Source organism: Crassostrea angulata, chromosome 8 (genome assembly GCF_025612915.1).
Source record: "Crassostrea angulata isolate pt1a10 chromosome 8, ASM2561291v2, whole genome shotgun sequence".
Classification (NCBI taxonomy): Eukaryota; Metazoa; Mollusca; class Bivalvia; order Ostreida; family Ostreidae; genus Magallana; species Magallana angulata.
Window position 1 is genome coordinate 8,588,339 of NC_069118.1, and position 68,241 is coordinate 8,656,579.

At 32.7% G+C, this 68,241-nt stretch overlaps 1 long non-coding RNA gene and 1 pseudogene across 1 annotated transcript; one reads left to right on the forward strand and one right to left on the reverse strand.

Annotated features, from left to right (window-relative positions):
• The first annotated feature begins 15,040 nt into the window (after positions 1–15,040).
• On the forward strand, positions 15,041–58,892 carry LOC128159967 (uncharacterized; annotated as a pseudogene).
• LOC128159969 (uncharacterized) lies at positions 35,800–38,989 on the reverse strand. The gene is made up of 2 exons (XR_008240218.1): positions 38,350–38,989; positions 35,800–36,100 (listed from the first exon to the last, which is right to left on the reverse strand). It is a non-coding gene; the product is annotated as an uncharacterized LOC128159969 (long non-coding RNA).
• Positions 58,893–68,241: the final 9,349 nt, after the last annotated feature.

Sequence of the window (68,241 nt, forward strand, 5' to 3'; positions counted from 1 at the left end):
CACCAAGCAATGTGCAAAATCTGAAAAAGAAGACATTAATACCATGTCATAATGGGTTAAAAGCATCAGATGTATATTAAAATTTCGTATTAAACGACTGAGGGGTAAAATGAAAACCATCTGTCCTTCTTTTTTCAATAAAGCAGAAGTGAGAAAAAACTAGATATATTGGGCGACCAGTATGTTCTGGTCCCTGCTGATAAGGCAAGTAACTTGTTTGTAATGCACATTATATCAATTGCATTTTCAAAGAACTAGGTGTCAATTCTATACATGTTAATCCTACTAACACTAAAAGCAGCATTTCCAAGCAGAAAATACTTCAAAATCATAAATCGGTTATGGATATCTTTAATATCACCAATAAACAGATTAAATTTGATTTAAACCCCTGTGACACAGGAGCTGCGTCCTCCCGGCGATCCCGCTGCGTCCTTAAAGCTGACACGAATTCACAATTATGCATTATTTCCCATTTATCTCCGACTACCGCCATACTAGTTGATTTCTATTGCTCATCGCTACACACCCCTTATATAAGGCTGAGACCACTATTCGTGCTTTATCGTATACAGGAATTTCACACACCTGAACACATTACCTTGGACGAAAAGACGTGTAGAAACGCGTTTTGAAGAAAAATAAACTGACAACCACTGCACTGGCAAGATATATCCGATACACGACGAAACAAGACAGACTGAAATCCAGGCGCAGATACTTATAAAATTTCTGGATAATAGTTGACCATTTCCTGTGTACGTTATAACAGCGCACATGGGCAAACAACACACTGTGGCAGATCGAGCAAGGATTTTTGAAACGGTGCGTTTTTTTTAAGGGAACGGATGGAAACGATGTTACGTTGTCACTTTCGTGGATTTACTATCATTTATTTACTGTGTTCGATGTAGCGCCGCCGGGGTTTAAAAAAAACGCAGACGTTATTCTGTATGAACGACACACGTGTTCGATGTAAATGCGTAGTGAGGCAGCACTGTATGTGCAAAATAATAAAGATATCTGGGAAATGCTTTCACAGAATAAATATATTTTGTATTTCATTGATTGTTGTTTTCTTTATCCATTACTACAAACATCTTACTACAATGTGTAGTTCATGCATTTAGAAGTCCGTGCAACCGGAATGTCTCGATCGGAAAGCAACCGACCGTTACTTTCTTAACCGGTATATATACCCCAGCGGCAGTAGAGGTGCAATCGAAACTAATATGGCGACCGAATGCTTTGATGAATTCATGTCAGCTTTAAATAATGTAAAACGCCAAAGCAAACGCAGTAGAGTCTCCTTTAGCGCCATAACAACGCAACGGTATCTTCGTTTGTTGCGGTTGGATCGCCTAGAACATTTTAGAACGCCATGCGACGGTGCGCACTTTGAACATGCACAAAGCACGCGCTGTGGCTCTGAACTAGGTTTCAATTCTATACATGTTAATCCTACTAACACTAAAAGCAGCATTTCCAAGCAGAAAATACTTCAAAATCATAAATCGGTTATGGATATCTTTAATATCACCAATACATAGATTAAATTTGATTTAAACCCCTGTGACACCGGAGCTGCGTCCTCCCGGCGATCCCGCTGCGTCCTTAAAGCTGACACGAATTCACAATTATGCATTATTTCCCTTTTATCTCCGACTACCGCCATACTAGTTGATTTCTATTGCTCATCGCTACACACCCCTTATATAAGGCTGAGACCACTATTCGTGCTTCATCGTATACAGGAATTTCACACACCTGAACACATTACCTTGGACGAAAAGACGTGTAGAAACGCGTTTTGAAGAAAAATAAACTGACAACCACTGCACTGGCAAGATATATCCGATACACGACGAAACAAGACAGACTGAAATTGTCGCCGGGTGGCGTTGCGGCTCCAAAATAATAACGTTCAATAGGTTTACGTAGCTTTTATTCAGGTGATAATTTACAGATAAATTTCCAATTCTTCAACAGACTTGAGATTAAGGTACAAAAAGGGATCTGAAATATAAATGAAATGATAAATACACAGATTACATTATTTTACTCATAGTTGCATTTTACTGCACAATACTCTACTCAATACATTTTCCTGTATTTACACTTACATTTGCACATTTTGCTGTACATAACTTTACTACTCCACTACATATACTTTACTTTACACAATCACTTGACTCGTACACGTACTTCACTTTCATATACTTGTGTACTACATTAATACATTTATTTTACGGCAACTACTACGCGCCTTACTCTGAAATACATACAACATATGTTTACATCACAACAATACACATACTTTTACTTAATAGTTTCCGTATGAGCAAATACTCATTATCACACATTACTTCGAAATACTTCCAAATTACTCACGGAAAATATAAAGCAAGATTATCTGGCCATTTTAGGAATAAATACGGCATTAAATCCGTTTCATTAAAATAAAAACAAACTTACCCAGAATAGTTGGACTCTGGTCAGAAATACTTATACATTACATGTAGGATGAAATGAGGGAGCTGGTAGAAAACGTCCGCTCTCTCCAATTGCTACGCCCAGACTGAATTCTTAAATGCACGGGATTAGAACCCGCCTAGTAAAACCGGCTGAGTGAGCTTTAAACTATGGAAAGCAACTCTAACAATAAATAAGTAACATTATAAACGTAGCACAAAATGTATGGAAAGTAATTATGGACGTAAATTGTGACAGAAATCCAGGCGCAGATACTTATAAAATTTCTGGATAGTAGTTGACCATTTCCTGTGTACGTTATAACAGCGCACATGGGCAAACAACACACTGTGGCAGATCGAGCAAGGATTTTTGAAACGGTGCGTTTTTTAAGGGAACGGATGGAAACGATGTTATGTTGTCACTTTCGTGGATTTACTATCATTTATTTACTGTGTTCGATGTAGCGCCGCCGGGGTTTAAAAAAAAACCGCAGACGTTATTCTGTATGAACGACACACATGTTCGATGTGAATGCGTAGTGAGGCAGCACTGTATGTGCAAAATAAGAAAGATATCTGGGAAATGCTTTCACAGAATAAATATATTTTGTATTTCATTGATTGTTGTTTTCTTTATTCATTACTACAAACATCTTACTACAATGTGTAGTTCATGCATTTAGAAGTCCGTGCAACCGGAATGTCTCGATCGGAAAGCAACCGACCGTTACTTTCTTAACCGGTATATATACCCCAGCGGCAGTAGAGGTGCGATCGAAACTAATATGGCGACCGAATGCTTTGATGAATTCATGTCAGCTTTAAATAATGTAAAACGCCAAAGCAAACGCAGTAGAGTCTCCTTTAGCGCCATAACAACGCAACGGTATCTTCGTTTGTTGCGGTTGGATCGCCTAGAACATTTTAGAACGCCATGCGACGGTGCGCACTTTGAACATGCACAAAGCACGCGCTGTGGCTCTGAACTAGGTTTCAATTCTATACATGTTAATCCTACTAACACTAAAAGCAGCATTTCCAAGCAGAAAATACTTCAAAATCATAAATCGGTTATGGATATCTTTAATATCACCAATAAACAGATTAAATTTGATTTAAACCCCTGTGACACCGGAGCTGCGTCCTCCCGGCGATCCCGCTGCGTCCTTAAAGCTGACATGAATTCACAATTATGCAATATTTCCCTTTTATCTCCGACTACCGCCATACTAGTTGATTTCTATTGCTCATCGCTACACACCCCTTATATAAGGCTGAGAGCACTATTCGTGCTTTATCGTATACAGGAATTTCACACACCTGAACACATTACCTTGGACGAAAAGACGTGTAGAAACGCGTTTTGAAGAAAAATAAACTGACAACCACTGCACTGTCAAGATATATCCGATACACAACGAAACAAGACAGACTGAAATCCAGGCGCAGATACTTATAAAATTTCTGGATAATAGTTGACCATTTCCTGTGTATGTTATAACAGCGCACATGGGCAAACAACACACCGTGGCAGATCGAGCAAGGATTTTTGAAACGGTGCGTTTTTTTAAGGGAACGGGTGGAAACGATGTTATGTTGTCACTTTCGTGGATTTACTATCATTTATTTACTGTGTTCGATGTAGTGCCGCCGGGGTTTTAAAAAAACGCAGACGTTATTCTGTATGAACGACACACGTGTTCGATGTGAATGCGTAGTGAGGCAGCACTGTATGTGCAAAATAATAAAGATATCTGGGAAATGCTTTCACAGAATAAATATATTTTGTATTTTATTGATTGTTGTTTTCTTTATTCATTACTACAAACAGCTTACTACAATGTGTAGTTCATGCATTTAGAAGTCCGTGCAACCGGAATGTCTCGATCGGAAAGCAACCGACCGTTACTTTCTTAACCGGTATATATACCCCAGCGGCAGTAGAGGTGTGATCGAAACTAATATGGCGACCGAATGCTTTGATGAATTCAAGTCAGCTTTAAATAATGTAAAACGCCAAGGCAAACGCAGTAGAGTCTCCTTTAGCGCCATAACAACGCAACGGTATCTTCGTTTGTTGCGGTTGGATCGCCTAGAACATTTTAGAACGCCATGCGACGGTGCGCACTTTGAACATGCACAAAGCACGCGCTGTGGCTCTGAACTAGGTTTCAATTCTATACATGTTAATCCTACTAACACTAAAAGCAGCATTTCCAAGCAGAAAATACTTCAAAATCATAAATCGGTTATGGATATCTTTAATATCACCAATAAACAGATTAAATTTGATTTAAACCCCTGCGACACCGGAGCTGCGTCCTCCTGGCGATCCCGCTTCGTCCTTAAAGCTGACATGAATTCACAATTATGCATTATTTCCCTTTTATCTCCGACTACCACCCTACTAGTTGATTTCTATTGCTCATCGCTACACACCCCTTATATAAGGCTGAGAGCACTATTCGTGCTTTATCGTATACAGGAATTTCACACACCTGAACACATTACCTTGGACGAAAAGACGTGTAGAAACGCGTTTTGAAGAAAAATAAACTGACAACCACTGCACTGTCAAGATATATCCAATACACGACGAAACAAGACAGACTGAAATCCAGGCGCAGATACTTATAAAATTTCTGGATAATAGTTGACCATTTCCTGTGTATGTTATAACAGCGCACATGGGCAAACAACACACTGTGGCAGATCGAGCAAGAATTTATGAAACGGTGCGTTTTTTTAAGGGAACGGATGGAAACGATGTTACGTTGTCACTTTCGTGGATTTACTATCATTTATTTACTGTGTTCGATGTAGTGCCGCCGGGGTTTTAAAAAAACGCAGACGTTATTCTGTATGAACGACACACGTGTTCGATGTGAATGCGTAGTGAGGCAGCACTGTATGTGCAAAATAAGAAAGATATCTGGGAAATGCTTTCACAGAATAAATATATTTTGTATTTTATTGATTGTTGTTTTCTTTATTCATTACTACAAACATCTTACTACAATGTGTAGTTCATGCATTTAGAAGTCCGTGCAACCGGAATGTCTCGATCGGAAAGCAACCGACCGTTACTTTCTTAACCGGTATATATACCCCAGCGGCAGTAGAGGTGTGATCGAAACTAATATGGCGACCGAATGCTTTGATGAATTCATGTCAGCTTTAAATAATGTAAAACGCCAAGGCAAACGCAGTAGAGTCTCCTTTAGCGCCATAACAACGCAACGGTATCTTCGTTTGTTGCGGTTGGATCGCCTAGAACATTTTAGAACGCCATGCGACGGTGCGCACTTTGAACATGCACAAAGCACGCGCTGTGGCTCTGAACTAGGTTTCAATTCTATACATGTTAATCCTACTAACACTAAAAGCAGCATTTCCAAGCAGAAAATACTTCAAAATCATAAATCGGTTATGGATATCTTTAATATCACCAATAAACAGATTAAATTTGATTTAAACCCCTGTGACACCGGAGCTGCGTCCTCCCAGCGATCCCGCTGCGTCCTTAAAGCTGACATGAATTCACAATTATGCATTATTTCCCTTTTATCTCCGACTACCACCCTACTAGTTGATTTCTATTGCTCATCGCTACACACCCCTTATATAAGGCTGAGAGCACTATTCGTGCTTTATCGTATACAGGAATTTCACACACCTGAACACATTACCTTGGACGAAAAGACGTGTAGAAACGCGTTTTGAAGAAAAATAAACTGACAACCACTGCACTGGCAAGATATATCCAATACACGACGAAACAAGACAGACTGAAATCCAGGCGCAGATACTTATAAAATTTCTGGATAATAGTTGACCATTTCCTGTGTATGTTATAACAGCGCACATGGGCAAACAACACACTGTGGCAGATCGAGCAAGGATTTTTGAAACGGTGCGTTTTTTTAAGGGAACGGATGGAAACGATGTTACGTTGTCACTTTCGTGGATTTACTATCATTTATTTACTGTGTTCGATGTAGTGCCGCCGGGGTTTTTAAAAAAAACGCAGACGTTATTCTGTATGAAAGACACACGTGTTCGATGTGAATGCGTAGTGAGGCAGCACTGTATGTGCAAAATAAGAAAGATATCTGGGAAATGCTTTCACAGAATAAATATATTTTGTATTTCATTGATTGTTGTTTTCTTTATCCATTACTACAAACATCTTACTACAATGTGTAGTTCATGCATTTAGAAGTCCGTGCAACCGGAATGTCTCGATCGGAAAGCAACCGACCGTTACTTTCTTAACCGGTATATATACCCCAGCGGCAGTAGAGGTGCGATCAAAACTAATATGGCGACCGAATGCTTTGATGAATTCATGTCAGCTTTAAATAATGTAAAACGCCAAGGCAAACGCAGTAGAGTCTCCTTTAGCGCCATAACAACGCAACGGTATCTTTGTTTGTTGCGGTTGGATCGCCTAGAACATTTTAGAACGCCATGCGACGGTGCGCACTTTGAACATGCAAAAGCACGCGCTGTGGCTCTGTGTTCCAATACAATTGTACAACTTGATATTAACCTACCAAAAAGTAAAGAACGTATTGTGGAGGAAGTCAGCGCGCAGAGCTCTCCGTGGACGTGCGGTAAAATCTTCTAGCACGTCATATACTCAGGGAGAGCGCAGTCAATCGCGAAGTAGAACTTTGTGAAAACGCAGTTACTCGCCGTGGGAGCTCCGAAATAACGCCTCGGTCGCCGTTTGGACTCCGTGACATCTCCATTTAAAAAATTTTCAAATAAAATTGTACATATTTTCTAATTTTTTCTTGCGATCCTACGGCGATTCCATGAATTCTACAAAGCCGTGAACACGCTTGGGAACGCAACTTGGTGTGACAGGGCTTTTACCTTTTTTGTACTGGATTCCAAAACTTCACAAAAGTCCTTACAAACAAAGATATATAGCAGGTCCCAGTAATTGTTCTACCAAACCTCGCTCTTTACTCCTAACTATAATATTCTTACAGTAGTGAAGGAGAAACTTTAAAGGTATTGAACAACAATTTACTCCAAAAGTGGTGTGAAAAGATGTGGATACTAAACAACTCTTAAGAATTATTAGAAACTTAGATGTCACAAAATCTGAGCAAAATCAATAGCATTAAAACGTACGATTTTTCGACGCTTTATGCAACCATTCCCCATGACAAATTAAAACCTAGACTTTTTGATACCATGGACAGTTGTTTGTTCAATAAAAATGGAAGTCGTAAAAATGCTTACCTTATCATTGGAAATCTAAAAAAAAACCTGTTAAAAACCATTCTACAACATCTAAGTAGTTTTTGGAAATCAAGTCTTCCAACAATCTGTTGGAGTTCCCATGGGTACCAATCGTGCCCCTTTGTTAGCAGACCTTTTTTTGTATTCTTATGAAGCAGAATTTATAATTATTGAAAAACTTGTATGTGCGAAAAATTAATCACCAGCTGTTGTCTTCAACTCAACATTCAGGTATATCGACGACGTAATATCAATTCACAATTGTTATTTCCATTCTTACGTCGATTCGATATATCCCAGTAAACTTGACATAAAAAATACCACAGAGTCTGCGTCATCTGTTTCATATGTGGATATTTCACTGGAAATGGACATTGATGGTAACCTAACAACAAAACTTAATGATAAACGTGATGACTTCAGTTTTTCTATAGTCAACGTACTTATGTAGCAATATTATGGAACGCCATGGCTGCCTTATAGCATTAGACTATAGGTACATCATGTCAAATTACCATTACATTATGTCAAAGTCCATTACGTGGTGTGAATATATCTTTACGCTAGGTCAAATCGTTATTACGTGATGTCAAAAGCACGTTAGGTGAAAATAAACATGTCTTTACATTATGTCAACTTTTTATGTTGTGATGTAAAATCACCCTTACGTTATGCCAACATTGTACAACCAAAGGTCAATGCATCATGACATTATTTCGACACTGTATTACATGAGGCGAATGTATCCTTACATTATGTCAACATTTTATTACATGATATCAATATATCCTTACATTATATCAACACCGCAGTACGTATCGCGATTCTATCCTTACATTATGTCAACATTTTATTACATGATATCAATATATCCTTACATTATATCAACACCGCAGTACGTATCGCGATTCTATCCTTACATTATGTCAACATTTTATTACATGATAACAATGCATTTTTACATTTTATCAACACTTTATTACATGGTGTAAATATATCGTTTTATTATATCAAACCTTTATAACTTGATGTCATAAGTTTATGACGTTATGTCTAAACTTAATAACGTGATGTGAATAAGTCTTTGCTGTAGGTCAGTTCTCTATTTCATGATGTACATGCTCCATTACTTTAAGGTGAAACATCATTTCGTTACGCGAACACGGATACATCGGCCTTTCTATATACAAGGAAACGGTAAGCTTACCCAAATGTATCCAGGGGTTATTGAAACTTTGTGGAACAGAACGGAACCAGTAAAGGGTCATCCAATGGGAAAATAAAAATTTAAAAATAATGATTTATTTTGTTTTTATTCATTTCATTTCAAAATAAGATTGATCTTTAATTTTATTGTTTAAATTCGTTGTTTAAAGAAGAATATACATAATTATATTACTTACTACTCTAATATTAACATATTACAGTATTTTCACGGCAGAACTTACTAACTAGTTTAAGCTAGCAAAAAATATTCTCTATTAGTTAGAGATTTAAAACAAACGAAACGCATTCCAAAACATACCATCTTTAAAATTACAATGTCAGCAGTACTAGACTTATTTGTAAGATTCTGGTTCCGTTACGTTCCGCAATATATTATTACCCCTGTGGATATTGGTATTCAACGGAACAGAACGGAATGAGCGTAAATTTCCTTCTCAATCTATTTTCACGCCTATTCTATACTTACAATGAAAATAAATGTAACATGATCATACATTTAACTGTTTACAAAAACCAACACTCATGCTGTCGAATTATTTCATTTAATTAAACAATTAGTAAGTTACATGTATGGGGCAAACCCTGAAGACAGCACCGATTCTACCAAAAGTGTTTGCCTTTCTTTATAATAATTCTGAAATCGGCGAATACAGTTCCCCTCTCTTATTTGTGTGCGTTTTTATTATGACATATTTCTGATTTATACCCTCTGTCTGAACAATTACCTAAAACAAACATTTCATAAAAACATCTATATCAAGATGGAGAAGGTCTTTAAAGGGGTTAAAGATCTCTTGTAATTTATTTGTAGATTTTATTTCATATAAGTTATCAAGTGCCCTCTTGGATGAAAAGGAGAAAATTTATTCAGAGGAACGTAGCGTTCCCCCTCCACAAACACCATTCCCACCCCCTCTGCAGCAATAAGAAAAAAATCATTTTCATAGCATAATAATTTTGTAGCAAAACGGCCATACCTACATGTGTAGTTAGGGTCAGTATCCTTAATTTAAGATAGCAATAGCAACGTTTACTTTTAACTACTAAATACTTTATTTTAACTACTAAATACTTTGAGACTAAATTTTAGAAAATTAAATATGCACTGGGTGTCTGCGCCACGACATACAGGCTTTGGAACGATAAAGAACCCTGACTGCTAAATGACTGAGTGTGTAGTAACGAACGTAATTTGAATATTATTGAAGTAAAAAAAGTATAAATCAAAAATAAAATTTTAACCCCCCCCCCCGAAAAAAAAACAATTTTTTTCCAGATTTTATATCCATTTCATTTTAAATATTCAAGGGCCGATGAGCACGAGAAAACTTGGATTTTCAGTCTTATTCTTATAACTTAGGTCTATATAAACTATAAATTCAATGTTTAAATACGTAAATGTTCCTTCACTCTCGAAAAATTAAATTGTCAGCAAGTAAGTCTTTTACAGCTTTCAGAAGACCTATATATAGGCCTATATATATTTTCATTCATGTATGATTAAATCACTGCTTCTTACTAGTATCTACTGTTGGGGTTTTTCTGGGTCCATTTGTGTAAATCGGCGTACCGTTTCTATATAGTAAATTTTGTATTTAAAACATGACAAATATACAAAGGATTTCGTGTTTGTATAACGGAATGATGTTTCGACTTAAAGTAATAGAGCGTATACATCACGGAATAGAGAATTTGCCTAATGTAAAGACTTATTTACATCACGTAATAAAGTTTAGACAAAAATTCAAGACATTTTCGTATCAAGTAATGTACTTTTGACATAAAGTGATAAAGTGTTGACATAATGAAACGATGAGTTAACACCATGTATTAAGATGTTGATAAAATGTAAAAACGTATTGATATCATGTAATAAACTGTTGACATAATGTAAGGATAGAATCGCGATACGTACTGCGGTGTTGATATAATGTAAGGATATATTGAAAGCATGTAATAAAATGTTGACATAATGTAAGGATACATTCGCCTCATGTAATACAGTGTCGAAATAATGGCATGATGCATTGACCTTTGGTTGTACAATGTTGGCATAACGTAAGGGTGATTTTACATCACAACGTAAAAAATTGACATCATGTAAAGACATGTTTACTTCACCTAACGTGCTTTTGACATCACGTAAGAACGATTTGACCTAGCGTAAAGATATATTCACACCACGTAATGGACTTTGATATAATGTAATGATAATTTGACATAATGTACCTATAGTATTATGCTATAAGGCAGCCATGGCGTTCCATACAATATACCTTCATCACCTGCATATGGTGTTTTTGACTCTAAGTTAATTCAATACGGAATGGCATATGCTCTTCGTATGAACAGTTTCTAAGGCGCGACCTTGTCAGCAAATACAATCTTCCACTGGGTCACATGCTAACTGACGTTTTTCATACTAATTGTTAGACCATAATTAATCACCTAATTGTCTACGAACTTTTTCGGGTTTTTTTTTTCCAATAACGACAAAGAGCACAAGGCGAATGTGAACGGTCAGCAAAGGATGATCACTTCTCCTAGGCACCTGATCCTGCCTCTGAGGTTTTCCAGAGGTCCGTGATTGCTCTGCTCTCGACTATTGATTGAGTACCGAATTATCCTCGGATTTTTCTCCGTTTTTCCCGATCATGATATTTGCCACAAGTTACGACATCCCCCCCTCGGTAATGATAGTTTTGCCGATATGACATTGGGCGCACGGTGGGAGTACCGGTCAGCTGAGGATGCTAACTCTTCCTAGGTACCTGATCCTACATCTATCTTTTTGGAGGGCAGTGTTGCTCTGCTTTGAATTTTTATTTTGTTTTATGGATTTTTGAGATGGTTGACGGCTTGTTATTGTCATTTTATTTTTATTTCATCTCTTTGCTTAATTAAATATGCAGCTTGAAAGCTTTATTCGATCTTTTCCAGACATACAAATAACGCACAAAGTATAACTCAGCAAACGCACCAATTGATCTACCAACAGAATAAAGTCGATTTTAATGTCTCTTTCCTGTATTTTAATTGACACATTTCAAATAGGCTCCGTACGATTTTTTTTCCGGATTCAGATTACCTATAGGCATCTAAAAACCCTTAATTATTTAAAGTGTATGCTAATTTTGGTAAGGTTAAGCGTATATTTAAATCAAAGGTATGTATCCTTCAGTGCTTAAATATTACGAAGAAAGCAATCTGATGATATTTTCGACATAAAATGGCACTGTTTCATATATCCAATAGCCCTTCTGTTATTGCTAGCTCCCATGGACGTGTACCGCATGTAGCGTACGCTTGCTTAAAATAATGAATAGCAATTTTTGAATAATGCACTTTGTTTTCTCTTACTTGGATCGTTGTTATCAGGGAGACCCGAGAATCATTATTTTTAAAAGATATAGTCTCATAATTGTAACTTAACTTCTTGTACCTACAAAGTGAGTAACGCACATCATTGCTTAATAAAAATTTGTTTGCAAACTCCGCTGCAGATAAAAGACAATATCCATCAAATCAAAGTACTGAAGTATGAGTGGAGTTTCATGATTTTAAATCATTTTAAAATCAACGATATGCAATTTTACACGACAGGTAGTTTCTTTGCTGTATTTAAAAAAATCCGCTCATTTTTTTCAAAGATGAGTTCTCGGACTTTTCTGACAAGAAGTCCGAGTTATAGACAAAATACCACAATACCGAATATGAATCATGTTGAGAAGTATTTAAAGATATAATTGACGGCACTAACCTCTGCGATTTAGTATGTACCAGTAATCAAAATCTTTATTGAAATTGAATCAACGCTATTTTTTTATACAAACAAACAAAAAATAAAAATAGACAGCTGAGAAACAAATTTTCATTACGCGATGATGTAAAAATAGCGGAAAGCCTTTTGTGCTTTATTGGAAATACAACAAACAGATTGAATACCTACAGTTAAGAATTCATTTGTGTTCTTTAAAATTGAAATGTATGACTTAATGGAGAAACTTTTTGTGGGTATTGTAGAATCCACCTGTCCTAATCAATGTGAAGTGAAAATGAATGATATGGGGAAACGGAAAACATACATGTTACACCAAGTTGTGATTTATAACGTAGAGTATTTAAAAAATCTCCAATATGTACACCATATCAATGGCGATGCTCAATCACTAACATGTTCATCGATATGTATATCAACTGTTCCTCGTGGGACAAAGGTACGACACTGAAATACATATACTGTGAATTATAAACTTTTATTCTCAAATAAATAAATTACGAATTCGTATTAGATAAAATGATATTTACAATAATTCTTACATATTATTATAGTTTTAACAGTTTGTGATATAGTTACATGTAACACTGCAGTGTTACCGGTGAGCAGACGATTAGAATTTTACTGTGATTACCATTGGTAATACGGTACCCACGATATGCATTGCATTGGAACTAAATTCACTGAATTGTGTAGATCTGGTGTGTGTACATGTGAAACAGTATACTTGTTAATTGACAACAGCTGAGATCCAGTTAGTGAAAACATTGCGTACTACATGTACACATTGAATTTATTTGTTAGTACACTGGCAATCTGTTATACATGAATATGCACCTCATTGCAAAGAATTTGGAGATTTGATCATATGCCACAGTATATTCACTTCTTCCAAAAATATCAAGTTGGTAAGGCAACTACTTCTCTAACCTCCCAGGTGGATTCTGCTTTTGACACAAGTTTTAACAAATTAATTAATACATGGCCGCCTGCGAAGGCCTATCGCTAAGGCAAAAGAAAAAATTGTTTGTTCCCGCTTTCCTGACCGATCCTCGCTTTTACTCCCGACTCAATTTTTTAGGCAAATCGTTTATTTCCGTTTTTGTCCGATTTGAAAAAAAATGCTTAAAATTTGGGTCTCAAAAAACGCTTGAGGCAGTTAATTTTTTCAAATCAGTGTAACTCAAACGCTTAGATTTAAAATGACTGTATTTTTCCATGTGTTGATGTCAATGATAACCTCATCGCTGGAAGAGGCAGAATCTGATTTATAATATGTTTTTTTTCTTTAGACCAACTTGATAGTAAGGGGAGACAAACAGTATTTCTCATTTTATACCATTCGGCTGTGTCAATATCTAACTGGCACGTATTGATACTGCTCAAAACACACTGCAATAAAGGAACATTATTTACTTCAATTTTTGTTTATTCCACTGTTTTCTTCACCAGAAAAGTAACCTACGATTGGCAATGCACTTGGACCAAGTTTGCAGGTTTATGTATGTGGAAGTGTACATGTTAAACAGGATACTTGTTGATTGACAACAACTGCTGTCAGGGTAAAGAAATTGTATAGCATTTTTGCTTTTAAATTAGAGAAACGAGTTGTCAAAAAAGTGAATGGAAGCGAAAACGTACCAATTAAGGCTTCTTTCTCTTTCCGGCACCAGAATAAGTTTTTAAAAATGTTCAAACTTCCAGTAAGGACTCCTGAAAAAAAATCATGAGAAGACATATGAGCATGTAAGAAGGTGTCATTTTAGTAGAGATGCTTTTAAGCAATTTCCAAGAAGCACATTAGTCTGACACTTTGACTAAAACTCAATGATGTGATTCAACTCAACAGAGAATTGCATTCGTTATGAATACTTCTTTTTTCATTATGTATCCTGCTTAAAAGCGCAGCAGTTGACTATCAAATGATCACTATCAAAAGTCTACTGTTTCTATGTGCCTACAATGTAAATGCTTTTGTCAACAGAAAAGAGCTGGACTTTTACTACACTTTGATTAATATAAAATGTACGTTTTATGGAGTCTTATTCTTTTATTTGAGTCCTTAATTTAGTTGTTTTGAAATTAAAAACAAAATGATTGGGTAACTATGGTCTTATACAAAAATATTTGCAGAAAAAAAATGAATAATTCAACTTAATATTTGTAGCAATCGATTTATTTGTGTTTATGTATTATAAAAATTGTACTATTACTAACAAATCAACATTTTGATCATTGGAAGTATATACATGCTTAAATATCGTATTTCCTTGTTGTCAAATACATAAAAAAATCCCGGAAGTTGATGAAAAGGATTGAAAATCTTAACACGTTTGATAATTGTGCTATGGCGGTCATGTATGAGTCCATCATATTATGTAAGTAGTATTCCCTCTTAGTATTCTCTCTCTCTCTCTCTCTCTCTCTCTCTCTCTCTCTCTCTCTCTCCATTCCATTTTTTATTGAGTATAATTTTTATTTTTTCAATCAGTGCTTTTATATTTACTACACTGTTTCAGATAAAGTATTTGATAAAATCATATTGCATATTTGTTTTTCTAAAACATCTAGATTATATGTAAACTGGGCATGTATATACAGGTTTTATCCAAAAGTAACATATTTCGAGGGGCAACTTTTTTTGTACATAATTATTTTCCGTTTTGTTTATCTTCAATGTGATCATCGTGTGTTTATTTTTATTTACCCTGTGTTCATTGAACTTTAAATATATAAAAAAATTATTTTTTGAAAGTTTCAAAAGAGGTTTAAAATCATGGTTAATGAAAGATCGATGAGCAAATCTCTTAGCATACAATATCACCACAATATATCAGTTAAGTTGTTATATTGTATACATAATGTTTTACTTTTTATCGCAAAAGACAAAAAGGTAAACGAACACCAGGATACAAACACAACTATTGATTAATGATTATCTTATTGATTATACATTACATTCACAAACGCATTGACCTTTACAGCCATCTTATTTTGAAACGCATTCATGTGCATGTAATATATATGCAATACATCTGATACAGAAGTATGGCGTTTTAATTTCATTTTAACATCGTTGTAACTGTTTCGTTCCGTTTGTAATATGCTGTAAGACAATTCTTGTTAAGAAAAACATTTTTGGAGATTTTATTAGTCACTTTTTAAATTCTACATTGATCTATACATTATAAATTATGTGCGCACAACTGTAAAAGTTTTAATTTCCTCTTGCATGCGGTAATCCAGCTAAATAGGGCTAACACATATACTCTCATTTTTCTACGAAACAAGGAAGAAATATTTCAAACAAATCATTTAGACAAGTGTTGCTAATTTCAAACAAATACAAAAAAACCTCTCATGGATGGCAGGCTGAATTTTGAACTTATTTTCAATTACCAGTTTTATATACTTAAAATCAATCGCATTGATGAACATGTTTTTGCATAGCAACAAAGCAATTTGAATTTAAATACCATAAAGGTCCAATTAAAGTTAAGTTACAATTGAATAAAATCTAATTTGTTTATGTTGCCTTTATCTTTTTATAACAACTGTTCTATGCAATGTTTCCACTTCTCTTTTAAACTAAAACTCCCTTCCTTTAAACACTCTTTAGAAGACATATTATACCTTTTCATCAATCATGATAAAAAGTTAACACACCATCAGTTTTTTTTAACAAAACTCTGAAATTCAGGAGATATGAATACACACATATAAATATGACCTAACAATCATGTTCTGTGTAAAGACTGACGTAAATTTATAAATAAGCATTATTTTATTTTCATCTCTGACTACCAAATCTTTAGTTTCCGATTACCTGTGTAACGCTAATCGCTACACACCCCCTAAATATGGACAAGAGCACCATTCATGTTTCAGGTGTTTTATTTATCCGAACACGTTACATTTGACGCAAATATTTTTTTAAAGCGTGTTAAAGAAAGGATGACAATCACTGCACTGGTAAGAAATATTCAATTTAAAAAAAAGCTTACTAAAATCCAGGCACACGCGTTTAAAAAATTACGACGATTGTAGAATGTTTCCTTGTGTTCATGTTATCATCATATATGCTTAAACCATATACTGTAGTAGGTTGTGTGATAACACAATAGACTTCACGGAGTGTTTATTTGTAAAAAATGATGAACATGGCAACACATTGTTACTTTTTTGGTTAAATACCTTTTAATTAGTACTGGGGTCTACAATAAGATGCAGACGTTGTCAAACAGTACCGATGTAACCAGTTTAAGACAAAGTCCATCATTTAGTCGTGTAAAAAGTGTCAAGTAACCATAATATTTTTGTTATAGCCATGTTTGTGTCTTAGTTACTTTTATTCCCTTGATTGTTTAAGTCTATCCTTTTTGGTTTAGGTCCTGTCACATCAAGTTGGGTTCCCATAGCGTGTTCAAGGTGTTGTAAAATTCCTGAAATCGCCGTAGGATAGCACGTATTGAGCGTAGAGAACACACCGTGGACGCGACGTAACAAATCTTAGCACGTCATGAAACGCCTTGGTCGCCGTCAGGACGCCGTGACATCTTCGCCTGAAAATTTTAAAATTTCAAATAAGATTGTAAATTTTTTCAATTTTTTTCTGCAATCCTACGGCGATTCCAGGAATTTTACAACGCCGTTGGTATGAGCCTTGTTGTGACAGTGCCTTTAATTGAGCACGCTAATGAAGCACCAGTGGCGCTGTTGGAGACATTACAGCGCTGTTATGGCGACTCCACTTCGTCTCTACTGCGTGTTTATCAGAACGCAGAACCAAAGCATGTACTTTGTGCATGTCGTTCTACAATGTTCTAGGTGATCCCACAGCGAAAATAATATTGCCGTTGCGTTGTTGCGGCGCTGTTGGAATCTCTACTGCGTATACCTTGGCATTTTACATTATTGAAGGACGCAGAATGGAATGATCGCGTTAAGGATGCAGACCCGACGAAGGTTTTCCTCTTTGCAAGACATATTGCATCTCAGGAAATTTACTACTGCTGTAATGTACAGAATAACCATAACAAAATTATTTACAACATAAATAAAATATTTTAACACATATCATTTTAAAGAAATTTTTCTATACCTTTTGGTGTGTAACTGAACAATTGACATTATTTAAGAAATATTATGAACTTCCCTGCCTGTTGTGTTTAAAATAAATTACAACTAAATAGCTGATATGTATCTTGTGTAATTTACAGCTGTCAGTTCAACCCGTGGTAAAAGTAACAATAATTATTTGAGTTTTGAGTAGTAAACAGGCAAAGACGAGTATTAAACAAACATAATAAAATTGAAAATGAAACTGAAGGTAGTCAGAAGATTAGAAAAACCTGCAAATAGATTTGAACTTCAATCATTATGACAAAAACTAATTCAATATTTGTTATCATCAACAAATGCACATGAGAAAATATTTCTAATAAATGCACGATCAATTATAAGATGCGTATATTTCATAAAAACCGGATAAAGAAAAAGAAATCACAGAACAGAATTGTATTTCCTGTATGCTAGACTTGGAAAGAAAAAAATCTGTTATAGATTTTAGTAACTACAAATTTCCGTATACTTTCGAAGAGCATTGATTTTTTCTGTAAGGCGGTTTGATGTTAAATAACGACCTCATTTCATTGGGCAGTACGAGGGTTGTTTGGAAATTGACATTGTTGTTCGGACATTTACTCTTACTCCCTTGGAAAAAAGGATAAATCATTTTCACCAGAAAGTGAACCAGTATATCTTTTATTATCTAAAAAAAAATTAAGATTAATGACATCATTTGTTCATTCCTGGTAAGATAACAAAGTTGTCTACATCCAATGACCAGGCGCAACCACAAAAACATCACAACGTCACTTTTACGTTTTTCATTGATCCTTTTTTATTTATAAACACCTTACAAACGAACGGAAAACATAAACGATTATGCACTGTTCATCTTTTCTTTTTATTCTAAAGGGGCATGATCACGAATTTGGTCAAATTTCATTTTTCTGTTTTTATTATTCAAAATGCTTTATGAATGCATTTCTAATGATCAAATGAAATTTGGGTGCCCGTCGATGAATTTGAAGCAAGATACAGGGCTCACAATTCTTCGTCACTTAAACAAGGCTCGTGCTCTGTTTTTGTTCACATAGGTTCAATGTACCAGTAAAATAATTTTCGAGCTGATTTTTCTATATTCCTATTCATTTTAAGCATAAATAAACAGTTCCTAACGATTAACACATTTATTTTAGGTCTAACACTGGAGTTTTCACTTCAACATTCAAAATGTAAACAAAAGCTTTGTTTACATAGCGTGGAATTGTAAGCTCTGTAACTCGCTTATAACTCAACAAATGACACTCAAATTTGGTTGCCTATTACAAATGCCTTACTGAAGCATTATAAACATTAAAATCGAAAAAAAAATTGACCGAAATCGTGACCATGTCCCTTTAAAATGGCAACAGTTACATATATTTTCTTTTCTTGATTTTTTGTGATTTTTTTTTATTTCTTCCCAAAAGTCAACTTAATGTCAAATTTCTCTTACATTCATTCTGTGTATATTTTAGAGCTTTTAAAATCAGTTTGTGTGAAAAAAAGTACTTGATATCTAGTCATCTTATTTTAATTCTAGTTTAACAATCAGTAAGCAAATCCCGATTAACCGAAGCTTTTGACCCTTTTCCATCGTATAGTTTGCCAAAAAGGTCTTCCGAAATTAACACCAAATTATTGTATATTCGCTGCGCCGCCTTGACGTCAAAATTCAATAAACTGTCTCAGTCAGATTTCAATTTCTTGGAAAATATTTTAGAACCCTCATCGTATTTCAACTCGAACACTACTAAACTTACACAAAAGTTAGTCACAATAAATAGCAAAATGAACATACATAATTATATTTCTTTTATCAAGAATTGTAGGTCTAACAACACTTAAAATGAAGATGTTTAAGTTTTTCAAACTCAGAGTTTGTGCCTTGTTGTATGTAATATCATAAACAAACTATCATTTTTTTTGATATGTTACTTTACTGAATTATTTGGTTAGGTTTCGTTAATGTTTATGCCAATTTTCATTAAAATTCGCCTTTCAGAAAGAGAGATATTTGTGTTGTCTAAATTATTTCCAAAGAACCCTTGTATATTGCTTTTTTGAGGCACAAATAAGCAATCTTGGTCTCATCCAAGTCAACACTTGTAGTTTATTGACGGTTTTCTACCGTTTACAATCAAACATTCTACAACATAAGTTTTTTTGGATTTTGTTTTATATATTGATATATTTAAATAAGACGTGGGTGTTAACATTTTTTTTTTGTATTTGTCATCTTCCGTTGATTGCAGACGGTTTTTGTGGAATCAAGATGTACTTAAACTCCCATCACGTGCTTACATTATTTAATACTGCATCATCAAAATATATATAGGGCCTTCATGGTGCTTATTTTCCCCCGTTATTTCATTATTTGATGAAAGTTATAGAAATAGTGTTTTTTTTTGCAGAAAACTTTGTTTAATTGTCTTTTATATTTTATCTGTTGATGTTTGATTGATCCTATAATTATTTAGGGTTTACAATAATTAAACACTTATCCTCATTGTATAGATTATATAGTGACTTGTTTGTTTTATATAGGTGTCCTTTGGATCGTGATGTACACATCTGCTGACTATAGCATTAATAGGTAAGTAGAAACAAAATATGAGCAGCGCATCAGCGACATTATGAATCATTAAAACGTATCGCCTATGTCTAATATTTAACGAATTGTTTAAATAAATATATTTGACATTATTACCACGTTCTTGAATTATCCCTTTACTAACTTTAAATCAGTTGAATTTTTCAAATTAAATGTAAGGTGTTGACTTATACGAACTATGTTATTTACATCAATTCGGAAAGTATATATTTGTTTAAAAAAATGGAATTACAAAATCGATTAACTATGTACAAAAGAGATAATTTTAAAATTACAATAAGCAGTTTAGATACTATCATATCAAGTCCGCTGGACCCCCCATTTAAATTTCATTTTGTCATGTGATCCTTGAAGATGTGTCAAATTTAAGATGTGTCAAATTTGTGATCTGTCCGTTAAAACACTGTTTTTTTATTTGATAGCAAAGAAATTGACAAATATTTATCATATCTTATTCGTTTATTTGTTCGTTATTTAAAGTATTGATATATATGATGTTTCATCTCGTCTGAAATAAATGCAGTGGAATTCACATACGCTGACACGGACTATGTATTCATAATTTTATTCCTGCCTGAACCATCATAAGACATCATCTTATTGATAAAATATATATATGTTTGTAAAAGATTTAAAAAACCACTAAACAATAACGTCCTTTTCAGAAAAATTTGTTTAGAAACAGCTGTAAGATTTATATATGGCCCATACGGATGTCGTTTTCGATTTGATGATGCAGATACTGTTCTCAAAGACGGTAGGGTAATATTTAAAATTTATTTTAAAAAAATGTTTCAGAGTTTTGTTTTGATAGTAATGATTTCCAATAAGGGTTTAACATGATATTATTCAGTTATAGATAACCATGATTTTGCTCTTATAGCATATAATCTGAATCATATATATGTATAAATCGGAACAAATAATGGATAATTATGTTTCATATGTGTTTCAGCACAGTTGAAAAGTCATCGTTATTATTTTTATCTTATAGTAGAGAATCTTTAAGAAATGAGCTTTAAACAATTGTTTAGTTTCCATTGTATATATTATTTAAAAAAGTCATAAATGATATTCCAGTTACATTCATGATACACTTATCTCATTTTTAAAATGTTTAGATGTTGTTTGAATTAACTCTTGAAAAAAAATAATATCAATCAGAAAATGTTTTACAACATTTTAGCTTATTGGCTTTTATCCCGAATGATAACGTATTACATGTACCACTGTTATATTTGCAATTATGAATAATTTCTTCCATGAAAATGTTTTTACTTTCGTTTACTTATCCATAAAAATCATTTTCTTTAATAAACAGTTCCTCTTTTTTGTCCGTCACTGTGGTATGGAAATCCACTTGTGCACTAATGGTTCCATAATTTGATTTTTTTTTTTAGAAAAGTGGTTTAAATTTTAAGAAGTGAAACGATTTTTGATTTTCATGGAATGAAATCATCATTTGAAGCGTTCACATTTTGTTTTAAATAAAATTACCTGAAGAAATGAACACTAAATATCTCAAGCCTTCTGCTTTTTAGAGGAGGCTTAATAGCACTTAAGATATCATTTAAAAAAAAAACTATCATTGTCATTAAAAGCAGAAGTAATGACCAAAAAAAAATTCGCTTTCATAAAAGCTCGGCCACAAATATGAAATATGAATAGTGTATGTTAATGTAGAACAAGTTAGTTGTATCTAATGCTTGTGGTTGTTTCTTTTCTTATTACAGCGGAAACTTGTACTAATAAATGCAATGTCCAGGTGTATCATTTGAATAATAAGTACACAGACTACTCCATAGCTCAGGTCTTCGTCCAAATAGGTACTGAGCAGACAGTCAAGCAGTCAATTTGTCAACCGTCACATATACCATCTGCAACTATGTCTATCAATTGTTTATTATGGAATAAAGGTAGGTCACACACATGCTTAAACAACGATTTGTTACAGTCTAAAGGTATATTCTAGATGTTCAAAAAACAATTTTGTAGGTTATAGATAAATTACGTATTTTATCATACAGATAATACAGAGTTAACGTTATGAATACTACTCAATGCCAATTAGGTAATGCGCAGTGTGAAAGAATCGACAATTATTATACATGTATTTGTCATTGCTACCCTGAATTTATCATGGTAAATATACCCTGTTTAAAAGGTTATATTTGTAGAACATTTGAAACTGGTTCATAAAGAAAATTGTCATATTGTTGTTTGGGAATTTAAAGAAGTTTGTTTAACATTAGGTAGACTGGAATATGTGTATTTTTACACCCTTTTGTGCCGAAAAGCGGCGAATCTAGACTTAATATTATATTTTTGTTAAGAACAGACGTTTGTTTGGACATTTGGTGTACAATAGAATATTAATTATCATCAAAGGATTAAAACTGTATATCTTGATTTTCTTAATTTTTTGAAATATCTTTAAACTTTTAATTGATTATAATTGAATTTTATATTGTGAAAAATACCCCAGATAAACATTTTGAATAAGTGTTTGTCATTTTATAAATCATATACGGTGTTACTTGCTCTGATTCTTGAACAAAAGACGTGAAATAAATTGTTCATTCCCTTTGCTCTTATAATGATACAGTCTTTTTAAAGAAAGGATGGCACAATTATTACCAATGCACTAGTTTACATTGTGGTCCTGTATAAAACATATATACAAAATAAGACGCGATTGTGATCTCGTTGCGAGCAACGAGACGTCTTCTGTTTGAATGCACCATAAAATAGACTATAGGGATAGTTAACACTTCATCAAATTCCATTTAACCCTCTATAAGGATTTCAATAGACATATACTTCTACTGCGCTATTATTGTGATGTCTGATAAAATAAAATCGGAAATTAGTAAAATCTATCTTTTCAAAGATAAAATTTTTAATACGAACACAACTAAGAAAATACGCGGGTAGGTTAAGGCAACTCCGAGTTTAATGACCGTCAAAATTATGATCAATTTAAAAACTGTTTATGTTTATGAAAACAGTGCTGAATATTAATACCAAGTGAATGTGTTCACCAAGATTTTATTTTTCTACTTCAGAATCGACTCGATCTTTGAAGCTGCCGTATCATGGTATCACGTGACAGTTAAAAAAATCCCTGTTTTACCTTAACAAAAAATCAAAAAGTGTAACACTACCCCGAAGTTCATTTGTATGTTTGCTACAATAATTCGATCGGTAATTAGTTCATGTTTATTAGTATTACTGCTAGAATCCTATTGTTAATCGCATAAAATAAATATTGTAAATATTTATCGGAAACACTCTCAACTTATATAATTTCATTAATTTCATTGAAAATACTACGTAGTTTTCGTTTAAAACAAAAAGCACATGATTCTAGCAGCACTTTTCACTTACCGTTGATATTTACCAAAGTCATCTTTTATAATATCCGGGGTAGTGTTACACTTTTGCCTTTTTTTGTACACACTGACAGAGGAAAGGCTGGTCAAGCCATATAAATGTCGATCTGCTTACCTTATAAAACTCGCTGAATAAACAAAATATCCATGCCTGTATTCTCCTGATTATATCCTAACTGACACTCATCTTAATCTTAGGTATCTGTATTGAATAACTCTTATTTCGGCATTGTTTACACTGCATTCTGATGATTTGTCTCTCGACATGATCTTCTCTATCAAACATGCTTGTGACGTCATCAATGATAATTATACGTAATAGAGAGAAATCGAAGATATATTCAGTTAGAAGAGTTTCTAGTGATATTTTATGCCTGTAGTTTTTATAATTCAAACCAGAGATAAAGTAAAAATCGACAAGTTTCTGAGTAAAATATGACATCATGCTGCTTATTGTGACGTCATATTGATCAGATGAATTTGATTGCTGAGAGTTGCCTTATCATACCCGCGTATACTCAACACTCGGGGGTTAAACCTGGGTGGTATGACGCACACGTTCACCACTCTAACGACTGAGCCACGTGGACTCTCGCCTCACGACTTTGAAGCCCAAAATCTGGAAAATGTTTGCATCAATTTTAAAACAAATTACATATTCTGCATTCATAAAAGCGTATCTATAAACTGTTAAAAATGAATTAGGGAATATCAAAAATCTAAAGATTTTTTTTGAAAAAAGTACGTGTTTTGTAATCATACAGTGACGACCGGTAGTATTTAAGAACGTTCAGATAAGCAAAGGGCACTGTGGTGTAGACTATCTACTATTACTGAAAATTTGAAATTTCTATCTTTTATGCTTTTTGAGAAAAACCGTGAACAAGTAAAAACATAAAATCGTCAATATTTCGGGACAGTGAGTGACGACCAATAAATTCGTCAATACGTTTCTTACAAATTTTTGTGCTTAGTAAAATCTAACAGTTTCATCAAAATCTGCAAAAACATTTTGGAGAAAAAGCCACAGGAAAAATAAAAATAGAGGAAAAGAAACAAAGCAATAACAATAAAGTTTTCCATTTGAAACAGAAGACCTTAACAAGCATGAGACATGGAGATAAATAGCATCAATAAAATATAAATATACATCAATAAAAATATATACACTGATTTGAAAATTTATTCAATTTACTCTGTTAAATAGTATTGTTGTAACTACATTGTTTCAAAACAAAGAAAAGCAGTTACAGTGGTAACAACGTTCTTGTTGACAAGCCAATCGTGTTGAATAGTTCGTGTAACATGGGTGATCGTTCGTGTAACGTGCGGGATCGTGCGTGTATCAGATAAATGAGTTTGCGGTTTTTACCTTGCGTGATCGTGCGGTTTTTCGTTTTGTAACTTTTTTTAAGGAATGCCAATGTTTATTCTAAAAACGACTACAAGTAGTTTTTATTTTAATTTAACAATGCAACAATGTGAGTTTAAAACTTTTTAAATAGAACATTGGCAATTGTTAACATTTATGTAATATGTCAGTTCTGATATTTTTAAACTAATCTCTCTTTCACCTTTAAAAATATTTAGAAAGTATTTCAACAACTCATTCAAACCTTTATTCGGTCGAGTTAGTTTTGCATACTTTTGTAGTCAGTCTATATCAAGCATCCATTGAGACACATTGAATGAAAACGGTCAAGATAACCCCTTACCCGTTGAAAACTAAACAATTATATCCCAAAGTTTTCTTTAAAATGAGAATACGATAGCCTTCCTCTCTGGTACATTGTATAACATTCGGAAGAAATTCAATTTATTTAGACGCTTTAAAATTTAGAATAAAAAGAAACTAGATGCTGTCATTAGACAGTTATACCCGCACCAAATGTTTGCCCCTAAATAACATTTTTTTTTACCAGTTTAATTAAAAGTGAAAGCAACATACAAGCTCCGGTAATACATTTAAAAATTATAATTTTCATAACTGAAGGATGAGATCCCCTCCAATTTGATAATACACATGAGCAGCACTTTATGTGCAATTTGGGGTTGAACTGTTTGCAGTAGATTTTCAGTTAATCAATAATCTTAACATTTCATGTCATAAAAAGTATAATGGTCTATATAATTATTATAAACAAAATTAAAAATTAAATTTTGTCTTCTCCCCGTGGCGGTTGCCGGTTTTAAATTTGCTTCTGTGTGCCTACATGTACATAATTGTGTGCACAGATTTGGAGAAGGGGTGGGAGTGAGGGGTCCAGACCCCCCCCCCCTTGAAAATTCATTTATATCAATATTAAAATTACCAAAAATACACCTTGGACCCCAATGCTTTTACAGACATGTAAACGCTCTAACTCTTTGCGCTTCAATGTTAGGTAACATTATTTGGGGGGGGGGGGGGGAAATATTTAATTAATATTTGATATACTTTATTGTTTATCTCAATAGGAAGTATACACCACAATATGCAGGTGTCCTGTACCCTGCACATTAACGCTGTTATTTACCTAATAAAATAGTGCAAGTGGATTTGAAGAATAGGTCATAAAAATACATGCATGTTACAAATAACTGATCTTTGTCTGAAGTTACGTACACAACACAGGTCTGCAGGTCTCACTAGCGGGTACTACTTTTACCCAGCTCTTCGATTAGATGGGTTCACGTGTATACATACATGTCTGTGTTTTCCATATGCAGAAAAGGATTCATTATTGTGTTTTAATTGGATTATCATTATAATGTTGACCAATATAGGTAAGCATAATACATGTAGTAGCAGTAGCACAATATGATGAGATGCCAGCATACATAAGTTCTACTTTCACTTTCTAAATGTGATGTCATTTTGACAGCATACAATCTCATCATCTTTTAATATTTAAATAAGCTTATCACCGTTACCTATCCTATCGCATTTGTAAAGTTTCTGTGATTTTAGGTGCAAAAGTTATTTTTTTTTATTTGTCAGACTTGCACTATTGAGTTGACCCCATATTGACCCTGTATAAACAATTTCTTATTAAACTTGTGTATTACATGTACGTAAGTGTAGGCACGTATCATTTTTATATGATTTATAATAGGAAGGAAGGAGTATGTTTTTCTTAATGTATTATAATGCATCAAATACAATGAAGGTAATGACCTTATGGGACTGTTCTGACCCCACTAAAAATTGAATTAAGCAATTTTTCCATAATGTTAATGTGCATCAGGAGAGAAAAAGCAATCAAGAAATGATTTAAGATTTGCTACTGCACACATGTCAGAATGTACTAAGAAGACCGAATCTTTAGAAACAGGTTAGATTGGGGTGGGGGGGGGTGGGGGGGGTGGGGTTGTCTGTGGAGTACAAACATTATAAACATTTATAATTTGAATCATTTATTGTTATTAATTTTAACTTGACAATGAATACTAGTTATTGATCCCAAGGTAGAAATATGACCTCTGATCATATATCAATAGACCATTTGTCAAATATGCAAGGTGTAATGTAATATTTTTTAAGAATAACATTTTTTAAAGGTTTATAAAAGTTTTTAGACACTAAAATTATATTTTGATTTTAATAGATCATTCGACAAGTATGGGGGGGGGGGGGAACAGTTTATATTTGAGTCTGTTTTAGGATGGGGGTTCCAAGTCAATTATTTGACAATTTTTTAATGTAATTTATAATAAGACTAAGCCATACTACAGTCATGTACATGAATAGTATAGAACAAAACACAAACTAAAACATGTATATATACATAGGAAGTATTACAAAACATATATACAGATGATTGATCCGGGTTCTTAAATTGAATCATATATCATGTACATATTATATTATTGTTTCTTTGTTCAAGGGATTTCAGATGGTATGTAGGTCATGATCCAAAGTGCTCTTCCTGAAATTATCAAATATCATAAAAACCATTGAGATCCCCACCTTAATCTAAAGATATTATTCCTCCTTAGGTCATGGCGCATCAGATCATTATGGCATGTAAGTCATGACCCTAAGGGGTCATCCTGACCCCCTTAGAATAAGAAATTGTCAATTATCTTAAATTATTGATGTTTGATGATCCTATCTCTATTTAATTATTATTAAGTCTCTTGAATGAAATTTGGAGACTTATAATTGTTTTTGTACGGTTCTTAATACATGTATTATTATTCTTTGTCTTCTTTTTCTTTTTTCCCGCTCTGAACTTGTTTCTCAGAGATGGCTGAACAGAATTGTACAAAACTCTAGGATATGATAGGCCTGCATATCTAGTTGTGCACCCTGGTTTGATTTTCTCATTTTGGGTTAGATAACCACTTTTCGGGGGGAGGGGGGTTTCAAAAGGGTGTCGGGTCTATTATTGAACCTTGTAGGAAGAATCGTAAACTCTATTGTAAATGGTCACTTGAAAACGGACAAAGATAATAATGTAGGGTTTTCATAATCATATATTGACTGTTACTGGCAATATATAGGGTTTTTTAGATCTGACCCCTGGGGTCATTCCCACCCCAAGAAATTTGAAATTTCCATATATCTCAGAAACTGTTATAATCATGACCCCTAAACCATATATATGCATGTTTCTGATGTCAAGGGGCATCAAACGGTATGTAGGGCATGGGCCCCAGGGGTGGTCATGACCCCCCTCGAACAGGAAGTGCACGAATATCTCGAAAACTGTTGAGATGTCCACCTTTAAACCATATATATTCTTGTTTCTTGTGTCAAGGGGCATCAAACGGTATGTAGGTCATGGGCCCCGGGGGTGATCATGACCCCCCTCGAACAGGAAGTGCACGAATATCTCGAAAACGGTTGAGATTCCCACTCCTTAAATACATATGTTTGATCCTTAAAAGGCATCAAAACGTATGTAGGTAATGGGCCGCAGGGTTAAATTTAATTTTTCAAATCCGAAATGCACATCTATATGGAACAATTTCTTTCATATCCCAAGATATGATGTGCCTATCCATTAAATCATAAAAGTAGTTTTAGGATTTATGCTTTTTTGAAGTGCTTAACGTCAATTTTCTGCTACTTTTTAAAACCTTACTGCACATCTATAGAACAGTCCCTATCATATCCCAAGATATGATGTGTCTATCCATTAAATCATAAAAGGAGCTTTTGGATCTATGATTTTTTTTGTGATAAACGTCAATATTCTGCTGATATTTGACTTCCTGGATGAAATTTAAATCTTTAAAACCTTATTGCACATCTATAAGATAGCCCCAATTATATCCCAAGAGATGACGTAGCTACTCCAAAAGTTTTAAGAGGAGTTCTGGGAACCATACTTTTTTGCCAAAAAAAAACGTCTTCTAGAAGATCATTTGGCTACTGCCAAAAAAAAAGACGTTTTTGAAACCAGTTTTTTTGTAAAAAGAAACATAATTTTTTAGCCATTAAATGACCCCCAGGACAAAATTGAAAATTCTGAAACCTTATTGCGCATCTATAGAATACCCTTTAACATATTCTAAATGATGATTTGTCTACTGTTGAAAATGTAGGAGGAGTTCGAGGAAGAAGGTTTTTGTTAAAAAACGTCATTTTTTACCAATTATTTGACCCCCATGACTAACAGAGAATTTTTGAAACCTTTTCACAAAGCAACATGATACCCTAAATCAAACTCCAATAGTTCAGTTTGCTGGTTTATAATATGTAAGAGCAGTTTGAGAAAGTAAAACGTGACAGACGGACGAACGGACGGACGGACGGACGGACGGAACAGGGTAACAACAATATACCCGACCTTTCTTTAGAAAGTGCGGGTATAATAAATCAGTTATGTACCGTAAATTATGAAAATATGGGGTGTGTAAAATCGAAATTCTTTGGAACAAGGTACAAGTGTAACAAATTTACCTGTATCTTGCATAAATAAATCCTACTTAGGGGAATCAGATTACATAAACATCAACTTGTCTGTAAATTTTTTTAGGTAGTTTAGGCATTATCTTCATTTCTTTTACACTATATGTTCTTTAACCCATGAATTCAATACAAGCTGATCCTACAGGCTTTCAAAGCCTTACACGGAACTTCGCCATTTTATATACAAGAACTAGTCCAGGTCTACAAGCCAAATAGGTCTCTGCGCCCAGAGAGCTCTATGCACCTTGTTCAGTTGCGTGCGCGGACTAGGCCGTATGATGACAGGCGGTTCGACGTGGCCAGTTCAACATTGTGGAACAACCTTTCCCAAAATCTTAGATTAGAGGGAAATTTTATTCGTTTTAAAAAATTATTGAAAACCTATCTTTTTAGAAAGGCTTATCTAGACTATTCTTAAGTATTTACGCATTTTAGACTTTATTTTATTGAGTACAGAGACAGCACAGCATTGATTTTAACATGTAAACAAAATTTAGTGTTATTTAGGTATGTATATTTTTATGACCACATTTCATTTTAAATTTGGTGCATTTAGGTATATTATTTATGTTCTAAGCTTTTATTACCAATAGCTTTTTATATGTACAGCGCTATAGAGTTATTTAATATAAATTATATATGGTGCTTTATAAATTTTGTATAATAATAATAACTAGAGCAAAGCTCGTTGCAAAGCAACGAGTGAGTCTCCCGTTAATGTCGGAAGTAAAGCTGGAAGTTCCTGTAAGAAGCAGAGCTCTTAAACCAATAACAAGATTAACTAAAATAAAAAGATGAAAAAATCGAATTATTCCTGGTACGACTTAACAAAATACGAATGATTTTAAGTACGACCTATCAAACACCTTTCCGATTTCAAGAACGACTTAACAAAAAAAAATCCGAATGCGTTCAAGTACGACTTAACAATTATTTTTGGTACGAGTTAATTTTACTTTAAACATTACGCTATTTTTTAAACCGAAGACGCGGAATCAAAATTTCCGGAAAAATCAATTTTCTAACCCCGATATCTCTGTAATGCATCGTCCGATTTTAAAACGGGTTTCGGTTTTAAATTAAGCTTAATAAAAGCTTCTTTGCTGCTTTATGATTAATATCAAATTATTGGTCAGAAAAGAGTTATTATGAAAAGACTTAGTAGCCCTTCTGGCCCCTCATTTGAGGGATCAGCCCCTTTTTCTTGATATCTAATAAAAGGTCTCGCTAATAAAAAAATATTTTGTTCTACAAGTGTTCATGAATTGTAAACCGTTCTCGAGATATCTGTACAAATGCGTTTTAGTTGCCGACCCTTTAACCCCTTACCGGGGCCACTAACAACAAAATTTTTGGTATCATATTGTTAAGAACATTATTTTGAAGAACTTTTCTTCTACATTGCTACTAAAAATATTTCTCCTTTTTCAGTTATTAATGATCAGAGTTTTGAGTTCTGGCCCCTTAAAACCCCTAATTACGTAATATATGACTTAGGTATGGTAATGTATAGATGAACAGCTGTACAATGAACATTTTTGCTTCTATAATTAATAACAAAATATTGTTCAGTAAAGAGTTATTGTAAGAAGACATTAGAGCCCTCTTGACCCCTAATTTGAGGGGCCAGCCCCTTTTTCTTGACACCAAATAAAAGGTCTTGTAAATATAAACATATTTTGTTTAACAAGTGTTAACAAAATGTTTACCGTTCTTGAGATATCTGTACAAATGTGTTTTAGGGGCCGGCCCTTTAACTCCTAAACGGGGTCATAAACAAAAACATTTATGGTAGCATATTGTACAAAACATTATTTTGCACAACTTTTGTTCTACATTGCTTTTCAAAATATTTCTCCTTTTTCAGATATTAATGATCAAAGTTTTGAACTTCTGGCCCCTTGGAACCCCTAATTACGTAATATATGACTTAAGTATGGTACTGTATAGATAAACAGCTGTACAATGAACATTTTTGCTTCTATAATTGATAACAAAATATTGTTCATTAAAAAGTTATTGCATAAAGACTTTAGAGCCCTCTTGGCCCCTAATTTGAGGGGTCAGCCCCTTTTTCTTGATATTGAATAAAAGCCCGTGCAAATTGAAACAGCTTTTGCATTACATGTTTTAACAAAATATTTATATGTCAAAAGATATTACGGAAAATGTGCGAAAATTTGGTGAAAAAATTTGGTGCTAATTTTCAGGTTCAGGCGAGCTTCTAGGCCTTGCGCATTTTTCGCAATTGGAAGCATGGAGGGAAATCTACAGACATTTATCTACAATCCCTGCAAATTTTAAGCTTTAATCATGATTAATTTCAGAGGAGATGCGTGGACAAAATGACCCTTAAAAATTTACAAAATAGTCCATATCTGAAACCGGAAGTGACGTAATCATTTGAAATTTTTATTTATCAGTAGCGACATTGATGCTTTATAACTCCTAAAAATTTGATGTAAATCGGTTAAATAGTTTCTGAGAAATAACGCTCCAAAAAAGTCAGAAAAAGAAAAAAAAGTATAACTAGAGCAAAGCTCGTTGCAAAGCAACGAGTGGGTTTTCCGCTAATGTCGAAAGCAACGCTAGAAGTACGTCTAAGAAGCAGAGTTCTTAATCTAGTAACAAAGAAACCTAAGTACAAAAAGATAAAAAAAATCGAATGATTCTTGGTACAACTTAACATGATCCGAATGTTTTAAGTACGACTTAACCAAAAACCCTTAACCATTTCAAGAACGACTTAACAAAAAAACCAATGTGTTTAAGTACGACTTAACAAATTTGACTTCATTTTAGGTACAAGTTTACTTTACCTTGAACTAACATCTTTTTTCTTAACCCAGAATGCAAAATTAAAATTTATGTAAAAAATCAATTTTGTTTAAAACATAATTCTGAGCAACTTTTCCTCTTCACTGCTTTTCAAAAGGTTGACCTTTCGTACTGTGTGCTCGTTGCGTCATTAATTGTCAGAAACTTATCGATGTTAAGTTTACTTTACTGTACTTCTGTGAATATTTTCTATGTAAAATTACTATGAAGCAGACAACATTGAAATGGTGAACATTTCAAAGGGCCCCGCTTATGTTATTTCAGAAAATTCTGCTTTGACCTTGACCTATAACTTGAAATTTTTCCAGCTGGCATAGAACTTTTAATTCAATTTCATTCCCCTTAACATACATGCATTTTTGTTCAATCTGATCAAGATTAAGCATATTTGGAAAATAATCTACTATTTAAAACTAATTTTAAAAAGATCTGCTATGACCTTCACATTGACAAACTTGGTTCAAGGTCACTGCACGCCATTAACCAATAAACTCTGTAAAGGTAAAATATTAGCCAAATAGGGGCTAAAAGGAGAGTATATCTATGCTCTTAAAATATGGATTTTTGTGTGATCTGATATGACCTTGACTCTTCATCTACAAATACCATTCAAGGTCATTGCATATATTTTGAACAAAGGCATCATGTGGGTAAAGTATGAGGCTGAATGGAGCAAAGGGAGAGAAGATATACTCCGGACAAGGATTTTTAAAAATATAATTCTGATATGACCTTCACAGTTTCTTTTCACTGAAAATAGGTTCAAGGTCACTACACACCCTTTCACCCTTTACTCAAAAGCTCTGCTTATGTGAAGTCTGAGCCAAATAGGGGTTAGTAGAAATTATATATGCTCTCAAAAAAGGATTTTTGCATGATCCGATATGATCTTCACCCGTTACCTAGAAATTTCATGCAAGGTCACTGCACATCGTTTAACCATAGAGACACTCTGTGAGTATTAGCCAGATTGGACCAAAGGGAAAAAAGATATGCCCCAGACAAGGATTTTATATATATAATTCTGCTATGACCTTAACCTTATACCTAAAAACATGGTTCAAGGTCACTGCACATCCTTCAACCAAAGGAACCCTGTGGATGAGGTATGAGCCAGATTGGGCCAAGGGGAGAGAAGCTATGCTCCTGTCAAGCCATCTCGGATGGACAGACCATCAAAATTGATCACTAGAAGGCGTCTGCATAAACATGCCTTTTTATCTAAAATAGTATCCATGCTATCTGCCCATGGTGAATAGTCATCAAAACCATTCATTAGCAGAATTTGATTTCCCTCCTTTTTAAGGTGGTATGGGACATCTGTCGATATTAATGTGGATTAAAGTACTATATAATTGAAAACTTTTCACCGGTTTAGAATTTTCAAATTTTACAATATTTAACCAAAAAATAGCTTTTAAAAATATTTGAAAAGGTAAAAATTGTAAAAACCCCAGCGGGATTCGAACTCATGACTTATAGGTTCCTAGTAAACCCTCTAACCCACTGTGCTAAGGAGTTAGGTGACCATTTTTGAGAAGAAACTACATGTACTTATATAATTACACTTTATTTTATTGTTTATTTCGATAAACAATACGTCACAACATGGAAGTGTCCCATATCACCTTAAACTCGGAACACCTCTGACCTAATCAGATCGCCGCATTAAATACAAAGTTTGATTTAACTCTCATTTGTTTATCATCAAGAAATTCTGCATCGCTGACAAATAAAGTTTTCTTCTGTATAATGAAATACCAATTAACTGACTATTCGGACAATAGCAAGTTTATTGTCCCATTCAACAGCTACTATTTCCCTTGGCTTTGCCTCATTAAATATTTGCTGTCTTGGGGGACAATAAACTTGCTATTGTCCTCATACCCAGTAAATACTAAATAGGCATATAATATCCTATCCACCTACATTTCATGTTATATAACCTCCTGTTTGTAACCTTCAATTTCACTGTAAAGTCAACATATCTGTCATAGCCGCAAGTTTCACAATTTATTTCTGCTTCTCATGTACTTAAAATTAGGGGCCTTAATATTGCTTACCAATTCCAACAAGAGACATCCCTCTAACTATTGGTAATCATTAAAATTCATTTCATGAATCTACGCAACAATGATAAACCTTCAAGTACAGTCACTCTCAATTTTACAAAAATATTGACGGTACTTTATCCGAAACTGTTCCTTGTATCTTTAACTTAGTACACTAACATTTTTATGAAAAGACGGTTTGTCTTAGAATAAGAAAGCTAATGCAATTCTGAGAAAAAGAATACCACATATTGCCAATTCCATTGAGGTTTAATAAAAATATGGCCATTTAAGTGAACCCACCATTTCCAATTTCCTTTAGTAAACACAGATTTACAGGGTTCTCCATAGTAAAACATCTTTATCTGACCTTTTAGAGGTCAACTTTTGTTCAACCACCTTTAAAAAGAAACCTTATTCAATACAACATATGCCTACATGATATAATCATGATAAAAGCTTCACATCACTTAGAAATACCCTTACATGTATACCCCCCACCCCCCAATCTTTTGATTTTCATAAAAAGTCATGGTTTGAAATGTTTTACCTAATTTTATGAAACATGTGGCAATTTCCTTGAGTCATTTCTCACACATATTTGAAAACCAATTTCCTTGAGTCATTTCTCACACATATTTGAAAACAATCATCAATGATTCTAAAATGTGATCTTTATTTGTTTATTGTATGATTTGTACCATTTTAATTAACAAATAGACAGCTGTCCTGCGTGTGATTTCTTGTTTTCATGAAAAAAGTAAGCTAACAATCATATTTAGTGAATATCTAATCTATTCTGATTTCTAGTCTCCTTCTAACCATGCTAAAACAGTAAGTTACAACCTACAAGTTAGACATCTGCCTTAAATTAGACTTAAATTCAAACACACCCAGGTAGCTGGAGACAGAGTTGATTTCAATGAAAAATGTTCAAATTTGACATGTTTTTCTACTTTTTTATGCATATATAACTTAGAAAGGTAGAAATAGGTTGTTTCTTGTTCATTTCAAAAGTAATTATCATAGCAGATGTTATTTCAAAGTCAAATGTACATTTACATATCCTACATGTAATCTTAATGTGCAGACAATTAAATAGAGGGGGGGGGGTTCAATTATGTAAACACATCTAAATATCTTTATGAAATAAAAAATAAAGGAAACATAATTGTATACTTTTATTGAAAAACAAATTTTCACAGCAATTATGAATTTCTTTAAACAGCCTTAATTTTGTTTTCATAATTTCTTATCAAACACAAACCACAACATGGCATGATGCTTTCTTCAAGTTCCATTATTGTTCATGCATTATCGGATTTAATTTGAATTACCAGTAAATAGTCTGTAGAACACAAGGAATATGCATGTGGATAGAGGTGACAGGTTAATCTCAGGAGCTGACCCACAAGAATCAACAGGTACCGGTAAAAGCCATGTGGTAACAAGAGTCTGTTTTGAGCTGAAATAAATAAAAAAAATAATTAGCTGTGTTTACATACATGTACTAGTAATAGCTGTGTTTACATTAACATATGCATAGTATTTCTGTAAAAAATACACTGACCATGCAGTGTAATAAGTATGACATATCCCAATACATGACATAACATTTAGGCAGTACAAGATCAAAAATTTGCATATCAAGTCATAATATAATATTAAAAAATTTTCATAGGTATAAACACTTATCAAATTGAGAAAGAGAGAGAGTTTGAGAGAGAGAGAGTTTATTACCATACTTGTAGTGCAACAGTCAATATTTCATTCGTAAATTACAAACGAATATTACCCACCGAACAGCGTCAAAGTACATGTACTGGTATTAGCTTCTGGTATACCATTTTTTATCAATTCTACTGTGTATTTTTTGTTTGCAAATAAATTTAGCGAGGGTTTTTGTTTATTTTCTTATAAATTACATGTTTTAAAAACAATACTACGTGTAATAAGCATAAAACATGTATGAGTAAACTTAATGAAGAATTTTTAATAGATATTTTTCAAAGAATGTGGTACATTACATGTATGTCAATCTTTATAAAACTAGCGTATATTTCGTGTGCCATAAATTGCAAGTTTTTTGTAAATATCATTTACTTGCATGATAGGTATATATGGTCTAACCAAAATTTTCTTCATAAAGCTACAGCTGTATGTACCACATATATGTTTTGTCACAAGTATACATTTAAAAAAAAAATACCCAAATTCCAACAGTTTAAATAAACTCAACTCATTCTCTGATAAGTTCATTGTGTTATGTGCGTGCATATCTTATTTGTCTGCTGCAACAGCAGCCAATCAGCGGTAAGCTGAATCCACAAAAAGAAAGTTTGTGTTTTAGGAGCAGGTAAATTGTTTATGCGACACTGTCAAGAAAACCACACCAAATAATAACAAGAAACATAAATATTCACTTAAATGTATTCTGTTGTAAAGTAAAGGTTTTTAACACTTATTGCATCTTGCAAAACATGTGATGACCTTAATCATCTGTCATATATCTGATATACATGTATATGTAAAAGATGGGAGAAATAACGACGGAACAAAGTGGGATTCGAACCTGGCCCTCTGAATCTCTAGTCAAGTGCTCTACCAACTGAGCTACATGTATCTGGCACCGGTATTCAAACCAGTCTGACCGTCACATTCCTCCCCCTTAAATGATCTTCACCCTCGAAGATCATCCCTGGCAGGATCGAGTTAACCTGTTAGTTCCAGGGGTTGGTCACAACACCAATATTGTAACAGGATGGGAGAAATAATGAAGGGATTTGAACCTGGGCCCCCTGAATCTCTAGTCAGGTGCTCTACCAACTGAGCTATCTGGCACTGGTATTCAAACCGGTCTGATCGTCACATATATAAAGAATTATTTTAAACAATGTTGTTCAATTAAAAATAACACTCGCAACCTTCAGTTTTTGTCTGTAATTAATCAATATTGGTGTGCATATATCAGTTCTCGCCGAGTACCATTTCTCACCAGTGTATTGTTACGTCATTTTATCAACACATAAAATTATATACGAAAATATGATGTAACAGTGCACCAGCGAGAAATGGTCCTCGGCGAGAACTGCTCGCACGCCAGTACTGCCAGTAGTCAGATTAAAAAAAGAGAATAAAAAATTACATTTAAAACATTAACAAGGACAATTTAAGTACACATCATAACTGCTAAACAAGAAAAATTATGTGAACTGGTAGAATGGTAGGCATAGTTCTAACTTGTAACCTACATGTACAAGTACATGTACCGGGTACCCGTTGGTCTGCTATACCTCTTTAATGATACAATGATCGGCATCATAAAGATATTAAAGTCATGTTAACTCTGAAGTCTGAAGTATACAATTTTATTTACTTGAAGTTATGTCTACAGGGTATTCATGACTACATTTGGAGTCCTCTGCACAAGAATATATGATATGTTTCTAATTAGACCCTGCTTTGAATTTTGAGTTGAAAATTCACAATCTGTTATTTTTTTAAATAGATAAATTCAGTTACCCTTTCCAGTCCCCCATGAACCTCGAGCGAGTCTAAACATCCATGAAACATGTAAAAATTACACGTTAGTAAACAAACACCCACACCATAACAAAAACATCTAACAGTGTGCACGTACTTACATGTACATCTATACTATATACTTAATTTTAACCAGTTAACAAGAAACTTTAAAAGGAGTAAAAGCCTCACCTTCTTCAGTAACATCCACATAAATCACACACTTTAATGTCCATCTTTTCTCCTTTATTACTCGTAGCTTATCAACGGCTGATCGTCGACATAAGTGTGGCTGTCAGAATTTCCTCGTAAACGATTCACACGAGAAAAATATCCTTCTTAAACAAATATGTAGTATTGTTCCCTGTGCATGTTCATATGTTTCACAGCAAATTGAAAATGCATGTGTACACCGAAAGAATACACAACTTCTCTTCTGCATTACGGCTCTCTCTTTTCTAGGCCTACAATGCCGTTCGTTACTGTTTACATTCGGCGCGCGCGCGCGGGGGTCACAAACAGGGGCGCCCCGACAAATAGTTTCACATAGAACGTTTAAATAATGTGTGTTCATTGAATTCATAAATGATATAGATGAAAAAAATGAAATTGAACCACAACAATTTATCTAAGACGCAACACAACGTAATGCAGTAAATGCCTGGGCCTTAATGTGGCATTTGTTCGCTTGTGTGTCTATGTAGACATATTAACTCGTTCATGTACGATTCTTATATATTTGTTTTATGAAATTTGAAAAAAAATATAGGACAGAACTTGTTTAATTTGATACCAAATGACATTATTTAATATATTAACAATAACTAAATTAATTTTTTTTCATAAAATGATAACGATTTTTGCTATCAGAAAAATACGTGTATGAGCTGCTGACCCCTAATTATAGGGGCCAGCCCTTTTTTCTTAATTTTAAATGAAAGCTCTAGTTATTCTAAACAACTTTTGTTCTATATGTATTAACAAAATATTTTTAGTTTAAAGTTTATAATACAAAAAGCAACAAAATTTCAGCCCCGAAAAAATCTTAAACTTTGGCGACAAATAGCTCAAAAACTAACAAAGAAATTACCAAAATTTTCATGCCAGCAAAATTATAAAATGTTACCGACAATTTCGCCAAATTTCATGCATCTATCATCTGTAGTTCCCGAGATCAACTCTGGACAAAAGACCCCCCAATTTTCAATTAAAGGGCAATAACTCATAACCGGAAGTGAATTTAAAAAATTTGAAAAAAACGTCTAGAGATATTAATATCATCTACATACCCTGAAAGTTTCATAGCAATCAGACAAAAAATGTTCGAGAAATCTCGTGCACAAAATTTGCGGGAAAAAAAAAAATAATAATAACTAGAGCAAAGCTCGTTGCAAAGCAACGAGTGGGTCTTCCGTTAATGTCAGAAGTAAAGCTGGAAGTTCCTGTCAGAAGCAGAGCTCTTAAACCAACAACAAGAGTAACGAAAATAAAAAGATGAAAAAATCGAATTATTCCTGGTACGACTTAACAAAATACGAATGATTTTAAGTACGACTTAACAAAAACATTTCCGATTTCAAGAACGACTTAACAAAAAAAATCCGAATGTGTTCAAGTACGACTTAACAATTATTTTTGGTACGAGTTAATTTTACTTTGAATATTTCGCTATTTTTTAAACCAAGGAAGCAGAATCAAAATTTCCGGAAAATCAATTTTTAAACCCCGATATCTCTATTATGCATCGTCCGATTTTGAATCGGCTTTCAGTGTTAGATTCAGCTTAAAAAGCTCTACAAAACACATATTCGTTTTTTATTTGATCAGTAAATTCATTTTTTCGAAAAATTTGTTTCACTTCCGGTTTCGACCGGAAGTGACAAAATAATTTTTTCTGTACATTTGCCATAAGTCAATCCGCAGATTTACAATCACAGAAAATTTCAAGTCTTTATAAACAACCCTTTACGAGAAAAGTGCTGGACAAAATCACTTTTTGAAAAATTTTAAAATGATGTAACTAGAAACCGGAAGTGACTTAATGACTAAAAGTTTGAAGGCTTCAAGGGACAAGAAATTAGAATAATCCCTGAAAATTTCTTGCAAATTGGTTGAATAGTTTTTGAGATATAAAGCAAAAAAGAAGTCAGAAGGAAAAACAAGAATAATAATAATAATAAACTAGAGCAAAGCTCGTTGCAAAGCAACGAGTGGGTCTTCCGTTAATGTCGGAAGAAAAGCCGGAAGTTCCTGGAAGAAGCAGAGCTCTTTAACCAACAACAAGAGTAACTTAAATAAAAAGATGAAAAAATCGAATTATTCCTGGAACGACTTAACAAAATCCGAATGATTTTAAGTACGAATTAACAAAAACCTTTCTAATTTCAAGAACGACATGACAAAAAAAAAATCCGAATGTGTTCAAGCACGACTTAACAATTATTTTTGGTACAAATTAATTTTACTTTGAACATTACGCTATTTTTTAAGCCAAGGACGTGGAAACAAAATTTCCGGAAAAATCAATTTTTAAACTCCGATATCTCTGTAATGCATCGTCCGATTTTCAAACGGATTTCAGATTTGAATTCACCATGGCCAGTTCTATAAGACTGTAGTATTGTCTTATTTTGTTCAAAAAAATGAAAATTTCCAAAAATTGGAACTGCTTCCGGTTTTGAGCAAAATTAATGAACAAAATTTTAAACCCCCCAGTACATTATAGAATTGATACATCTATCATCAGTAAAAATTTCAAAGCGATATCTTTTAAGTTTACGGAGATTTCTTCCGGACAAAATTACTTTTTTTAAATTTAAAAATGTCCGCCAAATTTGAACAGAAGTGACGTAAATGCTGAAACTTTAAGATCTTTGAGGCACGGTAACTTTACAAAAGCTCTGAAAATTTCATTGAAATCGGATGAAAACTTTTTGAGATATAAAGCTTAGAAGGAGTCAGAAAAAAAATAAAAAATAAAATAATAATAAAAAGAAACCGAAGAAAAACAAAAGGGTCTTCCGTTGGAAACGGAAGACCCTAAAAAAAACAATAGAATAACAAGAGGGTCTTCCGTTGAAAACGGAAGACCCTAATAAGAAACAGTAGAATAACAGAAGGGTTTTCCGTTGAAAAACGGAAAACCCTAATAATAAAGAAAAAGAAACCGTAGAATAACAGAAGGGTTTTCCGTTGAAAACGGAAAACCCTAATAATAATAATAATAGAAAGAAACCGAAGAATAACAAGAGGGTCTTCCGTTGAAAACGGAAGACCCTAATAATAGTTAAGTTAATATTCGTTATGGAGAGAAACAAATTCATTTGTGTTTAAATCCTATATAATATTGTTTACTCGTAAAAAATTAAAACAGCGCATAGCTCTTGTACATGCCGCTTTTTAATAAAACACAAGCATATTGTAGTACAAATTAATGCAGCAAGTTTTTTTTTAAATTCTAATCTAAAAAATGAATTTTGATTTTGCGTGTTTAATGGTGTAGAATCGTTTGTTTGCGTTAGTTTGCGTTTATCGTTATCGTTCGTGTATCGTGAAAATTCAGTAAGTTAGTAATCGTTCGTGTATCGTGCGTAATCGTTTGTGTATCGTGCGTGATCGTTTGTGTATCGTGCGTGATCGTTGTGTATCATAATTGTGCGTGTCGTTTGTCAACAATAACGTTGCTACTACTGTACACGTTCGATCATAATCTGGCAATTAATTCCATATCCTACCTGCTGATATTCTAAAAGAGCGCTTATGGTACATGTATTCAGTCCTTGGTTTTGATACCCATAACATACCATTGTCATTACTTCTTCTTTCTCTAGCACTTACTTGGTTTACATATTTTAAAAAATTCATGTAATTTGGTGTCATAACTTTTAAAACTTTAAAGGGACATGGACACGATTTTGTTAATTTTTTTTCCGATTTTTATGTTTACAATGCTTTAGTAAGGCATTTTTAATAGGCAACCAAAATTTGAGTGTCATTCGTTGAGTTATAAGCGAGTTGGATAGCTCACAATTCTTTACAATGTAAACAAAGCTTTAGTTTACATTTTGAATGTTGATTTTGAAAATTCATAGACTTAAAATGAATGTGTATAAACGTTAGTGTAGTGGCACGAGTGTGTGGTGGTACAATTTATCTATCAATTTGTTGTAATACAGAGTTATCGTTCTTGTGCGAAAGCGCGCACTTTGCAAAGTTTGCAGCAATTATGAATGAGCATATTTTATGTCTTTAGAGTAAGTCAGGCACTTTGATGTATGTGTTTTATGATTCATCATTGTCAAAGTAATATTTTTCATACAAATGCTAAGTTAAGCTATGTTTTAAAGATCTAACATCTGAATCATTTCGAATTTCCTCGGTCATGTTTGTGTAGATATTAGTATTTAACTGTACTTCACATTATTGAATGAGTATATATGTTAACGAATAACTGCTTATTGCCTATGGCAATCTTATGCTTAATAAAGTCCGTTAACTGACTGCCTGAGTTTGACTGGTCAATACGGGGGCAGAACAATAGAAGATCAAGACACTAACGACTGAATTCAAGATGCACAATCTCGAGGACGAGAGGTCAGGAAGCCCTTCATTTGGGAAAAGGACGCGCGCGGGTCGTGACAGAAAAAGGACATGGAACTCACACTTTGCAAGTTATGAAGTTTGAAAAGAAATTAAAAGAACTGAAACATACAATAGGAGAGGAAAAACTGATATTTCAAGAACTGCAAGACTACAGTGACACAATTATTCTAAACCAATGTAAAAGGAGAACCGAATCAGCTCTATTGAAATTCTCTCAGTTGTCAAAGGAGTTCATAAATTATCTATACAGAACAAACACTCAGGAGTCGCTTACACAAGCATCAACGGAGCGCTTTCTTTTAGACACGGTTGTTACAAAAATTGAAATTCTGTTGGAACAAATTTAGGAAGCAATTGCAAGTACTAACCAACTCCATCATCAAACACATGAAATTTCAGACCTAGACATCTCACAATTGCCAATAGAAACCAAACATCTGCTTCAAATGTTGTCGGATTTTAACCCACACAGCTAGAGACTGTCATGCTACTGTATGCTGTTGGGACTGTGGAAGTCAATGTCATTTTACAGCACTTCATATGGTTGAAAGCAGTCAGGGTAGTCAAGTAAAGAGTGCATCGTTCAGGGAGTCATCCTATGTGACACCTTGGAAGGAGCATGGCGGGGAGTCCACCAAGGACCTTGTCTTTTAAAGCACTCAACTGTGCGGTCATAACTTCAATGGACGTTCGTGCGCAAAGACTGTGCTAGTGAAAGTTTTTCCAGAGGGACAGACCAGCAAAGCAGAATAGGTATACGCCATATTAAATGACCAAAGTAACAAGACACTCGGTACATCAGCTCTTACACAAGATCACATCTAACAGTGTAGCAGATATGAATGAGTTTCCCAGTCAAGACTTGAAGAAAAGATTGACCCAAGTCAGCTTTGAATCTGAAGATTTACCTGCACAGCAGAGTCTTGGTCTGTCATAGAACCTTAACTCAGACACCTTTACCTTCAACAATCAACTAGAGGATTAACCATTCACCCAAAGGGGACTCCTTTGTACCTTAAACAGTTTATTTGACCCAATGGGTTTCATAGCACTTTTAGTCATAACGGTGAGAATTTTGGCTAGGAACATTTGCAGTACAGGTACCGCCTGGGGTGATTTACCTGATACTTACCGACCTGATTGGGACAGCTGGACACAGTCTCTGCACAGCCCCAGCCACTTTAGTATTCCACGGATGTTCATGATTGATTCTCTCAGCAAGGCTGATAAACCTGAGATACATGTCTATTCAGATGCCTCTGAGAAAGCAATAGCACCAGTTGCCTTTGTTAAGGATCCTGAAACTGGAAAGTATGGCTTTATCTTGGGATGGGCAAAGCTTGCACTTCTACTGGGACATACAATACCGCGTCTGGAGTTATGCGCCGCAGTCCTGGCTACGGAAGTATGGGACATCATCACGCAGAATTAAGACATTCCAATGGAAAACATAAACTATTTCACAGACAGCAAAGTAGTTCTTGAATATTTGAACAATAATACCAGACGTTTCTATACCTTTGTGAGCAAAAGAGTTGCAATCATTCATGGACGCTCTCGACCTGAACAGTGGACGTATATCTCAACTTCTCGGAACCCTGCTGATGTTGGAACTAGAGGCGTCTCTTGTATTAAAGGAGGTGATTGGATTCAAGGACCTCCCCATAGTGAAGATGATGACGACCATCAACATGCAAGGCAAGATAGTTTCCAGCTATTTGACCCAGACAATGATTGTGAGGTCCGACCCTGCATCAGGACATTAAAGACTACCAGAGAGAAGTTACCTAGACAGATAACATCCAAGTTTGATAAATTCTCCAGCTGGCAGAGGTTGATAAAGGCCATAATGGTGTTAAAGAAATCAGGAAGGAGAGGGAGAAATGTTGAAGCAGACAAGAGACTTCATCATTACAACAATCCAGATAGAGGCCTACCCATTAGAAATAAATTTTAAAATCTTCTTAATTAAGATAATGCCGCATTTTGTAAAATTACTATAGACACACCTAACACAATGTAGATTCTAAATTGTTAAAACCGTCACCCCCACCCCCTCCCTTAAGGGCTACATTATAAACATTTGTTCGCCTTCTTTAAGAATGTGAACAAATGTAGCTGTTCTTTTTTATAGTTTCTTAAGTAGTTTAGTAGTAGCTTTAGATTTTGTTTTCTTTGTTTTGTACTCATGTAATTTACTTTTTGGTCCTGAAGAAGGGACTGGTTTTCCCGAAAATTTGACAATTTCTATTGTTCGTGTCGTTAGCCATTTTTAGTGCTTTATATATTCGGTTAACTGGCTTAGTATCTATATATTAGATCCGACACTTTAAAGATGCCTAGTGTTGTTGATTCTATTCAGTGCTTTATTTTTATATATATATATATATATATATATATATATATATATATATATATATATATATATATATATATATATATATATATATATATGCGTGCGTGTGTGTGTGTGTGTGTGTGTGTGTGTGTGTGTGTGTGTGTGTGTGTGTGTGTGTTTCACAAATTTGATGACAAATCTTTAATTTATCAGAAAACTTCACTGCAGGTAACTCTTGCGTATTCACCTGGCAATGCAGTGGAACTAAATTTGCAAGTCTATGTAATCATTACGGTCAATGTGAATGTCAGGCAGGCTACATATTGATAGGCAACAACTGTTACCAAGGTAAATAAAGTGCCTATTGTATGTCATTATTTATGCAATTTGCAACATGTAACTTTTTGACTATGCAAGCATTTATTTTTATTTATTTTTACTTTATGTATTGCACATGTGATAACCTTTTTTCTTGTTTTTACTGTTTTCAAAAATTGTGACAAGGTGTAAGTGCTAACAACCATCAGCATCTAATATTTTAATCAAAATATGTACTTCTAACGGAGTCTGCTGAAGACATGTACAACAACCCGAACGACCCTTACATCAAAGATTCATAACACAAACCAAAAATATTCATCATGTAAATCTATTTACATGTCTAATAAGTGCACATAACATTGTTTGTGTAATTTAATTATGTCAACATTTTCTTAAATCAGCAGTGGACGTTCCAGTCGGTCACTCTTGTTATGACCATTGGCAATGCACTGGAACTCAACACGCAAGTGTATGTAACCATCATCGGTGTGAGTGTCAGTCACGCTACATATTGATAGGCAACAACTGTTATCCAGGTAAAGAGAGTGTTTATCTAATGTTATATTTCTCGCAATTTTGATATGCACCCATATCTTGTCAAGATTTAATTTATTGATTTTTTTAAAAAAAAATTAACATTTTTTTTAATATATAAGAAGTTAAATACAACGGTCCAGGCATATTTGATTCTTTAAATCTATATTTGTATTTATTATTTTTATTTATATTGTATTTATTTAACAATATTTAACTCAAATAAATGAATGATTCTTTTTAAAGTTTTACAGTATTATCATTCCAAAAAAAATTCCCATTAGTAACACTTGTGTCCATGATAACTAGATTGAAAAAAAAATAATAGTAATTAAAATTATGTTGATTTTCAAAGGCTGGTATCAATATCTCATTGCATTTAATTTCTTTGTGCAAAGATCCTTAAACAGTTTTAACTGAAAAAAAAACATCGATAAACTATATCTTTAACCACAATTTTAATAATGAAGTTTATATAATAAATATTCATGCATTTTATTTTATTAAGTCAGGAAACGTATCTGTTTGCGGAAGTTGTCATCATATATATGCTGAATATTGACATATGATTTAAAAGTTTATTTTAAGGAATCATTGAAAGAATTGGCATAATGTGGATTTTAAAGATATGTTATAATAAATCTATATAAAAAATAAAAGCAATAACACTTTTCTGATGCATAAAAATGTCGTTTTTAATTATTTTAGCTATTTCCTAGAGCTACACATTTTTCCTGTACTGTTCATGTTTACTATATGTGAATGCTGTGCAGATATTGACATAGCTACATATATAGACGTAGTAAAAGTTGTCCATTTGAGTTAAGATAAAAAAAAAACGAATTCTGATATATAAATCATTTTTCAATTGTAACATGATAGTTAATGGGTTTTTTTCGGTGTTTTTTTTTTAAAGGTAAATTGGCAAAATAGAAGATGTTTGTTAATATGTTTATTCTAGATATCGTATATAAGTTGTCAAACACTTCATATCAGTATGGTATCAAGATAAGATACGATATTCAATTTTCCACATTACGTCATTCAACTAAGTAAAGAGCATTGTTCCTTTTGACACTCATATTTATGTCAATTCATGTATCGATATGATCAATGACTAAAACAATCTATGCACACACATGTCGTGTACGTGATCTCCTATTAAAATTGGGTTTTTTCATACAATCTAAAAAAACGTTGTAATGAGAAACATGCACAATGATGAATTAGGTAAAAATGCAAACCGAATTACCAATCTAAAATGGTGATACAGTTTCATAAATTAGATTTCTATTTACATATAAATGATTTTACAGCTTTTGGAAAGGAGAACTTTGTATTTATTGTATATGTATGCATGCGAGACTAAATATTGGTAAAATTGTGACACGAAAAATGTACAAAAGTACCTTTTTTCATTTTAATCATCTGTCTTTAAGTAAACGCAAAATGAATATGCTTTATTTTCATCACACGTTTATCATAAATCCAAAAATATAGTGAGCAATGTTCATGGTTTTTAATATGTTTTTTTTCTTTTAATGAAATATTACCGTCAATCAGTCATGTTTTCACAATTGGCAATGCACAGTAACTGAATTCGCAGGTTTTTTGTACATTTGGTGTGTGTACATGTCAAGCAGGGTACATACTGATTAGCAACAACTGTTATCCAGGTAAACATTAATTAAAATGGATTATTGTTTATCCATTATTGTACAGCCGTCAGTCCATCATATGCTATTTGAAATTTTAGTATAACTGTACTGACTACAATCAATTTCAATGTATGAGGTAACTGTTGTTAATAAACATCATATTTAGGTATCTCAAATGCTATTATGATGATGTGATGTGATTCACTGAAAAGACAACTCACATAAATTTTGATGATACAAATATTAAGAAATCACACACTCAGCATTGGACAAATAGACATTACTCTGACTAGTAAATAGACGATGTGTGTTCTTGTAAACATTTTCACTAGAAATTGCACATTTGTGCTCTACATATAGCTAGTAAATATCAAATGTCACTTGACTCTTATTACTTGCAAATCGCATAATTCTTAATGAAAGACTATACATTTATGACTATTATAGAGTGCACAATAAATATACGCCGACAACAAACCTTTAACTTCCAATGTATCTTTAAATGTGTACATATATCTTTAAATTTATATACATATGGTCATAGCACTCGTGTCAAAATTTTAACACATTACTATAGTCTGTCCCAAAATATTTATGCAGCAGATTTGATCGATATTTAATAAAAAATATACATACCTGTGAAAGAATTGCAATTAAATTCAATGAAAGGGAAAATTTCCAAAACATCTTCATTGACACATTATCTTTTTTCACTCTAAAAATATAACAGGATTAAAAATAGATTTCTTACGGATATTTAAAAGGGGAATGTTTAGATCTTTTCTCCATTCGAAATAACTCGGACTATCTCGTGCAATTATTAAAGTTATCATCTGGGCTTACTGCAATACAAATTTCACGTAGACATCACATTTTTAGATTAAGAATGAAAAGGTGATAAGCTAACGGGGGCGATTCAACTGAGAAATCTTGGGAATTTTTTCACACTTTTGAATGAACATCGTTTAAACCCTGATGTATTTATCAATATTGAGTATATACGCAAAATTTGAATCGAGGATATATTGGGACAGACTATAAATGTCCGTCCTTATATTTGTACATTTTTTGTATACATTAATGTATGCACAAAAACAACACACAAGTAGTTTTCTCTCGAAGAAACAAACATATCATACAGTATTCAGCACATTAATTAGAAAAAATCTTCTCAGATTGTGCTCTGGCGAAACTTAAAATAACAAAACCGAATCTTGAAATCTGGAAACTGTAAAATCTGGAACATGTTGCGTAATTTTCGATTGACTACATGTATAATAGTCGCATAATGGTTTTTCAAAGAATACACCCTTAAACCTGAAATAGCACAACGGGTTTAATTTATTTTTCATAAACGCTCGAGCGTATTCGAGGTCTTTTTGAAAATTATATTTTTTAGAGAAAAAGACAAATTCATGAAAGTCCACTGTAATGTTACTTCAAATGTAAAACGATTCCATTAAAATCATAATTTGATTTTTTCTAGTGATCTGACAAAACTTCATAAGTCTTTAGCTAAGAACACCTACATTCTTCTTGCAACTTCATTTTCGTAATTCTTATTCCATGAACGAAAAGTATTAATTTTTCTTTATTTGTTACATTCAGTAATCACTTAAGGTATTAATGTTTAATATTCTATCCATTTATAAATCTTATAATTTAAAGAACAATTTTATTTAATGTTTTACGAAAAGTAATATTACTGTGATGGTTCTCTTTAAGGACATCATTAGCATAATTCCAATTTTGGAACCGTTGACGTTTGGATGTTTGTTTTTGTGCTTGGTCATCTGGTTCCCTTATCTCATTTCATATACAGCCGTTCATGTATGTTAAAACAGATTTGTCGAATAAATAAAGGAAATGCAAGAAAACACTCGTTAATATTATATCAAGCATCAATAGTTTTTAGGTCATATCAATGATATACAGCACAATATGAAAGTTTTTTTTTTCGAATTTCACTGTATGTTTATAAAAGACCTATGCTTATCGTTTTATACCTTAAAACTTAAAAAAACTAAATTCAGATATAATTCACTCGGATAATTTTAAATTCTCTGTCAATATATATGTATGACCGGCTGCCATAAGGAGGTCAGGAAAGTAAGGTGCTGTGCGTTTTTGTGGAGCTTTCATCAAACATACGCCTTGATTAATCAATGATTCGAAGTTTAACGCAAAAAGAAAGCCTCTCGTAGAACGAGTTTTTTTTTAGTAAACATTGTATTTTAAAAACTAAAAAAACTTATAAGTAATTAATGTAGTTTGTGTTTTAATGCATTTGATAAAACATACTTAAAACAAAAGTCAACAAAAAATTATTTTTATTTTTTTTTTCCGAGACGTATTTAGTATACTGGGTTACCATGTTGGTATTTTGAAACGTCTAAGACAAAGTTTGTTTCTTATAGGGATGTGATATGTTTGTGTTAAATTTTAATTGATTTAAACTTTCAAGAAACATATATGATTTGTATGGCTAGATTTCCAAACTATTATATTTAATTCTGTTTGACATGTCAGAATATTTAAGGTCTTCCGTTTCCAACGGAAGACCTTATAGTGATTGTTAGGTTTTTTTCCCCTTTTTGTATCTTGAATATCTCAGAGATGTCTGGATAGATTTTCCTAAATTTTTTAATGATAATTAAAATTCAAAAGATCTAGAAGTTTTTGATTTTAATTCTTCTAAATTCACTTCCGTTCGCCCGTTTCCTGTCCCGCGACGAAAAGCTTGTCACCTCGAGATCTCAAAAATGGTAAACACTTGAACATCCAAACTTTGTGGGATGATAGGAATGTAACTGTAGATGTTTTGTTCTTTGTAACTTCCGGTCGTCACGAGAAGCATTTCAAAAAATATTATTTTTACGTATTCACTTTCTTTTCCATAGAATAAATATATAAGTATAAATCTATGCAAATGTTATCTATGCAATGTCAATTCAAAAAAAAAAAAAAAAACTTCCGGTGAGATATTTCAATTATCTCAGGAAGCTTTTTTAAAACACGTTTTGTACCTGCGAGATCTTAGAAACTATATGGGATCAAAACACGAAACTTTCATGGATGATATACATTCAATTGAATATGTGTTTAACCGGTTTCATTTTGTCTTTTGTCACTTCCGGTCCACACCAAAATGGTTCAAACAAATTGAGCTGTTAATCAGTTTAACTGTTTTTCTTTGATATTTTGAGTAAGTTAAATAAACAAAAATGTACAAAAGGCAAGTATACAACAAATATTTAATACAATTTACATCGAGCACTTCCGTTTGTCCGTTTCCTGTCCCCAGACAAAAAACCTTTTTTCGACGAGATCTCCAAAACGGTAACGACTTGAATAGCCAAACTTTGTGGGATGATAGACCCATAAATGAAGATGTGTTAACACTATTTTGTTATATCCGGCGTAACTTCCGGTCGTCACAGGAAGTACACTCAATTTTGATTTAAAAAAAAAAAATATTTTGGCTATTAAGCACGGAAGTAACATTCTAGCTATAGAAATTCAAAAGGTCATTTACACATGGTAAAAAAACAAAAAAAGTTCTACTTCTGGTGAGACATCTCAAACATCTTAGGTTTTTTTTTTTTTTAAAACAAAGTACCCACATTATCTCAAAAACTTCGAGAGATCAAGAAACATAATTTATATGGATAATGGACATTTGATTGAACATGTTTTTGACGAGTTCCATTTGGTCGTACGTCACTTCCGGTTCTCACTTGAAGCTTTCAAGCAGAAGACTTTTTTTTAACTTTAGATTTTTTTTAACATTTTACTGAGTGTGATGAGCAGTAATGTACTGTAGGTAAATGTACTACAAGATCTACTTTTAATTTCTTTAATCACTTAAGTTTGTCCGTTTCCGGACCCGAGACAAAATCATTTTATCAACGAGATATTATAAGAAACAAAAACTTGAACATCTAAACTTTTAGGAAAGACAAAACCATGTATAAAGATATGTTTACTTTAGTCTAAATGATCCGGCGTAACTTCCGGTCGTCACAGAAAGTACTAAAAAATTGACATTTAATTTTTTGTTTTGTTGTTTTAATAAATAATATCTTGGAAATTCTTTTACAGTTTATATTGTATCAATTTTCTTTTAAAAGAGAAATTGATTTGTTTGTACTGATTAATACATGAGGAACGGAAGACCTTTTTGTTGCTATAGCAACAAGAGTCTAGTTGTTTTACTTATTGAAATTCATTTTAGCGTTATTCATATATTCAAGACATTTTAATTTTTTTCATTAGATTTTCTGTCTTTTTTTATTGGAATCCGTTGTTTGTATGAAGCTTTGTTGAAGTGTGATTTTCATACCTTATATAAATGCATTTGATAATGCCTCGATTTGGAGGGCCGCTCACAGCAAAAGAAAGATGCTTACAGTTCATTGTCGAACACGCTTGTAAGAAATAGTGAAAATAAATGGATATCCGGATGTAATTAAAACACAGTTCTAAGGGTACTTAAATTTGTGGACAATGATCCTATGACTACAACTTGCTGTTAAAACACATTTGCAGTTTAGGCCATCATTTAAAATATCACTTTTTCCCCTAACTCGACCATAAATTTTGAAGTTGGATGGGCAGGTAGGGAAATAATTGTTTTTTCTGCCAGGGCATATTTATAAATTAAAAATGAGAAAAAAATCAATCAATTCTTCATTTAATTACAAAAGTAAAAAAATAAAATGACCAGTTGTAAATCAAATTGTTGTTGCTATAAATGGAATGTAAAACAAATTTAATATCGAATAAACAATTTGATATTGCTTATCTAAAATTTTAACATGTTTGATTTAATGACTAGGTGTACATAAATAGATTCATTATCATTTGTATTTTGATGTATATGCTAAAATATATATTTAAATATCATTTTAATGATAATATACATACTTCAAAGTATCATTTAATTTTTCAAAATTTGGTATATGAAATATCTAAATGTATACTTAAACAATTATATTTGATAAACGTAAGGTAATATAATTAGTATAAATGTTCGTGAAGTAATATTTAATGATTTTACAGTATCAAGTTTACACAAAATCACTTGCAGAGAATATTTTTCTTTGACAAGGTATAGATGTTTATATAAAGAAATCCTAACCAAAATTTGAAACATAATGTTAGAGAAGAAAAACAAATATTTAGATAATAAATATTTTTATATTTACCCGGTTCGACTTCAATTATTGTCATTACCAAAACAAACTCTTTTCTTTCGGTCCATTTGAATTTGACAAATGTTAGAGACCTGTTTAAATTTTTCACAGCATAACCAACCTAATTTTTGGAGGACTTATTTCTCCCTACAAGAAAAGTAGGGAGAAGTTTGAGAAATCAGGGTGACTATCATTATTTGTACAACATAACCTAGATGATGATTTACACAGATTCAACCTTAGCTACAATCGGATTAGAATTTAAGCAAGTAAATAAACAAGTATTCCTTTTAAAGGAATGATCGGCAATAAAGATATATTGATAGCTAGAAGCAATCGACATGATCAGTTTGATGTACAATAATTATAAAAGTACTGTATATTTACAAAATACAGAATATTTTGAATCTGTACACCATAATTTCATCATTATAAACCGTCAACAAATTCAATTTTGAAATAAATTTGGGGAAAGCCGTTCGTAAACTCCTTGTCTAGTTTTATATTTTTAACGAAATTATTAATTGTTAATGTATCTTCATCTTCTTCAGAATACAGAGTATGGCTCTTCAAAGAGCATTAACACGTATAGTTGTAAAATATAGAGATTAGTTTATTTTACAAAATTTAATACACTTATCTCTTATTTATTATCGCTAGGTCAGTGGTGTAACTTTAAGTCAGTGGTTAAACATAATAATCAGTGGTGTAACATGTACATTTTTCTCCAAATAAAGTTAACTGGCAATGATACATGTATATTTGAAAACACCAGTGCATTTATAGTAATGTCTTTTTTATGCTCCATTAAAAGAAAAATCCAGTTGTGTTCTTTTTAATGCTCAAATTAAAAATTTGTTGAGTAACATCAAGACTTTGTCTCAAATGTTATGTTGGTCACTATGTAAATGTGTCAAATATTTTCTGTTATCTAATTCTGATAACTTTGAATGAAGTTTGTTGATATAAACTTTATGTCCATCATTTTAAAAGAATTATTTTATTTAAGAATTTTTTCCTATACTATATGCCTGTTACACCACTGACAACATTTTCGCAGTTCATTATATTTTAGTCTAATTATCAACTAAATGGTAGATTCCAATGTTTGCAAATTTTTAGATGTTATACTTCATTGTTTGTTAAATGTGTTTTTTGCAATCAAAGTAATTTTTTCAGCAATAATTTTCTCATGTTTTACATTTTTCAAAAGTCTGCATATTTTGATAATGACCCATATAAACGGTTAATTATTTTGTATTAATTATGGTTTTTTTCTTAGAAGTTCAGCCAAATGAATTTGAACATTCTGTTCGAAATCAACAAGGTATGTAATTAGGATTTTTTTTAAAAATTACATGCAAACTTGTGTTATTAAAGTAAAGACCTATATTATATTATTGTAAATATTGTACAGTGCACATCATTACCTTGCAGGCAGTGGACAATTCATAAAAATATTAATAATGTACAACTGTTGATATGGAATTACAAATACCATTTTTATTACCGTGTATACTTAATCTTACCTGTACAAAAGCTTAAATATGCAGTTCGAGGATAATTGATCTTTCTATATTGACAGCTTTCTCTTTGACTATTCTAATGCTCAGTGGTCTGTTTGTTATAAAACAAATCTTTCTCGCTAAAACCGTGTGCCTGATTCTTTGACAAATCATGTAAATTGCAAATACTCTAAAACGTAGCATCGATACATGCTCTTTGCAATGAGTTTTTGAAATGCAGTCACACGTCCGATATACCAGGTAAAACTTAAGTAACAGTGATTTCATTGGTTTATTGAAATGTCGCTCTAAGACGATAACGTTTTACCTGTTGATATTGTGTATCGTGTCGCAGAAGAGCTGTTTTACAAGTCAAACCTTAATTATGTAGACCATCATTAAATCCCCAAGACGTTTTATTATAATATGCATTGCCTTTACACATAAAATGACATGTGTAATATAATGTTATACGTTGGGTTTCAACGTTTAAGTTGTGTTATTTTCCCCTTTTTATCATTTTTTTTGCAAAACGTCATAATATGCTTTAACCCTGTTTTACATGTAGAAAAAACGTACTGGTAAATGACCTTTTTATTTATCAATTCAATTCATTTTGCAGAATGACATTACTCTCTTTAAAGTAATTCATCTCCTTTGGAACAGGTAGTTTTCTAACCACACAGGGCAAACAGTCCCACGTAACCCTTTATTTTATATTTTCAGAATACAAATGTGGAGCTATTATACAATTTCGTACTCAAAAGGTTCTCAATATCACACAATATATTCATTATGCGTTCAGCTGGAAGAATGATCTGCGTTATAAAGCATAAATTCGGTCATGCGTTTTGTGGCAGTTGTTTTATAACAACTTTCCAATATGTGTCTAAAATATATATATCGACAAAATCCAGAAAATTAGTTTTTCTTACTTTTATTGATATAATTTTTAGCATTAACTGGTTTGTATGCGAATCAAAATATAGATCAAATTACTTAATTGATTTATTGATTGGTTAACGGTTTAAACACAGTCTTCATATTTACTTAAAATAACTTACGTTTTGAAAAAATAGTGTTTTTACATGTATGTCAAATATCATGTTCTCTTAATAACTTCAGTAATTTCAGTAAAAGTTAAAACTGTTATTTATCTGTTGATTAATCTTTACGTGCTTAGAGACACGGCTATTCATTTTATTTAATATTACTTTTTGCATATTTTTTATGCTACATAACAGAAAACAATATTGGAAAAATATTAGGAACCCTGCTCGGTGGGATATTTATCGGTGTTATCCTTACAGCTGTCATTGCGTTATTTGTGTTTCAAAAAATGCGAACCAAATTAAAAAAGAGGTAAATAGGCACATCGATTTGCAATATATATAGTGTATGTTTATTGTAGGAAGTATAATAAATTAAAACAAACCTTTTTTAAAAGAGAAGAACCCAGTGTATCGTTTGCAAATGACGTAATTTACAGTTCTGCAAACGTTGTTGAGCGTGAGGATATCACAGTTTCCCAGGCAACCGAAAGAGAGGTAATACATTACATCAACAAATTTGGAATATTATTTACATTTTGACATGAAATTAGACATTAATATTACTGAATAAGTGCACGTGACGTTTTTTTTACGGAAACACTTTCAAAAAAATGGGGAGAATCAGTTTAGAAAAAAGTGCATGTAAGCAAACCCAATATATATTTAAGCAATAGCATTGCACGAACTCTCAAACTGACATATACCTGCCCATATATATATATATATATGAGTTCAAGCCTCGGTCGGGGCGGAGGTGGCGCTCCATTCATTCAATCTCCCCCCATGCGGAGATTTCATGTTATAAGTTACAATAATAAAGAAAATCAGTCAATCGTACAAAAATAGGAAATAATGATAAAGGCAAGGTATATACATAGATAATGAGAAAAATATTTATAAATTGTTACATATACTCTAAGAATAACAGAGCTCTATTATAGCATGCTGATGCACTGCATAAACATTTTGGGCAAAGGCAGATAAATTCTTTCTTGCTTAAGCTTTCTTTATCGAACAATGTAATGGGGTCTAATCCCCCGAGCAAAATGTAGTATAAAATGTAATCTTTTAGTTGTGAAAGCTCTACATAAAAATGAACAGCAAAATTATTAATCAAACTGTTATAAAAAGAATCCCTTATATAAGTTGTAGATGGACACCCCAATACAGCATGCTGAAACTGGTTGTTGTACATGCAATGACATATCCTGCAGTTTTGGTCTATATACAAGGGTGGAATGGTCCGGAGATTAGCTAGTAATCTAATAAATGGAATGTCATCAAATGAAAATTCAAATTTCTAGAGTCTGATAGGAGAGACTGTATTGTGAAAAATTTTAAACATTTGGAAGTCTGGATCATTTTCCGTGCGACTTCTCCAATTAACAGTATCATATGGTGATAATTAATCCACTGTTTAACTATAATTTTCCAATCCTTTTTTCAGGGAATTTACCAGCTTCAAGGAACAAATGTAATTATTATACTTTCATGTTTAATACTAAAATCTGATTGGTTAAGACACAGTTGACAATCCGTTCTATTACCCTCAGCGTTAGCAACACACTTAGCAACGGGTAACACAACGAATTGTTACATGCGCGTAAATTATGCGCGTACGGTTTGGTGTAGAATTCACGTCATTTCTATATAAAAGCAGTAAACATGTCTTTAATATTAAGACATTCAGTATAATTAGATAAATAGTGCCTGTTCGGGAGGATAACATTTGAAATTGACACCCCTCGAAAACCATTGTCAACCTCCGCTTCGCGTCGGATGACAATGGTTTCCTCGGGGTGTCAATTGTATTTAGTTAAAATTTCGTAATTATCCTTAAAAAATCCAGAAAATTATTTGACGCCGTCCCGTAAAAGGTCACTTAATCTAAGTAAGAAAATATTTTTGGCCAGACAGTTTATATCAAGCTTGCACAGTTTTCCAAAAAAGGCTTATATTCTTTTATCTATTTCCGAAACGATGGGATGTAGTTCAAGCATACTCTCACACATATCTATATCTATATATGTCAATTTGAGAGTTATTGCAATGTTTGTGCTTATTATATATCTGTATATCTGTGCAATGTGTATCGTTCCGATCCTCTTAAATTGTCATTTAACTGTATTCCACCTGTATTTCAAACGACTGTGTAGTGCGCGGCCAGCGCGCTAGGATCCGTTCGTCATCGAAAGCAGGATTTTTGTCTTGCCTAAATGACCGAATGGTAAGAGCTGTGGCCGCTCACTGCTAGGAGAATGGGTTCCAGAGGTCGTGAGATCAAGCCTCGGTCGGAACGGAGGTGGAGTTCCACAAAAAATGAATAATAAATTTCTCTGTGCTTTATATATATATATATATATATATATATATATATATATATATATATATATATATATATATATATATATATATATATATATATTCTTTTTAATAGCAAAAAGTCGTAAACGTATTGCCATACGCCTGCTCAGGAAAAGGTGCAGTGTACAGCCTCGTGACCAGAAAACCAAGTGTTGAACATCCGACGACAGAGGGTGTTTACAATCATCTACATGAGCAACAAAAACATTACTATGAACATGACGACAATTATGATCACGCGTGTGCTGCATCGTATCTTGGTACAGAGCCCAGCGTTTATAGTAACATGCCGTGAATTCGATTTTGTTATAGTATATAACTGCTTGATTAACAAGAGCATATGTTTATTTTTTAAATAAGCAGAAGAAAGAGGTTCATTTTTGTGCAATTTGTTGATACCCCTTATCAATTAATTTTTAACTTACCGAAAGAAAAATGAAACACTGGGGGTTTTTTTTAACAATGTTCGTATTTATGGAACAAAATTCTACAAACTATACAAGATTACAATCAAATGGATATTTCAAACATTATAAAGCTTATGAATACATGATTTCGTGGTTATCTACGATGGAAGATCATCGCAAAACCTAGCCCAGGTGGACAGTTAGCATTGTATCATTTAACATGTACCTTTTCTTGTTAAATAGTTTTTATGAATATCAATAATTTCGAACTTCGTTGAGTATTTCCCAGGAATTTGTAATACATACATGTATGCCCCATTACTTTTGCAAGTCTTTATTTTTTATCATTGTTTTAACTCATTAATATTTAGTATTTTACATTGATTTTTAATTCGTGTAAAATTGTTTCTAAAAGAGTTCATTAAACGATATGCAGCTACACAATCACTGCAGTATTTTGTAATCAACTAAAGACAACAAATTACTAGTTTATATTTTTTTACACAGAATATTAAGACACGTATTGTAAGAAATTATTTTTCTTAAGAACAAGATAAAAACAAGTTCAATCTGATTTGCAAATTTAAAGAGAACACAGACATAAACAACCTTTTTTATGCACATAATAAAAAACAATACGGATGCTCCTTTTCATCCTAAAATATAAAATCTGTGTAAACATGATACATGTATAATATTTTTGTTATCATCATAATGAAATCAATACATCATAACAAAGTTATGGAATTGTTGTTACCTAATTACTTTAAAAGTGGTTATTTACGCTGGAGGTTGATCTGATAAGTATGCGTTTTCTATACTCAAACAATACGCGTGCGTGTTAAATACCCGGATGCGTGATTTAGCACACTAATGTTCTTTTTTCCGATAAGCACGGGTGTATTTTACGTGGATTTAAGCTTTCCGCGTAACGTGTGTATAGACAGACCACTTTTACAGTACTCATTGCAAGAGAGAGAGAGAGAGAGAGAGAGAGAGAGAGAGAGAGAGAGAGAGAGAGAGAGAGAGTTTTTAACATGTAGGGTTGAAAAACTATTGGGTCTTAAAAGGATACGAAATGAAGATTCCCATTTCTGATAAAAACCATCGGTTTGCAATTTTTTTACCCATGTTGATATATGTTTTGATGAAAATGAATTTTTTTGAGAGTTTTCACTAATTTTTTTAAATGATATTTTTCCTAATGAGAAAGGATTTTATTATCAAGAAGACAAAATAAATTGCTGCAGAATTAGGATCGTGCTGGTTAAACAGTTCATCTAATATTTATGTAAAATGCATTGCATGGTCTTCCTGCTAACATTATTTAACACAGTTAACATTGAATTCGGCTGTAACATCTTTTAATACTTTTCCGCTGCTCCATTTCACCAATCGAAGTAATCTTGCTTTTCTGCGACAGGACTTTTTCGGGGGGGGGGGGTGGGGGGGGTGGCAGTCCTCTTTGCATTTAATGGTCTACCCCGTTTCTGAAAAGTCTTAATAACTGATCTACATGTATATTCTGGTACTCCCAACATTCTTGAAGTCTAAAAAATCCTTGATCCATCATTTTAAAAATTATAACAATTTATTTCTTGTCCAGTGCCAATTCTTTATACCTACGACCAATCTTTGATTGCATTAAAATCCTACGAAGCCATTTTTTTTCTAGCAGACGTATTCATATACCCCATTTATTTAGGTATTTTTACTCATTTCGGGGATCGTCTGACTCTAAAGAATAAATTTCATTCAGTATTAGCATCATCTTTGCTAGCCAATATTAAACTGAAAATGCGTAGAACATTATTAAATCTAACAATGCCATAAAATGTTTGTGGACTCAGTAAATTCTCTATACATTAGAAGGATAAAACATTTAAACTCCAGAGAAATGTATAGTTAAAACGGATACAAAGATACGATAGTTAAGACATGGCATCTTATAATTAATTTGGTTTTATATCTTATATGTACAAGGTCGTCGAATACAATCCTGCATACGACAGACAATTTCTGTTTTAAATATTATTAAGAAACATGAATAATTAAATTGGTAAAAAAATGTTTTACAAAGTTCACTCTTTGAACAATAAAAAGACAGACATGATAACATAGTAAGAAGTCAGGGGTTTTATAAACTGTGCAATCAAAAGCTACATGAAAAACAACTTTCATTTTGAAATTTCTATTTTATAAGATATAATGTTATAAGATATTTTGTGTTTTTACTATGTAAAACCTAATGCGTTAAAATATGTGATGTTACTAATTGTAGCGAAATCTCAAACTACAGTCGTATTATAAACATTTTTTTTTTAAATATTCAGTTTGATTTTATTCATTCATTGATTGTAGTTTATAGACATTTATCTTATTTAAGTTATATTGTTTATGATCTGAAGGATGTAGAGCTGAATAAATAATTTGAATGTTACATTAATCAATTTAAGTCTAGTTATTGAATATCCCTACGACTATTAAGGTAGAAAATTAGAAGCACTACTTACAGTTAACACTAGTATACGCTATACAAGCTAATAGGTGTTACTTACGCTATTGTGTAATACAACCTATATATAAACATGTATACCACCTTCTGTGTCAATGATTTTTAATAATTATGAATCTATCTCAAAACCAAAGCAGTATTCATAAGATTATTCGAACAAAATGAGATTAATTAGATAACCTTATCATGAGTAAGAAAAGTATCATTTTTGAAAATTTATCAAATGTTGCACGTGGTAAACTTGATTCACACATTTATAAGTAAAGCTAAAATATTAAGATATTTTATTTTAGAAAAATATGATGCGTTTTTAAGATAAAAAGCAAGTGCTGTTCAATTTCTTGGGTTAAAAGCATGATAACAAGTATCTAACTACATACATATTATGACACACCATTTGAATATAAACCTACCGTCTTGTAGCAATGTCTTTGCATAGCTATCACGGATCACGTTTAAGTCTTACGCTGTTTTTAAACAAACAAACAAACAGTTATAAAAAAAAAAGACGCCATTGAACAGCATTTATTTAAACATTGGTATACTCTTACCAAAAACGTTCACGCAGGTATGAATTCGAAGGACATTAAAACATATACATTGTGAGTAAATTATTGTTTATATATGACAGTCCATACGAAACAAACAATGAAACAAGTATTTTTAATTAAAATCATAATCAACCTAACCTAATCACAAATACGATGTTTTGAATGGGTGTATTTGCGTTTATATTCAATATTGGGGGAAAAAAATGATAAATCAGTGGAAAAGTGATAATTCAGTGGAAAAGTGATAGGAGAATATTTGATTTGATCAGACTTTTTGGGCAATATGATGCATCATGTTTGTAAATATTTCATTTTAACATTACATTCTTATTAAGGATCAATAACATTTCATAGTTTTTATTCAAATTACATATTGTATCAGTTAATATATCTTGTAAATAATGTAAAATGCAACTTATTTGTTTCAAAAATCTTGTTTATACTTACGTATTTATGTTATAGGCAGCAGATTCGTGTATCATGATTCCGAAGACACTTATACTACAACAGAAGCAAATAATTATATTCTTATATAATTGCACCACTGATTTTGAGAATTATTGTAAGCCTTAATTCAATAAAACGACGAAAAAATTAATCAACAACAAACAATTATATGCTTTACGTACAAAATAAAATTTCCTGACAACATTTGATAAAGTTATTGACAGATAAAAAATACTCGTCAAATACATTAACATCTTGTATGTTTCAACACATTTTGTAATATTAAACGAACGACGCAGCAATGTTAAGGCGTACGTCCCGATGCTAAAATCCGGCTGGAAAACGATATTTTTTTAATCATCGTAAAAATACTTTGACCGGAAGTATTTCTTAAAACATTACATTTGATGCATTTGTGTGACGTCATATGTACTTTGTAATCACGTGACGGGCGAATCTTAATAATGCTTATGATCTATATAAATCGCATCGGCGCAGGTGATCAATGACATTAAATCATACATATTTTTAATAAAAATCCTTTGTTAAATCATATACTTTGAAGTTCTTGCTTGGGAAAGAAATAGATATTTCGTTTATGGAAGATATTGTTGAAACATTTCACAAAATCATCAAAATAATGCACATTTTTACCAATCAAGAGCGATTTACAAAATAATGGGGTAAATCCGTAGGTTTCCCAAGCACGATTCACTTTAGTACTTATATGCTTTACCAATATTACGTAAATTATTCAAAAATTATGTTGATCTTTCACCTGCGCCAAGCTGGTTTTACATGCATGGACATTTCTTCATTCAGTTGTTTACACGTAGCAGTGAGAGTCTCCAAACCACTAATTTATAAATAGTCTTTTACTTTTAAAACGAAGCTTTAAAACTGCCGATTATTTGATACTGGTTTTTAATATGAATGAATTCTGTACGTCTCGCATTAACGGCCGCATCTATATAAAGGAAACATGCGGTTTTATACAGGTTTGATATAATTCACTTTTAACGTTAAGAAACATTCCCTGAGAACTATCGACAGGAATGCAGATCGTGACGTCAAAGTTAATTATGACGTCATATTGTATGAAGTACAGACAAGTGACTTTCTACATATTGCTGTAAAATCCATCGGGAAGCAATAACATGCCCGCGGAAAGTAAATATCTGTAGTGCACTGATTAAGCAGAGATGATAAAAAATAACCCATGAACCTGATTGGATTAAAAGTACTTATAGATTGCACGAAGACCGTACCCAATATATTTAAAATGACAAATGCAAAACAAAATAATCAAGTACAAATCTAAGACAAATATAAATGAATTGTAAAAACATGCTGTATTAGTACAGTAAGAAAAATTAATTTAAACCTGTGACCACAGTCACTTTCATCCAAACATGTACAATTGTTAATTTTGATTTGAACATATTTTTATTGTACAAAATTACACTGGGACTTCGCAGTACAGTTAAGGCGGTCAATAAAAATATGGGCAAATTTCTGTGATGAAAACACGTATACTTTAGTTAAACTGGCATGTCCTTTTTAAAATCAATAACAGTCACTCAAATGCAATATATTTCTACAATATATATATATAACAGTACAATATTTTATGTTCATAGTGGTCACGTGATATGACAGTCGCATGGTACAAGCAGATGTATTTGTGGTTTTGAGTTCATTTAAAAAATTCAATATTGCAAGGGCATAATCATGTCAAAATTCACAACTGAATTATGATATAACTTGATGTTATATCATAGATTTTGAAAAACGATGCGAACTTTTTAAGATAAGAATATTTGTTAGTAGAAACCGTAATTTATAATGCATATGTTGAATAATTTTGAAGGTCACAGGGTTAATTTCATTAAAAAAATAATTAATTTGTAAGATTTTACAAGGATCGTAGAAGTTTTTAAGTTACATAGCATATTTCAAATTCACATGTTAAAGTTTGTCGGGATCAGGTAAGTGTATGCCCTTGCAATTAAGTGATTTATTTAGGTACTCAGATTTTAGATATACGATATCTTATACAAAACCGAGGTGGCTTCTTTATACGATGCATACTTTTAACAAAATGAAAATAAGTCTATATAGGTAGCATTCTACTATTTATAACCTCAACAAAAAATTCATTTATACTTTTCCGTTAATGTATGACATTTATTTTTCTTCGCTATAAAACTGCACGATAGCCTTCAATGATTTAACTTAATGCGTCATTTTGAAGCATATGACGTCATATTTTGTAGTACAGCAAGAACAACATATCGCTTATTTTACAGTGTGTACGATACAACGGACATCAAAATTGTAAGTAATAGCATTTGTTGTTTTTAATTAAAAGATTAGTATAAGTCAATTTTACTAATAAATAGATTAATAAGTACTTTCGAGGTTTGTAATATACTGTGATGTCATAATGCACATTTCCCATACTTTTTGTCTGAACGGAGTTTATTGACAGCCTTAACTGTGCTGCGTAGACACAGGTTCAGAAACTGTGACCGATGACAATATAGGTTTATTAGCTTTCTTAAGCAAGCAGAACGGGGAAATAGTATAAGTAGATAAAAAAGTCCCAAAACAACGTTTGTTGTTATTACATAACAGTATCTCACTTTAAACAGATTCTATTTTCATTTCTTATTCTATTTTACTATATATATATATATATATATATATATATATATATATATATATATATATATATATATATATATATATATATATATATATATATATATATATATATAAAAGAAAAATTAGAAAATAGACAGTGTCGATATATATTAGAAATAAATTAAATTTCTTTAAATGATTACACTAAGATTTATATTGTCTTTCTTCTGTGCTCTAATAGTTTCTAAAAAAGAAAACAAAGAATTTAATGCCAAAGTTTATTGTATGATAGGGTTAAATTTACAAATGCCTCAGTTGCTTCTTTATTCATCAATGTTGTTAAAGAATAACAAGATCCATGTATATTTTATTGCAAATACAAGTTATCGTCAAAATGACGCCATTATGTGGAAATGACGTCATGAAGAGTGCCTTATTTTAATAAATTGATGTTTTGTAGCAAAGTATGGGTGTTTTTCGAGGATTTGTCGACTAGGAAGCATCGAGCGCAGGCTTGCTCAAGTTCTATTTTTTATTATGATGTGTACAATTACTGAGTATATGAAGAAAAACATATGTTAAAATCGTACTTGAGTAGACATGCGCTCCATACTTCAGAATGAAAAATATAAAGAAAAACAATTACAAATTTTTATTTGTTTGCAAAATTGCGGGAACCTATTAATTTAGGTGACGTCATGAATTAACAGCAAATAAGCAATGATGACTTAAATCAAGATTAAATTGAAAGGCATCTTCTGTACAATTATTTATTTAGAATTGGTTAAAATAGGGGCAGATATTTGACTATACCAAATATAGTCCTTTTTACCTTTGGTATATTCATTCTAATTTCTGTCAAACTCCAACTTCTTACTTTTAAATGTTTACCCATGACTATGCTTCTTTCTAAATTGTCAATAAAAAAGTTATACTTTCATCAAATTTTGAACTAGATGCTGTCATTAGACAGTAATACCCGCACCATGTGTTTGCCCCTAATAACACTGTTTTGTACCAGTTTAATTAAAAATGAAGGCTACATGCAAACTCCGGTAATACATTTAAAAATTATAATTTTCATAACTGAAGGATGAGATCCCTGCCCATATGATAATACACATCGTGACATGAGCAGCACTTTATGTGCAATTTGGGGTAGAACTGTTTGCAGTGAATTTTCAGTTAATCAATAATCTTAACATTTTATGTCATAGGAAGTATAATGGTCTATATAATTATTACAAACAAAATTAAAAATTAAATTATGCCCCCTCCCCGTGGCGGTTGCCGGTTTCAGATTTGCTTCTGTGTGCCTACATGAACATCATCGTGTGCACAGATTTAGAGAAAGGGTGGGAGTGAGGGGTCCAGACCCCCCCTCCCCATGAAAATTCGTAAATTACCAAAAATACACCTTGGACCCCAATGCTCTTACAGACATGTAAACGCTCTAACCCATTGCGCTTCAATGTTAGGTAACATTATTTGGGGGGTAAATATTTAATCAATATTCAACATACTTTATTGTTTATCTCAATAGGAAGTATACATGTACATCACAATATGCAGGTGTCCTGCACCACCTTAAAGCTGTTATTTACCTAATAAAATAGTGCAAGTGGATTTGATAAGGTCATAAAAATACATGCATGTTACAAATGACTGATCTTTGTCTGAAGTTGCGTACACAACACAGGTTTGCATGTCTCATTAGCGGGTACTAGTTTTACCCAGCTCTTCGATTAGATGGGTTCACGTGTATACATACATGGGTGTTGCTAAAACACGGAACGGAAAACGGAACGGAAAACGGAACAGAAGGAAAACGGAAAATCTTATCTAATGTTATTTACCTCATAGATTTGTTAAGTATGCTAAAACGATATACGTTATGTATCTTTTTAATTTTTTTTGAAAGATTAGCAATATTAGATTATTTATTCAAGAATATTTATTTCCTCAAAATTAACAGTACATGCATTGACCACTATATTCTGTCCCAAAATATCCTCGATTCACTTTTTGCTGTATATTTATATATACCTCAGGGTTCAAGCGATTCTCTTTTAGAAGCATTAAACATTCTCATTATTCTTTCTTTAAAACGTCCTCTCTAGCTTATCAGCTGGTATAAATACACGGCTAAAAATAAAGAAGTCTACGGGGTTTTGCATTTAAACAGACCCGGATGATAGTGTTGAAAAATTGTGCAAGGTCTTCTGAGTGACTTCCACATGGAGAAAAGATGTCAACATTTTCCATTATAAATCGTCCAAATGTGCTGCATGAATATTTTGGGATCGACAGACTATAGTCCCAATATATAATCGGAAAATCAAACCAGGCAACGTCTAGAGCTCTCTATTCGGATCATATGTATATAGCTGCTGGAATAAACAACTGCATGCTTTGTAATGCAAACGTAAACAAAATTGCATTGCTAAAAATACTAGTTTCACAAATTACTAGTTTCACAAATTCCCGGGTATTTTAATGTTTACTGTATTTTAACTTTTTAATGTCGTCAGTCCTACAGTTTTTTTTCTTCCATCTCAATGATACTGTATCGTCTGTATGATAAAAGATCGTCTAGAACACCGAAAATTCAATTTTGATGTAAGTATATACATGTACATCATATTTGAAAATAATATAAAAATACTCAAAACACGCATAAAACGCTTTCACTAACTGCGTACGTTACGCTAATATGCCAGCAATACCATATAAGAGAAATAAGTAAAAAGTTATAGCTAATTTGCTCGTTTAATCATGTTAATGTTTCACAATTCGTATGCATTTGATTTCTCCGTTTCGTACTCAACTAAAGCCGAATGAATACAATGCTATAATTGATAGACATTCATATGAATATTAATAAGATAGCAACATGTTGATAATCATTCATTAGATATAAATAAAAGATACAAAGTAAATCGTTTCTGGCCAGTCTAAATTCTTTTTAAGCGATAAACGTGATGATATTTTCCATTCCGTTCCGTTTTCCGTTCCGCGTTTTAGCAACACCCATACATACATGTCTGTGTTTTCCGTATGCAGAAAAGGATTACGGTAGTTAAGATCAGCTAAAGGAATTCATTATTGTGTTTTAATTGGATTATCATTATGATGTTGACCAATTTAGGTAAGCATAATACATGTAGTAGCAGTAGCACAATATAATAAGATGCCAGCATGGGATTCCTGCCAGCATACATACCCTTACCAAAATGAATTGTTTGCGGCAAACTTGCAGCAAACTTGCCGCAAATTTTCAGCAAACTGATTAGTTTACCAGAAAACTTTAGAACTTGTTTGCCGATCTTTGCCAGTAGTAGCGAACTTCTGGTAAACCTCTTTTATTATGCCAGAAGTTTACCAGACACCCAATTATGTTTGCAGCTTCTTCGCCAGAAGTGGCAAACTTTTGGCACACACCTAAAAATTTGCCAGAAGTTTATCACAAACATTTCTTCTTTTTTCTCTGTTTGTTTTACTTCGTGAGCTTGCCAAAGCTTTACCAGAAATAAGACTTATACAATTTCATATACACATTCAGCACAAATTTAAGACTGTCAATTATAATGAATTGCTTTTATAATTTGTGTATAGAGAAAAAATAAATCTAATTAATATTTTTGGATTTAAGTTTTATTCTAAGATAGTCTCGATAAAAATATTATTACGAAAATAAGATCAACTTTAATCGCATGATGCTTCATAATGAACCCCCCCCCCCCCCCAGACCCCACGTATTACGTGAACACCAACCTGTCTGTTCTTTTGTTATGCTATATTCTTTTTTCCTACGTTCAAATATCAATCAACTTGGATTTGAGTATATAAACCGCTTGATGTTGAATCATGTAAATTGAAGAGTTTTCCGTAACGTTATGCTGTTCAGTGTTTGTTTCTACTTTTACTTTTGTTTCAGTGTTAAGCTACG